The sequence below is a fragment of the Lampetra planeri genome, chromosome 17, assembly GCF_965212315.1.
Source record: "Lampetra planeri chromosome 17, kcLamPlan1.2.h2, whole genome shotgun sequence".
Classification (NCBI taxonomy): domain Eukaryota; kingdom Metazoa; phylum Chordata; class Hyperoartia; order Petromyzontiformes; family Petromyzontidae; genus Lampetra; species Lampetra planeri.
The window spans coordinates 9,560,544-9,632,632 of NC_136123.1; positions in this window are offsets into that span (position 1 = coordinate 9,560,544).

A 72,089-nucleotide genomic window follows, 5' to 3' on the forward strand; every position below is an offset into this window, starting at 1 on the left:
CCCTTGCGGGGACCTTTCCCAGCAGATTGAAGAGGAAGTCTGCCCTGCCAGTTTTGACAATCAGCATTGGCGCCGCCAGTGGCATCCTTCCAATCTCGTGGGACCTATCACAAGTGGTTGTGATAATGTCATGTAGGGCGGCCTGTACACGACCGCCACCCACCCTCAAAAGGTCGATTTTGGGGATGTCACCTCTTGCCTGACACGTTATCCATTATCCTTGGCAAGTGGGACATCCATACTCTTTGGTTCTTTCGGTAAAGTCACGTAGGTAGAACTAAAATAAAACAAATCACGACGTTTCGATCACAACACAAGCAATCCTCATCAGGTGGAACAACCACAGCAAGAAAACATGCGGAAGTAGGCGAGAGACCTGCCGTGGCAAGAGGTTATATAGGTAAGAAAGGGGGGAGGAGCAAGGGGGGGGAGACAGAGGGAGGGGGGGTGGAACAGGGGAGCTGCGTGAGCGCTAGGGGGAGAAGAGAATTGGAAGAAGTGACAGAAGCAGATGTGAGTGTAAATGTGGTCGGTATTACCTTGTTGTCGCGGCATCTCTTCAGAAAGGTGAGAGACTCGATGATGTGAGCCACCTTGTCTCGCAGTCTGTTAAAGGCTCTAATAGATGTGTGGAAACCCTCCCCGTAGACGTGGTACATCAGTCATCCACCCACAGGCACCACTTCCTCGAATGCAGTCACCGCCCCCCCCCCTTGTGCCTTGATGTTGTTTGGACCGAGGGGTTTTCCCTGCCTCGAAAGCTCACAACAAAGTTCAGTAAGTTTGCATATCTACCCCTGGGATTTCAGATTGGACCACCACTCTTTGCCTCGTGGATGGTAATGGGGATGGAGTTGCCAATTCCTTTATCGAAGAGCGATTTGCGGTCGCGCGCTGCTGAATATAATGATCAGGGGCATCATTCCCGTAACATTGTGCATACTGTACATTTAGTCAGCAGTACCGTTTAATTTCATCCAACAGTTTATTCCGCTCCTTTGATGTCCACAGTTCATTACATTTTATTTGGCTGCGCTCACCTTTTTTTTCAAATTGCAAGGATCAGCGATTATGTCTACATGTGACAAATCATAATGCTCATATGCAAAATCTCTTTTCTGCCGTGGTGGAGAATCTTCTTGCTAAAATCATTCAGCATGAAACTCCTCCACTACTTTTATAATTCCATCATTATCTTGCATTATGGTTCCACCTTGTTCTCTAAGGCTACCAATCCCACCAATGTGACTTTTTTGCTACTTTATTCCTACCATTTCTTTTTCATGACATCTTCAACCATTTCTCCGTTATACATTCCCTGAAAAGTTATAAGCCTCAACTTGAAGGTGTTCTTTAGCAGAGGCTCAAATTATGAAGATTTTTTCTCATAATCCCCTCGGGTGCCAACGAGCTCGTACCGGCAGCATCGCATTGCTTGGTTTCCACTTTGATAAAAGGAAGTTTCCTTTCTGTATTGCAGTGACAATCAATTCAGGTTGGGTGGAGCGGTGGCGCAGCAGTTAGCACGCTGCGCTCTGAACCTGGCAACCTGAGTTCAATTCCCAGCCAGTGGCGAGTCATATCCGAACCGACCCTGCATTGACCAGCGTGGTGAAGTATGGTCAAACAACCCCAATAACCAGAGGTGTGGACTCGAGTCATGTGACTTGGACTCGAGTCAGACTCGAGTCATGAATTTGATGACTTGCGACTCGACTTGGACTTGCATAACAATGACTTTGTCCCACCTATGAGATGTGGACTCGAGTCATGTGACTTGGACTCGAGTCAGACTCGAGTCATGAATTTGATGACTTGCGACTCGACTTGGACTTGCATAACAATGACTTTGTCCCACCTCTGCCAATAACCCACACAGTATTGCGGAGGCCTTCAGCCAGTCATGTATTGACACAATGCTATCAACTAAACAAATCATTATCGTGAACATAGTTCATTATTCCACGAGCATAACTACTTGTTTCCACGAATACATCATGTTTAAATTCTTTATTTGAGGTCAGAATCAGATCCTCTAAAATTGACAAAAGAGAATGGACCAATTGATATGAGATCGCTCTAAATTGGTATCCGAGAAAAGTTTATCATTTGTGATCACGACCACTTTGGTCCTGCTCGCCCGTGAGGCTATGGGGAGCGCTTGGGAGGTTCTCTGTTGAGTTTGGTGCTTCTGTGCAAGCGTGGTGGTGTTGTGTGTCCCAAGTTTCCCTCGGGCGCTCACGTGAACTATCTGTGGGCCCGGCATCGCGTTCTGTTTGTGTACCTTGGGCTTATGGCTGGCTCGGTTACATTCAATTGATCGGGAATTTATTTTCATTCATGGTATACATTCACTGCTGAACGTGTGTACTCTCGTTTGTTTTCTCGGGTGCTACTGTGCACTTTGGGCCCATGACTTGTTTTCGCCGATCTAAAATAGGGTTGCCGCCTCTGAGGTACAAATAAACCGAGACATGCCATGCGAAGACGAATGTCTCACAACACAGGAAGGCAAAATAAAAGAACCTCATGTAAATACATTGTATTGAGTGGTGTGTTATCGAACGTCAAGGAGCCATACCTTGGCTCGCCAGAAAAAGGCAGTACAGACAATAATGTGGACTCCACCTGCTCCGTCTGTATGGGACAGAGTCTAACCCCTCGTTCGCGTGGGTTTTCTCTGGGTGCTCCGTTTCCCTACCACATGTGAGCACTGATTAATTTGCTGAAAACATCTGAATATGTAGGGGACTGCAGAGCTTGGGCAGTTGTTGGCGTCAGCTCACTGCACGGCTGTCCTCCCGCTGGTGTGACGTTTCTCGTGTCTCCGAGTCGTATCTTGGAGACTGACCAAATACCGTGCAACGCGTTGCAAGCTGAATTATTAGGCAACTGACATACACTTGAGCTTTTAATGTTCGCAGGACAGATTGGCTCAAAAAGAAGATTGATCCTGGGTAAACTGGGATACGCCGCATTGGCGATGTGTTAACTACCTCGCCTAGTATACAGGAGGTCGTGGGTTCGATCTCGAGCCTGGCGCCTGCTGTATATTTGGCGTTTGCGTGTTCTCCCCGTGGTTGCGTAGAGTTTTCTCCGGGTCCTCCGGTTTCTCCCTCCACATTTAAAGATAATTTGGCTGCTATAAATTTCCACGTGAAATGCCACCTCGTTGAGCAATCATTTGTGGCCAGGTCGCTGCTGAAAAACAGCTATATAGCTCAGTGGGCCTTACTGACTAGTTTATAGTTCAAAACTAGGACAGGTGACAACCATAGTGTAAACAAATGGCATTGCTCGGCATATGTGGAAAACCTCAATGTGGTCTTGCTTCGTGTCTTTCTTAAACAGTAACACGTGAATCGCCTTTTCTGGCAAAAAAGAATGGGAACAATCAAGCGAAAAAGCTGCTTCGTCGCTTGATTTTGGAGCCAGCGAGGAATCACCCGCAGAGAGGAGCTCGTGTCTGTATCCAATTTAAAATGTCTCACATGGCGACGCCTAAACAGACTTAGAGTGGGTCTCGGCAGATGCAACTCTCTCGTGAAATCATCGCGGGGAGGGGGGGGAGGCTTCTACCCAACTAAGCAATCTCCTTGTCAGAAGAAACAAACCACATGGATAATCTCCTGAGATGCCGAGCAGCACCACAATGCTGCTACTCCTCAAGATTTGGCAATGCCAACACCAGAAGCGGTGGCCTTTACACAATATTGGAAAAAGGCTACATAGGTTGGACAGGAGACACGAAGAAGAAGAACTCGTTAAAGCGCTAGTGTCAAACGAGAGAATGCATCGGCACACACCATTTGACTTGTGGCTGACATGGCTTTTCTGCAGGAAACACATCCTGCCAGATCGGGGGCTGTGAAGTCGTGTAGATCACGGGGTCGGACAGGTGTTTCATTATTTAAGCTACACCAGCAGCCGAATGAGTTTGCTGCATAATTGGGTTGATTTTAAACTGTTTTGGTGAATGAAAGCCACACAAAGCCTTTTTTGTTTGCTGGGAAGTTCAAATAAGCAAGATTAAGTTTCATCATAACCAGCTATGCTGCCTACCATCCTGCACGCTCCCACAATACCAACAGATCCGTCGAACTCCTTTGCACGCAAGCTGATCATATCTCCCGAGTCTCTGTCGGGTCCTTGATATTTCGGCCGTGTTCGTTGAACAAAAGAGAGTAAGATAATTGTCAATTCGTGGGGTTTTTTGTTGGAGGGAGAAAATAAGCGACTTCCCACCGAGCAAAGGTGGATTTGCAGTTCATTTGTATCGTCTCTTTTGCACTGTATCGTTTTTTGCCTCGTTCATTAACTTTGCTCCACTAACCCAAATGCAACATTGGCATAACATCTGCATCTACTTTACGCGCATTTACAGGTACAAATGCTTACACATATTCGTACTAATCAATATTAAATTATGAATTAGTGCTCTGTTACATTTCTAATCTTTTTTGATGAAAAAATAATAATAGGTTTTGCCTTTTTTGTTTGCACGTTTTGCCACAAGTACGTGTGGTTAATGCAGACTTGATGCCTTGCAAAAAGTATCGATTCGGCGTATTAACATCCTAACAACTGTTTTATTGACAGAAAGGGCGAAATCTATGATTATTTTTGCATAATTCTGACACTGGCAAAAAGGTCCCATAGATGTCAAATATCAGTGTGGGGCCAACGAGATTGGCACCACGCTGGACTTCACTTTCAGCGGTGCAAAACGCATATCCACCCCTTGAACGGGGAGCTCAGAGATGGAGGTGTAACGGTGAATCAATACATCGATTAGTTATCATTTTTCAGGCTTATGATGCACACTCGGAATCACTCTCCACGCATGTGACTCGCGAAATGCTACATTCTGCCCAGTGGGGTGAACAAAAGTGCGCAAAAGGGACAGGACAAGATAGAAACAATATAAACAAGATGGGAGAAAAATAACCAAGACAACACGTATCGATTCTTGAATGGAGACGGCAGACCGAACCGTGACAGTGCGTTGCATTGCCGGGCGGGGAGTCTGAGACGAGAAGATTCACACCGACGCCGTTCCCCCTCCTTCGCGCGGCGCGACAGTGGAAAAACCCCGAGCAGCATGGAGGAGAAGCGAGGTTTTCTCTTGAATCAGCTCGGGATTTGCCATGCGCTCTTCACTGGCGAGGCGTCGTAAAAAAAAAACAGCCGATCTGTTTTCACACAAAATATTTTCATACGCAGAGGGTGGGCTCGCTCGGCCACTGGCTTTTGGACGTCGCAAAGTAGCACGTTGCAGTTCTGGTTCTTTCACGAGGCTCCTTTTCATTATTCCACGAACTAGCGAGGCACTAAGCACCCACCTGCCCCCTTTCTGTATGCTTCGAGCTCACCGCCCTTTCTTCTTCAAGTTGTCAAAGTGTGATGTTCTTCATCTGAGGACGGCTGCTTGCGTTGTGGCCGAAACGTCGTGAGAATTGTATTATTTTATTATGTTTTATTTTTATTATTTTATTATCTCCCTTCTACGTGACTTTACCGAAATAACCAAGAAGATGAATCCCTGCAGTCACGAAAGCTTTAAATCGAAATTTGTGCTATTTTTGTTATTGACGATCGTCCAATATCTCCCATACAAAGAAGGGATCTGTGGTTACAATAAGTGCATCCAAATCACAGTGAGGGGGTCGCAGGTTCTAATCGCAGTTGGGAATTAATTCAGCCCATCATAATCATCATCCCTCTGGGTCAATAATAACAGCACTCCTATTTTTATTTTACCAGGTACGGCCCACTGAGCTGTATATCTCTTTTTCAGAAGCGACCTGGCTACAAATAATAGCCCAATGAAGTGGCTAATCACGTGTAAATTTAAATCAGCCAAATACTCGAAACGCATGTTTCTACACGTGGAGAGAAAAACCAGAAGACCCGGAGAAAAATCCACACAACCACGGGGAAAACATGCAAACTCCAATTATACAGGCGTCAGGGTTGGGATCGAACCCACGAACTCCTGTATACGAGGCGAGGTAGTTAACGTCTCCCCACTACGGCGACCTTGTTGGGACATCAGCCGCGATGGCTGTGTGGACAGGCTGGTTCCTATCAGAGTAATTTGGAATTTCCACCACTGGTTCAGGACTGGCAAAAGAAGCAAGACTGCCCATCAACGTGTTTGAGTGAGGCAATACTCTGACCTATCATTAAACACTGCTACAAGCTCTGATGTTCCCTTCCAGCGAGGTGGTGGGGGAGCGGGTGGTGCCGTGGCATGAACTCGGCGACCTGAACTTCGTTCCTCGCCAAAGTGAGTGATGCCTCAACTGGTCCTAGGTGCTCCTTAAAACCGACACGGAGCAGTGTGGGGAACTATGGTCAAACTTTCAGCAGTGGATTCACAAAGATCCGTTTTTTTTAACACATTTTGGCGTCATCTGGTCGAACACCGTATGAGACTAGGCTCGAAGGAAAGCTGTCTCTGGTGTGGACCAATCAGTTTCAAGGACAATGCATAAATTATCAGTGTTGTGTTATTTTTTTGTTTGCATTCTGACTGCAAGTATTGTGGTTAATGTAAACATGATTCCTTGCAAAAGGTTTCAGTTTTGTCGCCTGAAAAAGAGGAAAAATCATATTATTACATTTCTCCATTCCCTGTTATTTCATTGAAGTACTTACTGGGCAGCAGTGAGATTTAACCAACAACTGCTGTGTATACTGGCTCAATGCAGGCGACGAGGCTGTTATTGTTGAGAAATAAATCGCCGATTATGTCCCCCCGTTGTGCTTATCGGAATCATGCCATGGACAAATAAACTACTACAATTTCCAGAATATTACGTCGCAGGAGAGAAACAGCTTGTTCGTTTGTGGCCGCTTGATATGTTGGGTGTTTGAGCCTGTGTTCAGCGTGTATGTTTTTATAATGAAAATATGAAACCCACAGAAGTGCAAGACTAATAGAGTCACTTCAATAGGCCTCTTTAACAACTAAACGATGCTTTGTCATGCATTCTCAAGGGAGGTTCGCTTTTCAGTCATTTGTTATGTTTACAATATTTGTCACCCGCTGAGCTTCGCGAAAACCCAAATGACCAAGTAATTGCATAACTAGGCTGAGATCATCAAATTTGCTACTGTAGAGAAACCAGGTTTCAAAAAGCGTGGCAAAAATCCACAACGGAGCTGGCTCAGCGCTCCGAATCTCTGGCACAGCCATTTCTACTGTCTTTGCCGGTAACTTCCCACTTGTGGGCAAAGGGCACTAATGGCATTCCACTCTTCCAGATATATTGCCACCTCCCATCCAGCGCGCTTCTTTATATCCTCCAAACTTGACCCGCCTTCTGCTTTTCCATCTCTCTCTTGCTTTCGCCTTCCCTCCATTAGTCTCCATGCCGTGGTATATTTAGCCCAACCTTTTCTCATCTGATACACTGGTTCAGATGTGCTGCCAGCTCCATTTAAGTTTTGTTTTCACATGTATTACATCTGTTATGAGCTCCCCGATCAATTTGGCCACGAAAACCCATCAATTTTTATAGCCGACCCATTAGAAAGTGAGCCAGCAATATAAGAAAATCGAGTGTGGCGTTTAAAGGATAAATAAAAAACGTCCACCATTACTGTAACGCATTAATTTAACGAACTGCCAAATCTGAGGGCAGCTGAGTGTGAATGGAAATTAAAGGGCGCTATGTCAGAGCGAGCGCTGTTGTTGGCCGCTGAAGTTGCGGCGTCGTCCGCTCGACGGTTTCGTCGCGATCGCTTTCAGGCAGGCACGGCCGCTGCGACAGAGACGTCTCTGTGGGTTATTTTTAGGGCGGTGGAGGGCACCGTCAGAAGACTTGCGCGGCCAATTTCGTACCAGTTCTACAAATTCTACTGGGATTTGCAATAACAATTTCTTAAAAGTGTTTCATTTCTGCGTTATTCAAAACTCAATCTCGAAGATATCCTGCACAATCCCGACATTAAATAGGCAATCTCCGAGTTCAACCAGTCTACACAACAAAGGCTCATTCCTAGCAGCGTGCTTCAACCGCAGCGAACATCACAATAATAATATTCAGGGCCTACCTTGGCTCCTCCCACCCTCAACCAGTATATATACAAGGACTGTTTCTTGGAATTTATCTCACTTGATACAGCAATCGTGCTGTGACGGTTCCACCTGAAGACAGAAGCTTGTGTTGCCTCCGAAACGTCGTGATTTTTATTTTATTTTTATTTTACTTTTATTTATTTTAATTTTAATTTTTTACCTACGTGACTTTACCGAAACAACCTAAGAATAGGCAATCTATGCAAATGATGTAATCTATCTAATTGCTGGCGAAAGTCGATGTGGTGTTATTCACCGAGAGAAGTGCATGGGCAGGGCCATAATGGCAGCATTCACTCGGTCAGCCCCTGGCCGCACATGAAGGCCTTAAGCTAATTCTGTATACTTCATTGAAACCCTTTCTCAATACTTTTTTAACCAAGGGGGTCCTACTTGGGAGGTTTGGCCATTTTTTTGTACATTATATGCAGTACCCATTATTGGTGTGCAGGCGAAAAAATGGATTGCTTAGTTAAAACACAAACATGAGCGGAGATAGATGTGATGACGTCACTTGTGAGCCCATCATGTGCGAGGGGGGGGGATTAATGAATGCACATGAGTTACAAATGATATGCATTAACGGTTGGGTTATTCACATCAACGTACATTATGCATGCACATTATGCATGCACTTTGTTCTTGTACCTCCTGTCGTTTGCGTGCAATAAAATACACGTAATCCCCATTTATGTATGGTGAACTGCATAGGCATGCATTTAAACAATGTATTAATTGATTATTCGCTTCCAAGCAGCACTAAGCCTGTAGCTATCGAATGGTTAAAATTATTTTTATTTCTCTCAATTTCGATAGATTCTCTAATTATTCTTGGCTAGTAGTAACTCGTTTTGCACAGAATTTCAACATTATCATAATCAATGGAGTGTCCTTGTTGGCACGCGTGCTCTGCCACTAACGACAGTTGTATTTGAGAGTATTTAATATTTCTTTGGTGTTCTTTTAATCTCGTGCTGATCATTCGTCCTGTCTGCCCAACATAACATTTGCTGCAAGTGCAATTAATCCGGTACACACCGTCTGTTGATAGCTTCGGCAATACAAGTGACGTAATCACATCTATCCCTCTATTTAAGGAACGAAACAGGAGTATTTCTACACAAATCTGTCTGTCGCCTGATGAAGCTAGTTGTAATTACTCGTGAAACGTCGTACTCTGATTGTAAATGTTGTGGATTTGCTCTCCAACATACTGGTGCGCTGGACTAGTAACGAATTGGAATGTTCTGTTGACGTGACAACCCTTACTAATTGGCTGTGTCAGGTGGTGGTGGATTTAACGACACACTTAAATTTACGCAATCTCACCAAAAAAAACGATATTATGGATGATATTGGTCGCGAAAGCCTACTACGTGTTAAACATATGAGTGGAGAGTATGCAACCCTCATGCAAATACTTTATGTAAACACTGCATATACCCCAACATTTAGTATAATTTTTTTTGCATAAAAGTTGCTAAATTATTCAATAATAGTCACAGGATTTGCAAACATCTCTCAACTAATACCGATTTATATATCTTTTGCTGTAAAAAAAAAACACTTAGATCCAATCCGGAACAGAACAGGCCTGAATCGAATGTATAACCCGAGTGAATAGGTCATCTAACTTTTTTTTACAACAGCTGGTCCCGCTTCTTTAATGACATTCAACGTTATACCATCTGGTTCAGGAACTTTGCCTTCAAGTGTGACATCTACGATTGGGTTCAATAACCGATTTGCTTGACTTGGCATATTTTGGCCACCACGTTGCAGCCCAGGTGTGCCTTTGACTGCAGTGCAACTTCAAAGATTCCGCTTAACTTAAATAGCGGTCTCCTTTACTCTTTGGTTCTTTTGGTAAAGTCACGTAGTTAAAAATAAGATAACAAAAAATCACGACGTTTCGATGGCAACACAAGCGGTCGTCATCAGGCGGTCTTCAATGTTAAAATTGGGAGGAGTCTTTACACTTTCTATTGCAATCAGGATGACATGCTCACAGAATTGTGTTAGTCTTGCCTGAAGTACTTTGGCCTCGTTGAAGCTGATGCCACGATCAGTCCCCCCCCCCCCGCCCCGCCCCCCGGTATCAACGCCTCCGGTGCTTGTGCACCACAGCAAGAGCTGCACGTCAACACAACCGCGGAAACCGATGCACTACTGCGGTGGCGAGGGTTGCCACCTGTCAGAAATCGGGCCTGGACAGTCGAGGAATTGGCATCTGTATTCGGGTGGCAGGCATTGGTTCGTACCGAGATCTGGTACCGCAGTGCTCAACTTTATTGCTGCATACTGCACAGTGGGTCGAGGAAAAAAACCCTTAATATTTCAAGAGCTGCAATGCACATGAATAGGAGACGGTTGTCCTTAATTAGTTTTTTTAAGTCACGTAACAGCCCTTAAAGAGCCGCATCGCGGCTCAAGAGTCGCAGGTTGCCGACATCTGCTCCAGCCACTCCAGGACCGAGACTGACTTGAGAAAAGGTGATACATTTAAGTCGAAGCACTCATCTGCTTTGGGTGACCCTGACCTATTCATCGAATTTCCACATTCCCATGGTGGGAGGCAGCAAGACAACCACCGTTAATTCCAAACGAAATTATAAGTTTTTTTATTTACTTACCCCGAAAGCTTCGGATTACTCGCTGAATTCTTTGAGCACAGTGCCACCTGGCTGAATCATACGCTCGGCAGTTATACGTGCCATGGAACTGTTGACATCACATGCCGATCCCATGACTTTCCTCATAAAAACAAGCAATAATCTTCGGGAACTTGATAAGAACGATGTGCATCACTCCGCTAGTTCACGGTGCCTCTGAGACAAGGCTTCGTGCTTGCGAGCTGTTTGAAGTTTCCTCTCCCAAAAGAGCAACCGCGATCCTCGCTAAAGCAACGAATGCCACACTCGAAAAGCCAGGGAAATATATAATGCCGCAAGGCCGGCGAGAGACAATGCTGTCCAAAGTTCAGTGTTTGTCTTTATTAATGGCGAGGTCATCTTGACTCGCAACATATGTTGCGACTCTTGGCATGTTTCGCCGTTGGAAGACACGTGTGTTTTTGTGTGTATACGATGGATGAATACAGTAGCAGGTGGACACTACGGTGTGCAAACGCGTCTGCGTGTGTCCGACAAGTCCCACGAGACAACATTCTGATTCTTCAGGATGTAGACCGTGAGGTTATTGTTATTTTGTGTGGTCTTAATGGACATGAGGCTTTTTAAATCCCGCGGTTCCGAAATGCGCTGTGTTCACATGAACATCGGTAGCCGTGCTGCTGTGTTCACATGAACATCGTTGGCCATGCTGCCATGTTCACATGAACATCAGTAGCCATGCTGCCATGTTCACATGAACATCGTTGGCCATGCTGCTGTGTTCGCATGAACATCAGTGGACGCGCTGCCGTGTTCACATGAACATCGGTGGCCATGCTGCCATGTTCACATGAACATCGGTAGCCATGCTGCCATGTTCACATGAACATCGTTGGCCATGCTGCTGTGTTCGCATGAACATCAGTGGACGCGCTGCCGTGTTCACATGAACATCGGTGGCCATGCTGCCATGTTCACATGAACATCGGTAGCCATGCTGCCATGTTCACATGAACATCGTTGGCCATGCTGCTGTGTTCGCATGAACATCAGTGGACGCGCTGCCGTGCTCACATGAACATCGGTGGCCATGCTGCCATGTTCACATGAACATCGGTAGCCATGCTGCCATGTTCACTTGAACATCGTTGGCCATGCTGCTGTGTTCGCATGAACATCGGTAGCCATGCTGCAATGTTCACATGAACATCAGTGGACGCGCTGCCGTGTTCCCATGAACATCGGTGACCATACTACCATGTTCACATTAACATTAGTGGACGTGATGCTGTGATCTGCAGCTGGCCTAGAACTGAATATTGTGGAGCTCCGAATAGACCACTCGCTGAGATGCTAACTGATCATCGACGTCCAAATAAATGTGAGTCGAGTAATCTAATAACCGCAATGTTTTTTTATATCACTTTCATAAAAACAAAAATATATATAGTTCGGAGATATTGAGCCCAATCCTCCCTTCAAATTAGATGAAAGTGTCGGTACAAAATCATCTCTCTCTCTCCAGGGTCTTGAAAAGTAAACGTCAAAGTGTGACATCGAGTCTGACCCCCCCCCCCCCATGCGAGTTTATTTTACACTTTTTCTCATGAAAAAAAACTCACATTTAAAATTCCCAAAGGCACGACGGCTACTTGCTAACATATTTCCCACAAGGAAAAGATAAACAAAAACAAATGTCGGGTCCTTTTTTTAACTTTATAACAACAACAAAAAAACACGCAAAGTCCACAAGTAGGCAATGATTTGCAGCTGGCTTAAAAGCGGCGCTTAAAAATATTCATGCTGAGATGAAAGATGTTAAGGCTGCAAAGCTTCTTGGGAAACACCCACAATGCCGTGCAAGAGGTCTGCCAGAGTGCAACACACACGCACATCAGCCTGCTGTGGCCATTTGAAACTCAACGTTGCAATCCGATAAGGTGTTGAGAATTTTTACACTATGCATGCTGTTACTTGCGTAAGTGTTTGTAGTTGTGCGGTACAGCCCTCCGATGTGTTACCGGGTCGTGTTTGGCATCATGTCCGACGTTTCGCTGCACGTGCTGAGAGTTTCTGAAGCTCCCCAACACGTGGAACGAAAGGTGGAACATCGAGGTGTACAATCCGAAAATACATTGCAGAGCTCTAATTTGTCCAGGACAGCCTCGCTAAGAGACTCTTGTATTGGTATGTTTGGCCAATTTCATTAATTATAATTGAGTTTTTCGGGACAAAACCAGATCACCCAGAGAAACCATACTTACATGAGGGGATAACCTCATAGAAATAATCAAGTGGTAGCGTATATCACTGCCATTATTAGACGCATAAAAAACAACGTTTCGGGCATTGACCCTGCTTAATAGCACAATTACAGTACTTGGGTGCGTGTACGTTCTTAGAGTGCAAGTGCATTAGCCCAGTTATTCCAGTAGGGGGCACTGATTCATAACAGATGGAGTTGTGTGCCACTTTTATCCACGTGTAGAGTCATGGACAGATGTCCATTTGTTATCTGTATTCTAACACAACCACTTCAACAACCTAGGCATGAGTGAACATTATTGTATCAAAATATTATGGTAGCCTCTCTGGCTGATGCCAAATACTGGGTTCCTGGAGTCTGACTTCGAGGAATTGTGCTGTATATAATTATTGCCGGTATGCGAGACATATCCATCCATAACCGGAAAAGCTCTCCCCCAATTAACCCGGATTTTCAGAGTTGATACTGTCGATAAGAATAGTCTAGACCAGTGGTTCCAAATTTGTATGGACCTGCAGATCAACCGTCAACCTCATTTTGCCCAGACCAACCATGAGGTAAAAATTACTGTGTTACTCATTTTTAGTTTTTCAGATTTCTCAGCCTCACGAATGCTGGGTAGTTAAATTCCTTTAATTGAAATGGTGATTGGGTCCAGGAATGCAATTCTAAGTAACTTGTGCTCACAAGAACAAACTTTCCCACAATGCAATGTGCCAGTAGCATTTTAGAATTTTATATTTAATATAAATTAGTTTTCGATTTAAAGCTTTCGTGACTGCAGGGATTCATCTTCTTGGTTCTTTCGGTAAAGTCACGTAGAAGGGAAGTAATAAAATAATAAAAATAAAACATAATAAAACAATTCTCACGACGTTTCGGCCACAACGCAAGCAGCCGTCCTCGCCTGAGGACGGCTGCTTGCGTTGTGGCCGAAACGTCGTGAGAATTGTTTTATTATGTTTTATTTTTATTATTTTATTACTTCCCTTCTACGTGACTTTACCGAAAGAACCAAGAAGATAAATTAGTTTATTTTTAGTTTTTCAAGGGGTTGTCAATTATTCGATAACTAATAATAAGTAACTGTGCAAATGTAAATAAATAAACAAACACTGGTTATCAAAACATGTTTTTAAATGTAATGCCCATCAGGCCCCATGGTGTAAAGAGCAGTCTCAAACTAGTATCATCGATGCTCTCCTTCTCTGGCCCCTTTATTTACGTGCTATGAAGAACATCCAATGTCAAAAAAGTCGCCCATTGTATATTTGCTCCTTTGTGGCTGCGTTATCGACACTTGTGCTTGTGCACCACTGCAAACTCAGCAGCAACATCACCAAATAATTAGTAAGTAAAAAAATTTGGCTTTTTGTGAAGAAAAAATGCTATCTGCAACAGTTCTGCAGCCCACTTCAGATGGCCTTGCGGGCACAGGCTGGGATCCACTGGTCTAGACATGACTCGTTGTCCTAGGTCAACGACCCTTAGCAATGAGTAACTAAACAATTAGCGGACAGAACAACTCCTTCCCACATCGTTCTCCCCACATATATATTAATTTATTTAATACTAGCGGGAAGTACCCGGCGTTGCCCGAGTGAAAAAGCCACACACACACATCGACTTACACACACACAGACATCGACCCACACACATAGAAACACATCGACTTACACACACACAAACACACATATGGACTCACACACATACATGGATCTACACACACACATATCGACTAAGACACACATACATGGACTTACACACACACATGACCCACGCACACACATCGATTTACACACACACGCATCGACTCACACACACACATGGACCTACACACACACAAAGAAATGGACTGACACTGACTCATATGGAGCCACGCACACACATTGACTAACATACACATCGACTGACACACACATATCGACTTATGCACACACACACACGGTTGTACACACACACTAACATCATCACAGACATGCACACGCACACAAGGACTTAGACACAATCATAATTATATTAATATTGACCAAGTACATTTTGAAGTATTATTTGTCAGCACGCAAACATTATTTTTTTAATATTTTCAAGTTGATGATTAAAATAATAGGTTTCTATGTACGTAAGTTTAGCGAAAGAAGCAAGAAATATAAATATTCGTTTTCTGCACACAAACATTATTATTTTAATATTTACAAGGTGATTATTTAAATAATAGATTTCTATCTACGTGAGTTAACCGAAAGAAGCAAGAAAATAACACAACATTGCCGTGGTGAGGCCTAGTCCCGTGCAGAGCCCCCGGCCTCGCCTAGATTGCCTAGCCGGCCGAGGTGGCACCTTGGCAGGCTGGGGCTGGGCCGCTACCCGCCCCCCCCAGCCACGATTCCCCTGCCCGCTCTGCAGTAATATCTACGGCCTATAGTGGTAGCATCTACCGACTGTATAGTTGTAACTGCACACATCGGGAGTGGGGGGGAAGAGATCATCACACAGTGAATAATTTACCTGAGCGTTGTGTATTTTTATTACATTTTTAACGTGAAAGAAAATGTCCTCCTCACCCCCACAAAACGCCTGTGACTTGGTAGGGGCCGTTTCCCCCACCCACCGAAGGTGTGTGAGTTGGTATGGTCGAGCGCGCGCTGTGTAATAAATAATTAAACGAAAACAGCGCTGCTTCAAATAGCTTTAAAGATTGTCATTGTAGTGCGTATTTAATGTGGCGCTGCACTCTGATGTTGTAGGAGAAAACAATTATTAAAAAGTCTATTTAATTAACTAGAACGTGTTGTCTATATTTATTTAAAGTTGCGCATTTTGATGTGACGTCATATTTCTCACCCCCCCCGTCACACATCGTCACAAATGTCCGCCCCCCCCCAGGTGCGTGACGTCATTTATGGACGGACCCTAAATCGCTCATTAAACTCCTTTAAAGTTGACGGACGGAAAATCAGAATAGCGCTGGCCGAGCACGGGGCTTGTGGCATGGTACCTGGCTACTTTTTTTTTAACATAAACCCCACGGTACGCGAGCCAAATCCTTCACAAGTTTCAAGTCGCACACACACAGACAGACAAACAATGCCATTTATAGGTTAGACACATCTCACCGGCCACAGAGTCTTCTGGAAATGTTTTCTTTCAGCATCATTGGTTCAATACAAGCAGGTGAATTGCTCCTTGTTATTTACACGAGAGGACCCATTGCTCCGCAACGTAAAATAAGAATCCTGTAATTGTCATGCTCTTCTCACAATCCTGTACTCTAAAAGTAATGATTTTTTCCAGTAATAATTAAATGGAAATATAATGTATTGTGATTTTTTTATACTCTCTTGGATTTAAAGAATATTCTGGTGAGAGAATTACATCAATAGGAGCACACATTGTAAGGGTCGATAATTTCGAAATTCACCGTGTTAGTCTTCTGTATTCCATACTCGCACCCCTTCGGTGTCGCTATTTATTGTCTTCCAGCACCCCCGTGTAGCCAGTTACCCAGCTAGTTTCGGTGGCAACATCCTGCAGCAATTAACGATATACAATATTTTAATTTACCAGCAAAGGCCCACGAACTATTGTTTACAAGCGACCTGGCCACAAATGGTAGCTCAACGAAGTGGCTTGGTAATCTAAATGCGTGTTTCTAAATGTGGAGGGAAAATCCGGTGGACCCCGAGAAAAATCCACGCGACCACGAAGAGAACATTCAAGCCCCAAATATACAGGCGTCAGAGACGGGGTCGAATCCACAACCTCCTGTACACCAGGCGAGGTAGTTAACATCTTGCCACCGTTGTGGGGGTGGCGAGGAGTCCAACCAGCAGCCATCCAGGAAGCTCGAGGCAGAGTATATACATTTTCTGTAAGCTTATTTTTGTTAAGAGGCAGAGATTACCTTTAACATGAGTATGAGATGCTTATTGTTTTGATAGCAATGAGTGGTGCGCCTCCCGCTGGGCTCATTGCGACATTGCACCGCGTCCCACTGAAACCAATCGACCAATATCATCCATAATACAGGTACATAGCACTCAGATTGTAAATGGCGTGGCTTTGCTCTCCAACACACCGGTGTGCTGTACTAGTAAGGAATTGGCACGTTCTGTTTACGTGACAAACCCTACTAATTGGTTGTGTCGGGTGGTGGCGGGTTCAACGACACATTTATATATTTACGCGATCTGACCCAAATAAACCTTATCGACGTTGCCGCCACACCGGCTCAGACAAAGATCGGTCAGCCTGGATGCGCGTTTACATCGCAGTCGAAACGGAGTCGGCAGCTCCATATCAACACGGAGCTTACTCTAACCACCCAACCACTCACCAAACTCACCTACTCACCCACCCACTCATCACCCACTCACCTACTCACCCACCCACTCACCTACTCACCCACCCACTTATCACCCACTCACCTACTCACTCATCCACTCATCACCCACTCACCTACTCACTCACCCACTCATCACCTACTCACCTACTCACCCACCCACTTATCACCCACTCACCTACTCACTCATCCACTCATCACCCACTCACCTACTCACTCACCCACTCATCACCTACTCACCTACTCACCCACCCACTCATCACCCACTCACCTACTCACCCACCCACTCATCACCCACTCACCTACTCACTCACCCACTCATCACCTACTCACCTATTCACCCACCCACTCATCACCCGCTCACCTACTCACCCACCCACTCATCTACTCACTCACCCACTCATCACCTACTCACTCACCCACTCACCTACTCACCCACCCACCCACTCATCAACCACTCACCCACTCATCACCCACTCACCTACTCACTCACCCACTCATCCCCCGTACAGCCTTAACAGACTGTTGGGGCAAGTGTCGTTAGCGAACACATGTGAAGGCCGGCACGGCACACGATGGGGGTGGGTGGCCAGCACCACGCCCGACCGCCTTTGTCTCCCCAGTGGCGATGGTCACACACCGCACCACGTATTCATTTGAGGCTGAGTCGACCTAGAGGAGGGCGAAGACCAGGTTGAGATGATCGTCTATGTTGGCCGTGACACTCGGAGCTCCGAGATCGTAGCGCACTGGGGCTAACCCAATGGGGCTACCGATCCCCGTCACCCACTCGACACGGGAGACGGCACGTCCACAGCCATCGTGCAGGAATTGGTCTCCCGCGCGACCCCGAGGCACGCGTGACTACGGGGAGGAGACACAGACCATGGCGGCTCCTCCAGGAGGCATCTGACGTGGGAAGGACCTTCACCAGGGCGACAGGCCGGGCCATATCACCATCCGTCATGTGCCCGATACTGGCTGCACGTGGCTGTGGTGCGTGAACGAGTCTGATGCCTGGCGTCATGTGAGTAGTGGATGTCTCATGTCTAATTCGTGCCTACTAAGCGATATGTCAGGCAAGTATCTTAGTGTGTGAGTGGCGTCTGGTTGGATGTGTCAAGAGAGTATCGAGTGTTGTCACAGGTGGGGTGGTGTAGCGGTTTGCGCGCTGCACTACGAACCCGACCACCCGAGTTCGATTCCCACTCACGGCCAACATCGGTGACGAATTATCTGACCCGGTCCTGTGCCTACCGGAGGTCGACTCAAATTGAGTATCTGACACGGTGTGTGGTAAACATCGCCACTGGGGAGACAAAGGCGGTCGAGCGTGGTGCTGGCCACCCACCTCCTCGTGTGCCGTTCCGGCCTTCACATGTTCTCGTTAACAGCACTTGCCCCAACAGTCTGTTAAGACTGTAAGGTGGATATTTGTCTTAGTCACAGGAGGGGTGAGTGGCGGGTGTCAGGTGAGTGGTGAGTGTTGAGTGAGTCCAACAGGGGAGAGCAAAGCCCACGAAGCAGGGAACAGACCTTTGCCAATCCACTGCTGGATGAAGGACCTCTCCAAACCGCATTAGTCATGGGGTTACTTGACCAGGGTTATTTGTTTTACTTCACCACACTGGTCAGTTGGCAAAGGTGGAAATGATGGGAGGTGGTGCCAGGACCAGTCCAGATATTACTCCCCACTGATGCGAGTCATGGCCTGAACTCAAACTCAGCTCGGTCGGGTTCCCATCTTATGTTATTTTAATGTATTTATACAGGGCCTCGATCAAAGCACTGAACAAATGATTAGCTATTTGTACAGCAGAATAGTGCGATGAGATGAGTTTACGAGGATGGTAGCGCATGAATGACGAAAATTAGTGGTTCATGATGAGCGAGTGTGATGGATGGATGGGTCGGGGAGTTGGGAATAGGGATGTAGTTAATGATTGGGAAGGGAGGGTTGAAGAGGAGTTTGGGTGAGCGAGAGAAAATAAGTGAGTGTTTTAAGGGAAGAACGATAAATGGGCAGTGAAGCGGATATTTTGACATGGGTTTAAAGCACAGTAAGCAAGCCACTTGCATTAATTCTCTCCTCTACCCTGCCTCCTTCGTAAGAGATGAGCAAACGCCACTTGGCAGATGTTAGGCCATTTACGCATGAGCAGATTACAGCCCAGTCCCACAAATGGAACTTCACAGCTCGCTGATAACACGGCTCGCTGAACTCTGCTCGTGCATAACACTCTCCTGTGACCCCACGGCTGGGCTAGGGGATAAGGGGAGGAAGAACGCCGGCTGAAGTCTCATCACGGGCACAACGACACCTCGCGGACTCCAGCTTTGTTGCTAAATCACCGTGGATGCCTGCAGTTCACCATCAACATGTGTGAGCCGGTCTGAGTAACTAGATAGAGTTGAAGGTTCCTTTTTAAGCAGGTGATACATCTTCTTGGTTCTTTCGGTAAAGTCACGTAGAAGGGAAAGAATACAATAATAAAAATAAAACATAATAAAATACAATTCTCACGACGTTTCGGCCACAACGCAAGCAGCCGTCCTCAGGTGAAGAACAGGTCTGTCGGAAAGACAGCGTCTAAATGAACACCACCAAGCTTGGCAGGGTATATTTAAGCTGGGTTAAGGGGGGAAGGGCGCCTTGACAAAGGAATTTGCATATCAACAGAGGAATTTTTCAGGTGATACATGTTCATTGGTGTGTGTGTGTGTGTGTTGACATGCCTCCAACTAAAGTGGCCCTGTGGTTTTTAATTAGGCCAGCTTGCGAGGTCAATCACAACCTGATAATTAGACAACACAAGTTGTATTACGAGAATAGGTTTTCCCCTTTTTTCTGGCAACAAAACAGGTGTTAAGATATTGAAACACCGAATTTAAACCTTTTACAAGGAATCATGTCTGCATTAGCCACAATACTTGTGGTCAGAATGCAAACAAAAAACGTACTCTGATAATATTTGGCATTGTCCTTGAAACTGATTGGTCCACACCAGAAACGGAAAGAGCAGCACGTGACTTAGATAACGCACGCATGTCTAAAACATCGATGGCACTGAGAAGAAACGTAAGTGGGCATGGCCGTGGACACGTCGCCAAGAGGGATGATGGACGATGGTCAAGGATAATGAAGGAGTGACAGCCAAGGGATGGAGCGCGTCCTCGAGGTCAACTAACCTTGAGATAGAGCGAAGCAATCAGCTCGTGTGCAGGCGCAGCATGGATTGTTACATCGAATTTCGGGCCCATTCGCTTATCACGCGTACATTATCCTAATTATTCACAAAGATCATTGGAAACACTTCCGATTGAAAAAGTCTGGTTTGGGAACGTTTTCATTACCATCAAGCACATTCGATCAATATAGATTCAAGAGATATGCATATGAACCTTATGGCGGGACCCTGGGGTCCCATAAGCCCCCGGCTCTCGCATAAACATTGTATTATAATGTAAACAAAAACTTTGTTATTGTTCACCAATGGGTTTAAAGGATGCTGGCAAGTGTTGCCTTGTTAAACTATGCCTTTAAAACTGAAAACTACTTACCTGCGGTACCTCTATTTAAATACACTACCGAAAAAAATAATTTACACCCCTTTGTCAATCATCGTGTTTCTCAGTGTGGATTTGCGAACACACTTTGTAAACAGGATATAAAATAGTACAGTACGCGTTTTCAATGTGCTGTTCATATTGGAACAAGCGTTTATACCAATGTTACTCTACAGAGTAGTGGGTCGCCGCTCCTCTTATCCGCATTGATACGAGCGGTATGCGGGGACTATGGCTTAACTGCAACAACAAAAAACTATCTGCATAGATGCATATGAACAAGAGAAGTATTATAATCAAACAGGAGGAATTAACGGTGCAACGCATCTCATCTGTTAAATATCTGCAGGTAATAGGATTGTCATCGATCGATCCTGGCTGCAGACATTGATAGGTCACAAATATTAATGAAGATAAGAGAGCAGTTTCACTGTATTATGCATCCCGTGATGACAAATAAAGGACTTAAGTCGTGTAGGCAGTTTGAGCAGCTTTGGATAAGACTTGTGATCTTGCCCATACCCGAGCATGGAGTGCATTCGCTTGTTCAGCTCTTGTGCGCATTGGTCCTCGCTGCTGCGCTTGGACGCCGACAACAACAGAATGATCCGCGCCAGGCGGGTCGTGGCGTTGATGTGCGCGGTGGGACGGAGTCGCCAAAAATAAATTCATTCATTAAGATTTTGACTTCCGTTTATTCGGGACCCCGGGGTCCCGCCATAAGGTTCATATGTCAGATACCGTTATGCTTGCATTTGTAGTCTGTTAAACAGGGCACTTGACACGGTGGACATTGATGCAGTGTAATCCACACTCTTACAAAACAATGACTAAGTAAAATATACGGTATATTAAGAATGGGAAGATTTGCAATTGACACGATATATTTAGATTTCAGGAATAACGTTTTAGAAAAATGTATAAGGGGAGTCTGACAAGGAACACACTTCATACAAAGGGGAGATTCGAAGATATTTTCCCAAAATGTAATTGAAAAAAATAAAGGTATGCTCATAAATGGAAATAGTCATATTAACCGTTTTACCTTGTCAAATGATAGGCATTATATCAATCAATTTACATCAACTACAGGAAAACGATATTCTTAATAAAGGTTGCAAAGTTGGGCTGAAGATAAAATGTAATTTATCATACATTTCTAAATAATTGATACATCTTTTGGGACTTCGCAACAAAGTATGACATACTGGGGACAGTTATTGAGGGTGAAAGATATAATCAAGTAGCGGATGGGAACGAGTGCTTTAGAAATACGAACACGTGCACACTCTATTCATGTACTGTATAGGTATATATATATACAACTGCAACATATGAATTGCAAGAAGCTGGATGGCTCTATATCCAAGTCATGTTTTGGAGAAACAGGAATAATTGTAAATGGAGAAAAAACACTAGCATTCTAAGTTTGCTCACAATATAGTCATTATAACCACCGATAGAAATTAACTATGATTGTTGAAGAACACAATGAAAGAAGATTGCAAAGCTGGGCTCAAGATAAATAAATATGTTTCTAAGTATTTTTTTCATTTTAAAAGAAACACCACTGAATGGGAGAATTGGAACAGCTGTGACATCAATGCGTGGAACCACTGAAAGCCATTAGACAGACGCATGAATTTCAGATAAGAGCCGCTTTATTATTCTCGAAACACCGAGGTTATGCGAAGAAAACGTCACGTTTTGCTCCAAGGGAAATGCACGCAAGAACAGCAAAGCATTTATCAGGCAACGCAGATTATATCATCACCCAAACATTTCCATAGCTACTTTGTGTTGTTTAAATTCCCCATTGCACCTCCGATTAGAACAGTTGGCTGCGTATGGCGTGAAAGACGTTAAACGTACATAAAGCACGCCTGCTGTTTTTGTAAAAAGAAATTGTGGAACGGTAACACAATTCACGGGGGGTAGATATCTGAATTTAAATAGGTTGCCCTTTAATTGAGTTACTTTGTGAAACTAGATTCCATTTATTGTACAACAACACGTTTTTTTCTCCTGTCCAACCACAATGTACTGCGTAAGTAACAGACACAACATGAAATCATATCAAATAGAAACTTGCCATCATTTTTCATGAGTCTTAAAGCCGAGTAACGAGTTGTCCTTAAACAAAATTCATGTTTTCTCTAAAATAAACTCGGTCACGTAAATAGTGTCCTGTTTAACATTGTTTAAATAAGTAATATTTAAAAATACTTTTTGTAAAACACGCTTTAATGAAATGTACCGTACGAGTAATGGCAGAACTCCACGATCTTCTTAGGTTTTTTCGGTAAAGTCACGTAGAAAGTAAAATAAAATAAAAAACAAAAATCACGACGTTTCGGAGGCAACACAAGTCTCCGTCATCAGGTGGGACCGTCACAGCCAGATTAGCTGTATCAAGTGAGGCAATGATTCAAGATGTAATCCCTTAAAAGCGAGTTGAGGGGGGAGGGAGAGGGAGGGGGGAGCTCATCAGACTATGGTAGCCAATGAAAGGAACGTATCGGGAGGGAGGGGGGGCGAGGCCAAAAGGGTGGGCGATGGACGTGGAAGCGCTTGTGCCCAAGCGGCCAATTACTGCACACGCCAACACAATGGAGCGATTGTGCGCAAGCGGCCAGCCACTGCACCCGCCAACACAATGGGCAGAGAGGAGGAGGGGGAGGTCTAATACACATGATAGACAAAAGAACGAAAATGATGATGGGTACAAACTTAGGGGGAGCTCATCAGACTATGGTAGCCAATGAATGGAACGTATCGGGAGGGGGGGGGGCGGGGGGGGGGGCGAGGCCAAAGGGTGGGCGACGGACGTGGAAGCGCTTGTGCGCAAGCGGCCAATTACTGCACACGCCAACACAATGGAGAGAGAGGGGGAGTGGGGGGTCTGATACACATGATAGACAAAAGAACGAAAATGCCCATGTTTATACCAATGCTGGCTGAACAATAAAGAGAGTACTGTTAAAATAACTGGGGATGTTAACACTCGGTAAAGTACAGTAAAATAGTGCCTGTCAGATAAGATGGTCCAAAAAATTTGTGATTAAGTCTTTTTTGCGTGGTTGATAACATCTTTCCAATGATTACTAAGTTTGTACCCATCATCACGGTTGAAATTATGTCTGTGTTTGTATATTTGTATGGCTTCGTGTACAAACCTTTGATGGTAGCCGGGAGGTTTGCAGAGAACCTTGGTCTCGGAAAAGACAATTTCATGAGAGCCCACCGAGTTGTAGCAATGATCGGCCACGGCAGAAGAATCAGTTCTGCCGTGTTTCAGATCTGACTTGTGCTCGCGGACACGATCAGAGACATGACGTTTCGTTTCTCCAATGTAGCAATCACCACAAATGCAACTCAATTTGTAGACTCCAGGATACTGTAAGTCAGGAACGACATCCTTCACAGATGGAATCAGATCACGGATTTTATGCACTGTACTGAATCGGACTTGGATCTTATGTTTGTTTAGAATTTTGGAGATCTTTTTGGTCACGCCAGCTATGTATGGTAACGTGATGGTTTTGGTCGGAGTTTCATGTGGCTGTTTCTGTGTGGTGGGAGAGACAGCTTGGCGGATAGTACGGTCAGAGTATCCGTTCATCCTGAGGGCCCGATGTACATGTCTTAATTCACTCCACGACTCCACGAAGTGGCCCCGAAGCTTGCCAGAACATAAGGGACTGGTGATTTACAGCCAACGTGAGTTGAGCGTGGACAATTTGACCCAAGCCGAAACATAAGATATAAAAAAGATTGCTTAAAATATATATATTATTTTCAATGATAGAAATATAGTATTGTCATCATTATGACATACGTATACCAAGTTTACAGTCGATACGACATTGGGAAGTGGGTTAAAATTGAGTTACAAGATTTGAGGATACGACAACAACAACAACAGAGTGAGTTAAATAAAAGCGTGTAAAAAGGAAACATTCCTTAAAAAATGCAAAAATAAGAAAGAACCTCGGGGACGCATTGTTGTATTCACATGTACGTGGCCATCTTGGCCCAGTCTCAACAAGACCCGGCACGTGCTCAGGTGGCCAGGCCCAACCCTTCGGCTCGGCCATGTGCTCGGCCGACGACATCTCATTCAGGCTCCTCCATACGCGAGATTAACTCGGCCCCAACAGCCATCCACACAATTATCATTCAACCGCAGGAATATATAAAATGAAAAGTTAATGAATATATACATATATCTGCCATAAGCCCATCGTAACCCAGTGCTCTACATGCCTCTATTATACGTTTGTGTCCTCATTTGTGTTTAGATGCACAAAATAATATTTTGCAATCCATGTGTTGGCTATCACTGGTAAAGAGGGCATTTGGTCTATTCTTCCACTCTGGCCAGATGTTTTGGAAGAGATGTTATCTGGCGAGATGTTGCCTGCCTCGCCTGGTATGCATGAGGTGGTGGGTTCGATCCCGACCCTGACGCCTCCTGTATATTTGGAGTTTGCATGTTCTTCCCGTGGTCGCATGAATTTTTCTCCAGATTCTTTGGTTTTTCTCTCCACATTTAGAAACATGCATTGAGAGTATTTGCCTGCTATACATTTCCACATGATAAGCCACTTCGCTGAGTTATCATTTGTGGCCAGGTTGCTTCTGAAAAAAGCTACATAGCTGAGTGGTCAAATAAAGAATTTAGTTTAGTGTTTTTTAGCCCACCACACGCAACCTGCCGATGAACTGGTGTAACCCATATTCTTAGGTTTTTTTCGGTAAATAAAAGTAAAATAAAAATAAAATAAAAATCACGACGTTTCGGAGGCAACACAAGCCTCCGTCTTCAGGTGGAACCGTCACAGCACGATAGCTGTATCAAGTGAGAGAAATTCCAATAACACAGTATTTGTATATATACTGGTTGAGGGTGGGAGGAGCCAAGGTAGGCCCTGAATATTATTTTTGTGAGGTTCGGTGCGGCTGAAGCACGCTGTTAGGAATGAGCCTTTGTTGTGTAAACTAGGTGCGGATGATGTGGTGTAACCCATTTTACTGCTGAGTCGACATAGGCGACGGGGAGGATTAGAAACACTTGCGCAACTGTTTAAACGACCACACTGGGAAATTGAATCGGTGATCTCTGTGTTGCGGGCACTCTCCTCATCAACACACCGAGAAAGGTAAGGGTACCAGTCCGTGTATTCCACCTCCGTCAGACGCAACTCCCTCCTTCATCCACAGCTCTCTCCCATCTCTCTTTCGACATGCCCAATCATACCCACAGTCCCCTCTCCCATTCCCACCACCCGCCCTCATCCCTGTCACCGCATTCCCAGCTGTCAATCACACATCGTCACATATCGGGCCATCATGTCTCCTCATCTACAGCCACCAAATCACATATCATATTCTTGGTTCTTTCAGTAAAGTCACGTAGAAGGGAAATAATAAAATAATATAGATGAAACATAATACAATTTTATTATGTTGTATTTTAACATAATAATACAAATAAAACATAATACTATTTTATAATGTTTTATTTTAACATAAAAATGTTTTATTATGTTTTATTTTTATTATTTTATTATTTCCCTTCTACGTGACTTTACCAAAGGAACCAAGAATATGAATCCCTGCAGTCACGAAAGCTTTAAATCGAAAAAAAATCACGTATCGTCATACTGTGGGGTTACTCGTGGTCAAGTAGGCGCAGGTATTGACTTTAGCACGTGGTGAGTAGGGAATGTTGATGCTGTGGGCACCATCATTGAGCACCATTAGACCTGGATTGCAATATCAGTGTGCTAACCACTACTGTAGACGGTACTACAGCAGCATCCCGAAAATAAGTGTCCTTTAAGCAGGCAAGAGTTTTATTCAGATTCATATTATCTTCACATGGATCCTGGAAATCCTTACATTCTAGAGGCATAGATATTTTATATTAAAATATGTAATTTACATTAGTGAGTTGGTTGGGAAGGAGTGATGATTTCGTGAATGCCGTAATATCGATTAAGATTGGGATAAAACCCTTCAAATCGTGCTCGGTAAGGATCAATGTCATTCATTAATCAACACCTTTAGATTCGTATATGTTGTAGATAATGTATCCAAGTCACCCCTGCTGCCATTCACCGCAATGGCCAAAACATAATCCATTCATAAATTGGATGGCGACTTACAATCACAATTCATTGAATGTTTTGGGGTAAGAGTGAATTGTTTCCCCCCTTCATAGCGACACCAGGAAACCGACCGGCTGCATTTTGCATGGATTGCTCTTTGCTGTAGTGGTAGGAACTGTTTATGCAACTTCAGTCACGTGTTCTGCATCTCGCGTAGTTTAATTCTATGCCACAGTTGCTAAGCAAACAGAAGACGCACTTCTCCAGGAGCTGTTGATGGGTGTTTTTACATAATGGACAAAGGGCTGTGTGCTTCACGCATTTTTGAGTGTCGTTTGAAAGTCATGCTTTTTCCAACCTACACTATTATTCTGTTTGTACTCTTTGGTTTTTTCGGTAAAGTCACGAAGGTAAAAAATAAAATAAATGCAAACAACTAAATGAAATCACGACGTTTTTTAGTTGTTTTCATTTATTAAATTTTTTCCCTACGTGACTTTACCGAAAAAAACAAAGAGTATAAATCCTTGCAGTCACGAAAGCTTCAAATCTAGAATATTCTGTTTGTGGAGTTTTATCATCATCTACAGAGTCGCTTATTGTTGGCATTAGCTGAGCTAATAGGTCCCTTAATGTGGCAGCGGGGACTCCACATACTATAATTGGTTTCCAGAGGCAGACTTTGCAGCAATGGGAATTGGCGAGGAGTCCTGAGATGAAATCATTGCACAGCTCTCTATCTCTGCTGCTCTCAGTCACATTTGCTCAAATGCATTTTGATGGCGACTCCAGACAAAATGAGCACAATGCACTCCTTCAGCAATTGCCGGTGGCGTTTTGAACAGTGCTCACAAGGCCGTGCGCTTATTACACGTGCTTTGTGTGTTGTTTGAAACGCTTCCATCTGCGATTGCAGCCGTTCGTTGTCTATATGTCCAGTATCTATTTCCAGGTCTGCTGCGTCCTCTCTCCGTGCTTCAAGTCCCCTCTTCGTTATTCGAGGGGCTGAGTGGAGACCTAACGACGTCTGACTCATGGAGCTTCGAGTGAGTGAGCGTGGCCGCCACTTCAATACGGGGCGCCGCAGTGGTGAGATGTTAACTCCCTCGTCTGGTATGCAGGAGGTCGTGGGTTCGATCACGACTCTGACGCCTGTACACTTGGAGTTTGCACGTTCTCGCGTTGATTTTTCTCTGGGTCCTCTGGCTTTTCCCTGCACATTTAGAAACATGCGATGAGAGTACAGGGTGTTTAACAAAAATTGACCCAATTTCAAAGCAGTATATTTCACGATGGCAACATGTTACACTTACACAAAAAGTTACAAACGGTTTAATGAGTTATCAACTTTTACTAACCATTTTAGAAATGCTCTATGTGCCCTCCACCTGCTGTACGGACAACATCGAGACGATAGTTGAATTCGTCCCAAACGTCTCTCAAAGTGTCTTCTTCCACTGAAGTCACTGCTGCCGTGATTCTGTTTTTGAGGTTATCCAGATTAGTCGCTAATGGTGGCACAATAACACGGTATTTTGTGCCACCATGCTCTTTGACATTGGCGGATCAATGCCAAAACGCTGTTGAAACGCACGCTGCAACGCAATTACGGATTCAGTCTTGCAGAACGCAAAACGCCTTGTGTGTTGCGGGGTCACCGTCTTGCGAACGACTGAGGCTAGGGGCTGTTTGTGCGCTGGGAGAGGCATCTAGCGGTCATCATTTGAAACTCTGTGCCCCGCCCTCTCTATGCCCCGCCCTCTCTATGCCCCTCCCTCTCTATGCCCCGCCCTCTCTATACCCCGCCCCCTCTATGCCCCTCCCTCTCTATGCCCCGCCCTCTCTATGCCCCTCCCTCTCTATGCCCCGCCCTCTCTATGCCCCGCCCTTTGAAGTGGTAATAGTTTCAATAATGGGCGGTTCGTGGTTGCATAGATATAGCGATTTCAAATCGGGTCCATCTTTTTAAACACCCTGTATTTGGCTGCTATAAATTTGCACCGATTAAGCCACTTCGTTGAGCTATTATTTGTGACCAGGTCGCTTCTGAAAAAGAGCTACATAGCTCCTTTTGTCAGTGGCCCTTACCTGGTAAAATAAAATAAAACAAATAGTTTTAATTTAACGCAATGCAATGCTAGGGTAGTGGCGATGCAGTTTCTACAATTGAGATTTTAAAGACGCACGTAATTAATGACTAGCTATTCATTTACAGACACATTTATGCTATGCCACTTGTGACTGGAAAACCAATATGAGTGCATTGGAGAGCAGTATAATACAAAAAAGAAATACATTTCAAACACCATTTCCAACATATTTGCTTTTTTTCAGAGGGCGTAACCTGAGCCGGAGAGTGGACACAAATATGTCATTGAGTGAGTGACTGGTTGGTTGTGATTGCTCGCTCAATACATCTATTGAGAGACAGCTGAATTAACCATTTTTCTTCTTCTCATCATCACACTGTACTGGATCGAACGATGTTTGCGCTTTTAAGCCGAAAAAGTTAAATAAGAACAAGGGTGAACCGCTGTACGCATGGTTGTTGTTCTGTGGTGGTGAATCAACACCAGATACTGCAGACGTCTGACAGACCAGGGACGAATCGTCGATTAAGTTAATTGTTCAACTAAACATGGTCATCAACTACTTTTTTGAGGTCGATTATTCGTGCCATAATTAAAGTGGCGCTCCTGCCTATGACATCCTGCCTTCTGAAGTAGGGAAACCCCCTACAAGACACACCCATAATCTCCCGCCCAGTGGCAACACTTGGGAACAGAGGTAAAACTTTATTTTTCCAAACTTTTTCGTGTTATGTGATTGGTCAAGTTAGCGCACGACCGGGAAGAGAAATCCCAGCTCTCCTCCATATAATTAAGGGTGTAAATATGCCTCAGAGCCCAAACGAACATTTGGCGGTACGTACTCATCTCCATTGGCGACCCCAATCCAGTGGAAGAAATTCCACATCGTTCTGGCAATGGTCAATTTATCAACGGGACATTTTACTATTCATTTTCCACAAAGTTGTACTTGTATTATATTATCAACCAGGGATGGATGATGATGGCCAAGTTGAGCCCTAACCGGGAAATGAACTCACAGCCCTCTGTAGAATTTTGTACCATCGAGACGAAGTAAAAAAAAACATGCGGAGCGCGTAGCCCATGGGACAATGACAACAAGGTCAATAACCATTGATGCTCACTGTCTACACAAATCGTTGCACAGCGCATTGAGGTGGATTGTCAGGGTGTTATAGATGTGTGTACACATTGGAAAGCGTGCAGTGTTTGCGGTGGTTAGCGCACAACGCTTGCACCCGATGACCTGGCTTCTCTCCCAAGCCATGGCTAATATCGGTGGCATGTGAAATCTGAACCGAATATGGGCCTCCCCTTGGTCGACTCCTGGTGTGTAAACATCAACACTGCGGAGACCAAAGCATCTGGGAGTGGCGGTGGCCACAACACCAACCCCCACATGCACTTGTGACATTGTTAATAGGTGCTCGCAAACAGCACTTGACCTAACAACAGTCTCTGTCGGCTCTATGGGGCAACTTTTGTCAAGCGGAGTGGTGGAGTGATTCGTGCACTGTTCTACAGTTCCAGTGATATGAGTTGCATTCCCAGCCATGGACAATATCAGTGTCACGTAGCATCTGGGCCTATCTCGTGCCTCTGTTTCGTCTGGCCACAACCACCCCGTCATGTGTTGTCCTTTTAACACGTAGGCTATCGCGACAAATATAACTCATATTAAACGTTTTTGGGTTAGATCGCGTTATTTATAAATGTGTCGTAACCCTCCACCACCCGACACGGCCAATCAGCAAAAAAGTGTCACGTTGACAAAAGACAAAATAGTTCACTACTTTAGCCCACCGGTGAGGTGTATACACACCTCACCGGGTAGTCGACCTAGGGGAGGCCCAGGACCCGTTAAGATGATCGTCACTGGTGTTGGCCGTGAGCAGGAATCGAACTCGCCAGCTTCGTGGCGCAGCGCGCTAACCACTACACTACCGCTCCCCACAACACACATACCACACACATTCGCATGCGCAAACACACGTAGCACTAAACACAACCACAACAACAACAACTGCCATTATCTACTTAGTGCCGGTGATGTCAGTATTCTGAATCGTGGAGATTCATCAACTGTGCGGGGAGGGGGGGGGTTAATCAACCCAGCCCGAACATGAAACCATAGCAATGTGGATACTCCACCGCTGAGCTCTGCTAATGCTCGGTTTACCTCCCAGGCGAACGTAGACTTGTCGTCTCAACGGGCTGTATTGCAACGCGAAATAAATGCTACTTAATACGTCCTGTATTTAACCAAGTGGGAACCCAGTGAGATTAATTTACCTCTGTTTCAGAGGGGCACTTGGATATCATTGCGGGCGACTAATTTGAGATGTGGGTTATGACAATCACTATCACGCAATGGCCCGCATTTAGAAATGATATCATAGCGTCTGTGTAAAAAAAAAAAACTATCTCTTTTTGGAGCTCTACAAAATGATGAATTGGAGATCCACATCTTAATGGTCATCGTCAGCCACGGCCAATCCACTGTTGGATGAAGGCCTCCCCAAGCCGCCACCGCCCTCTCGCGATCCTTGCGACGTGGATAATCCACCCGGCGCCCGGTTCTACTCGACCCAAGATCCACCGTGAATTCGGAGTGACACGTGCGTGGCGCGGGCGACGGCTGACGGTCCCTTTGCCCGACGTCTCCGCGTGGTCCAAGGGCAGCGATCAGGGGCGGCCCTCGACTCGCTGACAGAAACTGGCAGCGCGCCCTCGGCGAACCACGAAATCGGCGCCCCCATCCCCAAACCCCAAGGGCAAATCTCGGCAGAGGTATTTTGGTAAACTGCGAAACATTTTGCCCCTGTTTTCTGTTCAATGTGTGTCTTTTTTTAAGCGTACTTTTTAAACAGATAATATAATTGTTCGGTGTGTCCGTCCGTTTGTTCAACAAACACATTCTCAGAAATTGTTGAGAAATTAATTATAATGCCTATTCCCTCTGCACGCGCACGGGATTTGAAATCGTGACCTCTTCGTTATTTAATTTGTAATTCTTTCCCTCGAATTTGGCGCCCCACTTAACTTGGCGCCCGAGGCGACCGCCTTCGTTCTCCTACATGGACGGGCCACCAACTGGCAGCGATTCCCTTTTAAGTCCCCTCCCACGGCACGGCGGGCTCGATTTATTATCGCGCATTGCAGGGGATTCCGTGGATCATTCTTTTCGTTCTCGTCCGGTTGCTCCGCTTCCACAGAGCCAATACGGCACAAGCCGCTACTGCGGCTGTGGGCAGAGGGGTACATCTCGCCGGGTAAAGGAATGTTGTTGCTGTTGCTGCTGCTGGGGCAAGGGCACAATCTCGTGTCGTGAGTTTAGTATTCAAGGGCAAAGTGGCGGCTTGTTGTGGAAATTAATGCAGTGTTTGCAGAAGTATATGTGTGTGTATGTAAGTTGAATTCAGAGGTGCGGGGAAGGACAACAAACTAAACATAACAAATCAGTTCTAAAGAAATGCATTTTCAATCTCGATTAAAAGTGCATAGGCTCCCAGTGTTTTCCTAATATGTGAAGGAAGAGCGTTCCAGACGGCCGCAGAAGCTCATCTGAAAGCGCGCGATGCGGTAACCGTCTTTGTTCGATGGTTGGCCAAAAGCCGCTGCTAGGATGACCGGAGTACACGTGATGGTTCATGCTCCTTGACGAGATCAGCAAGGTATTGTGGTTCTTTCGTGGCAACTGCTTTGTATGTCATGAGCGCCACCTTAGAGCATATTCGTTCGGCAACCGGAATCGCCTTGTGCGCAGGAGAGAGGACAACCCGCAGCACTTCTCTGTGCGTTTTCCTCTATCAAAAGCGCCGTGTTCACCGTGAGTGCTGCCTTAAGCGGAACCATGTGTCATAAACTCACGTGTTGGGCAGTTGCCCTGACGATGAACGTGTGCCAAGTCCCTTAATTATTGCATGCGTGTTTTTCCATGGCCCCGTAACCAAAAGTATGTCCGCTCGTGTATCACTGCAGTGAAAGAAGTTGACTCACGATGACCAGGTTACAGATTAGAATCCCTTTTTGGTGGTCAACTCAGCCAATAAAAAAAATCAAGTTCTACTTCGTGCAACGTCCACAGTTGTTGTCCTCGACGGGGAGACAATCGACTGCCATAGGAATGTGGAATTCCAACCAGTGGATCAGAAAAGCACGACCCAGTGCTCGTCTGGCATTTAGAATCACGCGACGCTCCGAGCTGGTTGGCACCGTACTGGTCTCACGATGGTGACATTTGAATTTGTCGAAGCAGACCTCCTTGAGGGGTATGTTATGCAGGTTTCACACTTGCGATTATACAGCCACTTGTAAGAACTCAACATTTTCAGGGATAATTTTGTGTAAAGTAAATTCTGTATTGAGTAGACATTACTGCAACTCAGCAGTGACTGCTGCCATGGCTTGAATGTAATATAATCACCATCATCATTGGGACCTGACGACAGCCCACGTGACCAAATCACCTACTCGCTCTGCCCCACGCAATACACAGTGGGGACAACAGACAAAGCAAACACATTTTCAGGAGCTCAGCGGCGCTTAGAGGGGATCGAGGTGCGAAGCGGAGATGGGAACGCGCGCGCTGCGCAGTGGTGGCTCCCCCCCCCCCCCCGGGGGAACTCGCTGACGGATTCTGACAGGTCGAGGGCGGCCTTCGAGCGTCTGCCCCCCCCCACCCTCCTCCCTCCCCCCCACCACGTCCCGGCGCACGGCGCGTCTCGTCTCCCCAGGACTCGAACAGCCGCTCCGACGCCAGCTGTGTTCACGTTACCACACACACACACCCCACACACACACCCCACATACACCCACATACACCCCCACGCATACACCCCACACACACACCCCACACACACACCCCACACACACACCCCACACACACACCCCACACACACACCCCACACACACACCCCACACACACACCCCACACACACACCCCACACACACACCCCACACACACACCCCACACACACACCCCACACACACACCCCACACACACCCCACACACACACACCCACACACACCCACACACACCCACACACCTTCACCTTCACACCCCCACATCCCACACACACCCACATCTCCACACACACACACACACCACACACACACCACACACACACCACACACACACCCACACCCCTCACACACAAAGACAAAGTTCCCCCGTAGAGCCTTAACAGACCGTTAGACTCAGAATATTGAATTATGCTGCAGGAATCCGATGAGCTACAAAAGCGCTTTTTCGCAGATGTCCAATAGGGTCACGGGGTCAGATCGTTACTCCAAACAAACACATTACAAACAACGCGATAGGAGTGCAAAGTATAGGAAAGGTTAACGAGCACCTATGAAGGCCGACACGGCACACGAAGGGGTCGGTGGTCAGGACCACGCACCGGCCGCCTTTGTCTCCCCAGTGGCGATGTTTACACATCGCACCAGGTACTCGCTTCAGGCTGAGTCGATCTAGGGCAGGCTCAGGACCGGTTCGGCTAATCGTCACCAATGTATGTCGTGAGCGGGAATCGAACTCAAGTCGCCGGATTTGTAGTGCAGCTCGCTAACCGTTGCACCACCGCTCCCCCACCCCACCACACTCCCCCCATCCTCTGCTCAAACATACGGCAGCCGAACGAGATTGAGATCACGTGTTAATTAAAACTAATACAACATTTTAAAGTGTCAATGTGTGTGGGAATGTGCACGTGTATATGCGTGTGCACGCGATGATGGTGTTGGTGAACAACAAGATACTACTACAGGTCACGTGTTTCTCGTAGTGGGATCACCGAAGGTTGGTATGGGGCCGTCCATAAATGACGTCACGCGATTTTGGACGATTTTTTACCCCCCCTCGTCACACGGCGTCACAAAAAATCAGATCCCCCCTCAAATATCACGTCACAAAGCACTGCCCCCCCCCAAAAACATATTTCCATTTTTAAAATAAAACATACTTCAAATCGCAGTGCGTATTTAATGTGGCGCTGCACTATGATGTTGTTATAACAATTAGTGTTGTTATAACAATGCTATATTTATTTAAAGTTGCGCATTTTGATGTGACGTCACATTTATCAAACACCCCTCCCCCTCGTCACACATCGTCACAAATGTCTGACCCCCCCTCCCCCCTAGGTGCGTGACGTCATTTATGTACGGCTCCTATCAGCAATTGCGTGGTATCCCTCCGTTCTCGCATTGTTAGCTGGCGGGGAGTGGTGGCACAGTGGTTTGCACGCTGCGCTGTGACCCTGGCCACCTGAGTTCGATTCACAGCTAAGATCAGTGGTGAGCGACATCTCGCCACCATGTTAAAACTTAGATATAAAAAATAATCATTCCTACAAATATTGTTTGATTAATTAAAATTCACATATCTTCCAATGGCATTTGTCACCAATGTGTAAAAGAAAATATACATTTTAGTTTTCATTCAAATTTGGTGGGAAAGAAGGTGCTCTGCCAAAACATGAATCATGGCCCTTCTATTTTTAAATGAAGACTCTGTTTTTGTTCATATTTTCAAGAAAAATTATTGTAAATTGCGTTACAGGGAGTGGACTGTGTGACAATTTTAAAACAGGCCTACACTTTTTTTGAAAGTGGAAAGCACACAGGGCTATTACACAACATTTAAAAAGCACTTTATGTGCATCAATCACGCACATTCATCAGCACTGTGGGACCACACAGCGCGCTGAGAATTTGCCATATTGAAGGCTGTTACAAAAAAGGAGAATGTCTCACACGGTTGGAATAATTAATCCATTTATTTCCTTACTTTAGCGAGCTTTGCACAAACAGTGACAACCAATTACACGCTGCTTACAAATATATATAAAATCACCTTTTCATGTTATTCGTTGCCTTAGTGTCCCACTTTTTTCTTGCCCATTATGCAAACACTCACAGCACGTACTCTTTGGTTTTTTCGGTCAAGTCACGGAGGTGAAAACGAAATAAAATAAAACAACTAAATTAAATCACGACGTTTCGGAAGCAACACAAGCATCCGTCATCAGGTGTGACTTTACCGAAAAAAAAACAAAGAGTATGGATTCTTGCAGTCACGAAAACTTCAAATGTAGAACTCACAGCACGGTTGGAACGCATTGGAAGGTGCTAAACCCCCAAGAGCCGTTATCATTCTGCTGCAGTTGGTCCGAGTTGTATCAGCTGGACATCTGGTTATCTTGTCGTTGATGAGCACGGCACAACCACGACCAACGTCGCGTTTCAAAGGCACTTCACCTCCGTCAATAGCGTGGCCTTATAAAATAAATAACTTAATAATTGCATTTGGGTAATGTGAACGGGGATATCCCTGCATTTGCGCGAAGTAAAACCGCCGCCCAAAACATTCGCCTTTTGCGACATTGCCAGGGTAATTATGATGATGTGAGGTCCATATTGCCTTGCCCAAACTTGATAATTGATGTACTTATGCAATTTGAACTTATATAGCCATAATAAAGCTTTTTGGATTAAATCGCGTGAATATGAATGTGTCGTTAAACCCGCCACCACTCGACACAGTCAATTAGTAAGATTTGTGACGTAAATAAATCGTAGCAATTAGTGTATACTTTATTTATTAGCATTTTTATTGCTAATCAATTTCTGACCCACCCCGACTGGACATTTGTGAGAAAAAGTCTAATGGCTCATCGGATTTCTCCTGGATAAATACAGATTATGATTCCCACATCATGGCGCATTGGGAATCTACGGGTAAAATGCACCTTATAAATGTAAATCATCACTATTATTTGGCAGGCATATAACGATCCCACTCTGGTGAAGGTCCTGCTGCCAGAAGGGCTGTGAGAAAGAAACCTCAGCGCCGTGTCTTTACCATTTATAATGATGCTTCACTTCATCGATTAACTCTTTTCTTACACTCATAATACACGTGGCAAATCGTGCAGGTGAAAATCAGTGTCTTAATACTGCGCAAGTGATATGCTATTACACTTAGGATGATGGAGTGAAAATTGTACACGCAGGACAGTAAAAACGAGGGAAACTGTACAAGCAGGACAGTTAAAATACAAATATATTGTGTCCCTGAATTCGTGACAAATTCATTGAATTACTGCAGCGGAGATGGGGCAATTGTAGCATATTGCTTTTTAGTCTCTGCTTATAAATACACCACTGGCAATCTACTACCTCGCATTCAGCTTGACCGGTTTGTGTCTTCAGCAGAAACAAAGGTGACAAGAGAATTAAAGCATTTAACTTAACATATCAATAATTCACGTGTGACTTTTTGGAGATTAGTTTCTATTCATAGCTCGAGTGTGGTCATGTTCTCTGTGTTTCTAGAAATGTTCTTAGTTTGCTGCACAACAGGCGAAACACGCTTCTGGCTGCTATTACCACGACCACAAGCCTCCTCCTACTCTTCTCTGGCCTCGACAAAGGAGTACCATAGTGGCACACCGTTGCATGCTGCCATATCCAATTTCTGCCCGAGGGCTTCAAAGATCTCGCAACAATTCTAGCTCCACAGCAGGAGAGCATTAGGGCAGGACTGGCATGAGCTTGCGCACTGTGGCTATGACGTAGGTTTCGTGCTGGTGAGGTCCCGGTAATCAGAGCATTTCACGGCGCGTTCCGACAAAAGTGAACGATTACTGATACTCACGGCCTCCTACCATTAACGGCATTGGCCCGTGATCAACGCGCGCTCTCTAAATGAGAATATAGGTGCAGAGCAGGACGATTAAAAGGGCTCTGCTGAAAAAAAACTCCGCTCTTTAACAGCCGAGTGTTATCGTGGGTGCAGAACGCATTTGTGCTTGTGGCGCACAACAGTTGAAAAGTCACCGGTATAATCCCAGTTAGGGGGTAAACGCAGCAAATGATTGCTCGGTGGGAAGTCTTCAGTCGTCGTCGCCTTATAGAGAAATCGGCCCAGGGCAGACTAATGGGGCACAGTGGTGGGAAGATGTTAACTACCTCGAGTTGCATACAGGAGCTCGGGGGTTTGATCCCAACCCTGATGCCCGTATATTTGACGTTTGTATGTTCTCCCCGTGATCGCGTGGATTTTTCTCCAGGCCATCCGGTTTTTCCCTCAATATTTAGAAACTTGCGTCCCTGTACCTAGAATCCACAGTGAGTGGCGGCCGGGCAGGATCAGAGTGGGATTGGGGGGGCTAGGGCCGTGTCACAGCACTGCCGCACGTCACTGCTGAGGATCTGGGTCTTAAATCCGCGATTCAGACGCCTGTGGTTAAACCGGGTCTCTCAAGTGCAGGCAAGTCGACTGCCTTGAGCCATCATTTTGGAGTGTTTGGCTGCTGTAAAATTCCCGTTATGAGGATGACGAGAGAGAGGTAGGCAAATGTGTTGAACATATGAGCAAAAACAAGCAACATTGATGTACTTCATGTTATTGCCAAAGTCACTTCATTGCACAAATGGGGGCTTTCTGCCAACGTCACCCCTTTTCCAGCACCACTATTGACATGGGGCAGTGCTAATGTATTTATGTTGCTGCATTTCTTTCGCACCGTAAGTAGCCAAACATGCTTATCGGAGGTGTGGGGGAAGGACAACAACCTAAACACAAAAAGCACTTATAAAGAAATTCGTTTTCAATTTAGATGATTGCAAAGTGCTTTACTCAAGTAGCTTCCTCGTATCGGAAGGAAGAGCGTTCCAAATGACCTTAGAAGCGCATCTAAAAGCGCTTGATGCAGTGACCGTCTTTGTTTCAATGGTCAGCCAAAATCTGCGGCGAGGATGACCGCAGCTCGCGTAATGGTTTGTGCTCCTTGACGATATCAGTGAGGTGCTGTGGTTCATTTGTAGAGAGTGAATCTTGGTTCTCTGCCATGGAAATGAAGAATTTCCAAAACGTGACGAAGGCCACAAACCAGTTGGGGGGAAGGGGGAGTGAGCATCACTGCCATGGTCACGTGAGCAGGGCGGTCACACTTTGACGTCGTTTGACTTTGTGCATTAAATAAATGAATACTCTTCTGTCTCGGGCGCAGATGGGCCAGAGCGAGAGAGGGCGACCTTCGGCAGCCTCTAACAACGATCACGAGCAGCGCTGGCGAGGTGAGACGTGACCTTTGTTGCGCTGCCATCGGGCGCTGGCCAGGAATAGCGCCCCTCAACAGAAATTCCCGCTAAAAATAGCAACGGTTTCCATCGCAAATTCGCTCTCGGTCCTTGGCTGACGTAACCTGAAATGGGATCTGGCCACCTATCACAGGCACCGTACGTGGCTAAAGCAGCGCTCGACAATGTATCCCTCGTCTCCGCACTCCTCGCCCTGGATTGTTATAAATGCATCAAACATTACGGCTGACGGCAATGCCTTGGACTCTATTTATATATTCCATGAGAGTAAGAATCTGCGCCTGCGAGTCGTGTTCTTAATGTTCCTGGCTCAGAATAATGTGCTGTCTCGAAATTCACTCCCCCTGGTTATCAGAGACCTGCCAATAGGCCCTCACCGTTGGAGCCTGCGATTTCCAAACACTCAATCAGGGGCCACCAATGGAGATGACCACCACTACATTCGCGTGCGTGCAGGAACACGCGATGGGTTTGAACTATTTTTGAGTCAACGATTGTGCGACCGGCGTTCACTATTTTAGGATGTATTATCCCCCCCCCCCCCCCCAAGTTACATTAGAACTATACTCGTTGGTTCTTTCGGTAAAGCCACGTAGGTATAAAATAAAATAAATCACAGATTTATTTTTATTAAGCTTCACATCAAGATTACATTGGAACTCTCTTCATGGGTTTACAATTTTTCCAGCAACTTTATGGACGACTATAATGATCGAAAACGTCAGAATTCTCTTTTATATCCATTGCGTGAAAGACGGATGTGCTCTAGCAACTCCCTATAGAAGTAGCCATTGCCGGGCTGTGTCAAGAGTCGAACCGCTGACTCCGTGCCAGCTGGCTCGGTCGCGTAACCCTCTGACCATTAGGCCACGTGGCAACGTTGCACAACCCTAATGGGCCTGGAAAACGGCAAAAGTCCCATGACCGTACAGCCGCCGGTGCACGCGGTTAGTTCTAATATTATAGCTGTGGCATTGTGCTCAATCGCCTTGGCAGAGGACGTACGCCCTATAGGTGATGAAATCCGCTGGACGTTCGTAAAATTCTCACGCGCAGATGCAGTCACGTGACGCAGGTTTTTTTTAAACTCACTATTTAACTATTTTAATTTTGACAGGTAAGCTATATATAGCTCTTTTTCAGAAGCGACCGAGCCACAAATGATAGCTTAACGAAGCGGCTTATTACCTGACATTTTATAGCAGTGAGATACTCGAAACGCATTTTCGAAATGTGGAGGGGAAAAAACCGGCGGAACCGCAGAAAAATCAACACGACCACAGGGAGCGAGAGACATGCGAACTCCAAATATACAGCAGGCGTCAGAGTTGACATCGAACCCACGACCTCCTGCCCACCAGGCGAGGTAGTTCACATCTCGCCATCGCGTCACATCACACGACGCCGCGGCCCACGATACAATTCATGCAAATGATTTGTCCCAAGGCCAATGTCCAATCTTCCTTATCAGCCAAACGAACGGTTGAACAAATTGGACACGCGCACAAAAACAAGCCCCCCCACCCCCCACCCCCACCCCGTTATTTTATCAGTTCCACCCTGTGGCTCAACTTTGGAGTTCAGCCAAAGCGTGCGGAGAAATTGCGCCCTTGAGCCGTTGACGTTCCGCAGGGCGCGGGGCGCGAGGCGCGGGGCGCGTCACGCCGTTGCCTCGACGCAGAGGGCGCCAGCGAGCGTGGCCCGGAGCCACGGACGTGGGACGAGTCGCCCGCAATGCAGAGACGCTCCCGCGACAAAATGCATTTTAAAAAACCTTTATATTAAGTTCACTTGCTTGCTTGCTTGCGCGCTTACGACCGTGCAAATCTTTCGGTCGTTTTTTAACCCACTGCCCGTGATCCAATCGAGCTGACATTTTGCACACAGACTCGTTGTGCGTGACAATTTATTTTCGTGAAAAATTTTTTCCATAACTTTACACTTTTTAGGAATTTTTTTTATATTTAATTACCAATTGCTTAATGGTGGCAGGCAATCATCTGACCCATAGGTGGCAGCCATCTCAAGCCAGAGGACGAGAGGACTCTAGCCGCCACGCATATAAAGGATTTATAGTGAAAAACTTTGTTTTTACGGGTTAATTTTTTTGAGCGGCGCGGTTCTCGCTCGGACCCCCAATCCACCCGGACACCCGCGAGCTGCGAACGCAGAGCACGGCACTCATCCCCGCGGTCACGGCTCATTATTTCGACGAGAGCGCGGTAATTGCTTTCGTAGCTTTTGGGGGTCTGTTACCTGGATTGTGGTGGCTTTGAGGCATTCAACCCAGCTTGGGCATTCGCCGAATTGTAACCCCGATTCCGTGAATTGTCGCAAATCTGAGTTGTGATTTGATTCAATTGAAGATTTTGTGCAAGTGCAATGTTTACCATCTCGACTGTACCGTTTCCAATGTCGCGTGTGCAGTTTTGGCGCGCGCCACCAGCCTTAGTCTAACATGCACGTGAAGTAAGCGTGTTTATTTATTTACATTGTCAATAACCAAGCCCCGCTCGCACCCACTTTTGAGGGAATGCGTCTTTAAATAAAGAATTGAGTTAAACCGGTGAGTTTGACGCATCGAAACCTTTGCCTAAAGGGGCGCGTGCATTTTAGTGAGGGCATGAGGTTGCACACATCGCGGATGAGAGCTGATGTAGGACATGTGTCTGATATTGATCCTCACCAACACAAGTAGCAGAAAGAAATTTAGACATACTGTAGGTCCCTTCAATATCATGGGACCTCTTTGCCAGTATCAAAGTATGAGAAATAAGAATCAGTTTTACCCTTTCTGGCGATGAAACAGGTGTTAAGATATTCAAACACCAAATAGATACATTTTGCAATGAATCAAGCCTGGAGTAACCACACGTACTTGTGGTGAACATGCAAACAAATTCACCTAAGTGCGACTTTTCTTCTGTGCTTGGTGTTGTATTTTTTTCTCTTTCCAATTGCATTAGCAGTGTCTTGGCGCACGCAGAATAAACACTTGTGCACAGCAGATCTACCGATGCGAAGCAGAGACGCATCATAGGGAAGAACGAAGCAGGATGGATATCAGAGGCATGATATCCTTTTAGGGTCTCCCTTACATGACCACTAGACTTGCAACGTCTTTGCCTGTGCCCTGACATGTTACTTACTCACTCGGTCCTCTTCTGCATAAGATATACAAAGCATTCTTCCGAGATAAACCAGACCGAGGGAAATTCATCCATACTTTACATGATGTTTATTTTTCAGTCGTCATTGGTGACTGCCTACGACCCAATCACCTGGAATGCACCCAAATGTTGTCACCTCTCAGGAACTAAGCAGGTGTGAGGCCTGGGTAGCAGCGGGTCTACATGTCAATAGTGTCGGGGGGAGGGCAATGCAACAAAAGTCAATGTTGTACTGTACTATGCTGCGACACGTATCCTCCACGCCTTGAAACTCATCTGTACCGTGAGGTAAAGTATGGTCAAGTAACCCCCATCGACCCGGACGGCATGGGGATGCCCTCATCCAGCAGTGGATCATTGCGAGACCCAGCTCTTGCTACAGTTTAGCCTCAGGCAGCCAAATTCCAAATTCAAACTCAGGATCTCAGCAGTGCCGGCTCAATTAATTGACATGCGAGTCCCCTGCCTGATAAATCTCAACCCAGCCACGTTTACTGTGTCTGCATCAACGTCTAATTAAAGTGTGCTTTAAGTACAGTATTGCATTCTGTTACTGGTAGGAACCTCCTGGTTACACCAGCCCACAGGGGATTATTGTGTCCGTCGTGCAGGGAAGGGCTGAGTGGAGAGGGAGGGGCTGGGTGGGGAGGGGAGGGTGGGGAGGGGCTGGGTGGGGAGGGTGGGGAGGGGCTGGGTGGGGAGGGTGGGGAGGGGCTGGGTGGGGAGGGTGGGGCTGGGTGGGGGATGGGAGGGGTGGGGCTGGGTGGGGAGGGGCTGGTCACCCCGTGGTGCCCTTATAAACTCAACGTTTAACCTACTCACGCCGGCTTGTGCCCACCCTCACAGTCGGGCATATTTGCGGAATACACCACGCCGCCGTTGACCCTGGCCATTGACCGAGCAACCCAACGTTCCTACCAGCTCCCTCCGCAGGAATGTGTTCCGTTTCACCGAGGGACTATCCAATACTTTCCAGTTATTCAACTCGCCAAAGAAAATAGCAGTTTCCCCATGGTCAATCAAGGTTTAGTGGTGGCGAGAAGCTAACTCCCTCACCTGGTATGTAGCAGGTTGTGGGTTCGATTCCAATCGTGACGCCCTGCATATTTGGAGTTTGCATGTTCTCCCCGTGGTCGCATGGGTTTTTCTCCGGGTCCTCTAGTTATTTCCTCCACATTTAGAAACATGCATTAAAAGTATTTGGCTCCTATAAATTTCCACATAAGCCAGGTCGCTTCTGAAAAATAACTATACAGCTTCCATGGGTTTTACCTGGTAAACTAATAATAGTTTAATCGTTTGTAATATTCTTAGTAGTTTTCATTGTTTTTCTTGATCCAGAGATGGAAATTCCATATTCCTGTGCCAGGGGGCTAGTCTGTCTATTAGATGAGCACTATTAACAACCCCAAAGGGAAAATGGAGTGAGTCTACCGCCAACCGGAATTTCAACTCGCAACTTTCATATTGTTACCTAACTCCCCCCTAACCACAGAGACATTCAGCCGGGTACCACTCAGCAGTCGGATTTGCAACTGGTATCTGCGTGGTAATTCATTTAATTGCTTCATTGCAAACCTTCCTGAAGATTGGAACATCCGCTGGGACGCGTGAAGCTCCTTTACAGGGAAATCCATCGCCCACAGGGGCATCGCCGCCGTGTTTCGTGATCCAGCCCAGGCTTAGGGAATTACACCGAAGGCGGGTTCTTATTTAACCGCGCTGGGATTTCGTCCCGGATAGTGGGATTAACACCCCTGCTCTCTGTCATGGTGCGCTGGGATTTTTGGATGATGGAGGCGGAAGGCACAGAGAACATTGCAACTTAATTATACTTGGATGGCGACATTTTCACTAAGTGGTGCCCGTGACATTCTGTTGGAACGATGGGCCCTCTCCGGTACAGGGTCAGCTTTGCCACGTGGGGCACCCATAATCCACCATCCACACACTCGTTGTGGGGCGCTCCTTTTGTGTGAGGGCCCAGGGAAAATCGCCCCCCCCCCGCCCCCCGTTACCAATCCTCTCTGGGCTACCCTGAGTGTCCTTACAAGCGAATGGTTCCCAGTCAGTGGTTATTGGCTGCATTACAGAGGTGCAGTGACCCGGTATCGGCTAACGCCGTCGTTACTTAATGTTGCCACACTATATTTAGTACTGACAAACCCAATCTAATACAAGTTTAACTAAACTGAATTACAGCATTGAACTTGGCTGAAATTAACCCTGCTCGTGTGCTACTCAATAATACCGGGGAATGTGTCTATATTCTCAGGGGCATCCAGACACCCAGTGGCCGCGCCTCTGCCCAGGTGACGATGGCTTGCCGTGTATACGCAGCCTGTTATGTAGCGGCTAACGTCCACTTAAGCGGTCGCCACTCCGGACCACAATGTGCCATTTGTCAAAGACAAGTTGGCTTTGTAATTCCAGACCAAGACTCCATGAATCTTGACTTAAAGCTTTCGTGACTGCAGAAATTCATACTCTTTGGGTCTTTCGGTAAGACTCCAAACTTCCCTCTGCAGCAACTTGGGCTGCTATCCAAAGCACAAGTTCAGCTCCAACTATGACAAAATAACCCTAAAGGCGCCCCATTGCGTCAGATCGCATAAGATTACCAGCCTCGAGCCTGGTTAGCATTTAATAGAAAGAAAAAAAAACTAAATTTTAAGTAATAGGTGTGTAACGCGCACATATTTCCATATATTCGGGGGCGCTGGTAATCACTGACGAGCTTGGAAGGCAGCCAGACCCAGCGACAACAATTGCCCCAGCTCTGCTGTCCTACATTTGGATGTTTGGTCAACTCCATTGAGTGTGGAAACCGGATGGTCGACTGTCTGGGAGTACCAGGCGATGTAGGTGCTGCGCTGGGAGGCTACCACATCAAGGCAGTCCGGTCATAGATTATCAAATTCATCCGTGCGGAGAGTCTGGGTGTGGCGCCCTCGTGCACGATTTCTTCTGAGTTCGCCAGTCTCTTGCCACATTCCATTGGTCAAACACCCCAATCAAGGACGCTCCTTGACGATAGTCATGGAACTCAGTCAGGCTCTCCAACACACAACCGGTGTGCTGAAGTAGCAACCAATTGTCACGTTTTGTTTACGTGGCAACCCTTACAAATTGGCTGTGTCGGGTGGCGGAGGGTTTAACGACGGATTTATATTCATGCGATGTCACCCAAAAAAACTTTCTTTTGGATATTGGTCGCGAAAGCCTCCTTCTACTACGTGTTAAACTCTTAGCCACCTCCCCTCCTCCGTGCCACGTCCAATGCCCTCACTAAAAAAAAGGGGGAATTCCTCCTCCTCCGCTCCTCGGGCAACGCGGCTCTTAAACTGCCTTCCTTGCTCATCCGTCTCGCCAACCTCATGTAACTTGAGTGGACTCCGAGGAGCTTGCCAGCGCTCGTCTACTCTAGCTCTCCCTGTCGCTGTCCGCGTTGCGTGAAGGACTTAGGGACCGTGCTTAGCAACTGCGCCTTGAAGACAACAATCCGCAGCGCTAATCTCAGCCAAAGCCAATGCCGACAGTCTGCCGGGGCGGGGCAAGCGTCGCTGTCCTGCCCGATCCACTCGGAAGCTTTATAAGGGCCCTGAGGTCTTTCTCGAAAAAGTACAGGGTTGAGCTATTTATAGACACCCTACTATGGTGGTGATGATGATAATAATAATAGGGAGACGTTATGGAGAAAACAACATTTTATTTCAAAGCCTCTGGACGTCTCCCAGCAAATCCACTACAGCGATTATTCCATTGACTCTCTCTCTCCTCTGGAGAATACAGAGCCATTGCTTTTTGCAATGCTGAATTGCCTGTTTTGAGAAGTAAAGAGGGTAACTGGAAGTCAGCGGGGCATCTATAACAGAATCGCTCTGTATTTCTACGAGAGGTCAATTGATTCACACTAAACTCAAGCGACACCTGCAAGAGTCGCGTAGGGTAAGAATCAACGCTTTTATGTTGATTCGTGCAAAGGAAGTTTCACGTGACCATGACAGCAGCTACATTCACCAACCACCATTTGAAAATGTAATCGATTGTTGGATGGAATCACGACTCTCAAATACAACAATGCATTGCATTGTGGGCGAGGGGGAGTGGGTGAGTGGCTCGTTCCACGGTATAATTTCCACCGTCGTGGCCAAAAACTACCCCCGAGCTCTCCTCCCCCGAGGACAAAAAAAACATTCCCTTCTACATTTAGTGACACAATCTCGTAAACAAGCATGAGGCTATATGTGGCGTAATTGAGCCGACCACATGAATATCATCCAACGAACAGAATCGGCATGTCTTGGAAGGGGGGTTTATTTGACTTGATTTATTAAATCATATAAATATAAGATTTCATTCCGGTCGGTTCAAAACAAGCTCCACGTTAGAGCTTAATAAGGCTCGTGCTTTGGCGGAACATGTGCTTCTTTTTATTTACATAACAGTCGAAGAGGCAATTTTTGGCTGGCTCATGGGGCTCGCAATGAATGTGCCGGAGCAATGATCAGCCAGCACAGCTGACACCCTGGGTTGCTAACCACCTCGCTTGGTACACAGAAGGCTCGTGGGTTCGATCCCGACACGGACGCCTGTATATTTGGAATTTGCATGTCTCTGTCTACGCGGTCGCGTGGATTTTTCTTATTCCCTCCACATTTGTAAACATGCGTTTTATAATATTTGGCTGCCATCGATTTGCACGTGACGAGAAATCATTTGTGGCCAAGTCGCTTCTAAATAGAGATGTATAGCTCAGTAAGCCTTACTAGGTAAAATAAAAAAAAACATGTTGAAAATAGTTTAGTTTACCACGTAGGCTTTCTCGCGACCAATATCATCCATAATAGAGTATTTGTTTGGGGTTAGATCGTGTAAATATATAAATGTGTCGTTAAAACCCGCCACCACCCGACACAGCCAACTAGTAAGGGTTGTCACGTAAACAGAACGTGCCAATTCGTCACGAGTACAGCACACCGGTGTGTTGGAGAGCCAAGCCACAACATTTACAATCTGAGTACGACGTTTCGACAGTAATTACAACTAGCTTCATCAGGCGACAGCCAGCTTTGTGGAGAAGTCTGTTTCCTTCCTTATATAGAGGCGTAGATGTGGTGACCACGCTTCTGCTCTCTTGGGCCACGTGGGGGGGGGGGGGGTTACTGAGGCAACGTACATTATGCATGTGCATCATGCGAGCCCTTTGATCTTGTCCTTCCTGATTATTGTGTTTATTAAAATAGCCCTACCAACGGTAATCCGTATTGAAGTATGGTCTAGATTTGGCACGTACATGAAATGCAAGAAATTAATATCTGGTACAAAAGATGTATTACCGAAACTATCAACAGAAGGTGTGTACAGGATTAACTGCACGTGTGGAAAATGTTATGTTGGGCAAACAGGACGAATGATCAGCACGTGACTATAAGAACATCAGAGAAAAATTTAATTCTCCCAAATACAACTTTCAGCAGTAGTAGAACACGCGTGCCAACAAGGACACTCAATTGATTTTGATCATGTTGAAGTTCTGTGCAAAACTAGTTACTACTGGCCAATACTAATTAGAGAATCTATCGAAATTGAAAGAAATAAAAAATATGTTTTATCTTTCGAATAATTACCGCCTTAGAGCTGCGTGGAAGCCTATGAATGGCACCATAATTCAATTGGGATTACCGTTTGTACGGCAATATTAATTTACACAATAGTCAGAAAGGATAAGATCAAAGGGCTCGCATAATGCACATTCATCATCCCTCATTTCGATCGGATCATTGGGGTTTATTATTAATAAATCGGCATTTTGCGACCCCCACTGTCACTGTGTAGCATATTATTATTTGCCAGTGACTCTATGAGATGATAGGACAATAGTCTGAGTTCATAATTGGCCTGATGAAGCTAGTTGTATTTACTGGCGAAACGTCGTACTCAGATTGTAAATGTTGTGGCTTGGCTCTCCAACACACAAGCGGTGTGCTGTTCTGTTTACGTGACCACCCTTACTAGTTGGCTGGGTTGGGTGGTGGCGGTTTTAACGACACTTTTATATATTTATGCGATCTAACCCAAAACAAAAACTCTATTGTGAAAATAGTTGAGTTTGAAATAGTTTAAAAACAGTTGAAAATCGTTTAAATCCAGGCAAGCGCACTGTTATTACATCATGTTAACAAGTGGAATGAGTGTAAGTGTGGTAACCCAAAGGCTGCACAGAAAAAAAGCCCATCCCTCTAAAATCGGTTCTTCACTTAATCCAGGATGTTGCTTTGATTGTCACTACAGGGCGCTTGCCAAGTGCTGCATTGTCGGGGTGTTAATGATCAAACTCCCCGGTGATGCGATTCAATAATTGATTTTCTTTTTTTAAACATGGTGAATGCAGCAGCTATTGTTGGCTGCAGTGGGGTCACTGCCATGAACACAGCACGTGCACATGTACACACCTTTGCCATTCCACTATTGAATGAGGGTCCCTCCCTGCACCGTGGCAGTTCACGGGGGTTATTTGACCGTACTGCATGAAGCTGGTCAGTATTGGTTGGTAAAGGCTGGGAAGCATAGAAGTACGCTTACACATAGGCTTTGCTGCACTGCCTAATGTTGCCTCCCAATATAGCCTCGTAGTCTATAAGGCCTGTTTGTTATACACGGTGTTCTTCCATCCCAGCAGATCCAGGCTCAAGCCTGCTTGGCGTCTGTGATCTGCCAAGAAAGGGCACATGCCGGGTTATTCTGTCACGTGTGTACGTACAACAAACTCGAATAGAAAAAATATCGGGTTTTACTTAGGACACATGCGATTCTATAAACAGAGCATCGCGAAACCTGAGCGTCAATATACATGAATGCATACCCGTGCAGTTTGTGTACCCCGATTGTGTTGCGTTGCATTAGGGGCTTCTTGATACTCAGAAGTAGTTCTATGACATCATTTTTTTCCGAGAGCCGTTCCGTAACACAGGGCGCCGATGCAATTCAACTGACACAGCGGTCACGTGACGGTCTTGCGCGATATATCATTACATTTCACGATATGACCGATTATCGTGATACAAGTTTCCCTTAAATATATAACTTATATTTCATATTTTTATTGTAATGTTTTCATTTGCTTTGGTGAACTTAATGGGTAACGGCTGGGGTTTCTTTTAGATCTTAAATTACTGTATCGGCATTCGATCAAATATTATGTCAGGGAATAACCCGTATCAATACTCTATGGTTATTTCGGTAAAGTCACGTATTTTTTTCCTACCTACATGACTTTACCGAAAGAACCAAAGAGTATGGATTCCTGCAGTCACGAAAGCTTCAAATAAACCCGTATCAAGTAATACAATTAATAACGGCACTCAATATGGGGACAATTATTTTGCCACACGTACGGTACGATTATCGTGGAACCTGATATCGCACGATGTTTCGTTGGAGTGCCATACCGCTGGCAACCTTACCGTGCGTCACAGCACAGTTGCGTAACACCTCTCCTGTGCTCGCAAGACTCACAGTCCCCGGTGACATCCACTCAACCGTTCCGAACGCACGCTGCCTACAAGATCGATACTGACTCTCAAACCTGATATTTACGGTGTGATGACCTCACGCTCGGAATCAATAATTGGAAACACTAAAATAGCTCCGCTGACTCGGTGAAAAGCAGCTGGTGCTGAAGAGTGGGCGAACCTGCCGCTGCGTCTCCCCTGGGTGCCCAGCATGGGTTTGAGATCGTGGAACGGCCTGGCCACTGTATCACGGCCGTGCGGTTGTGGCTCAGGAATGATGGGGAGAGATGCCTCTTACTCAATTGCCCGCAGGCCGGCAGCTAGGCTCACGTGTTGCCAAAGGAATGGCCCTGGCAGGTGACAGGACTGATATATACAAGGCGATCTGTATATAGATATAGTGCTGATTTATAATCACTCTCTCTCTCACTGTTGACCATCTCAGTTTACGTGTTGTTAAATGTCAAAAAACAAACAGGACCGGTTATGTTGGACTATGAGAATCAAAATAATTATCAACGATTGAATTTGCGCATTGAAATTTGGTGCAAGACGTGAATGAATTTTTTCTGAATTTGTATCCCCGTTCTTTTATTACAGTGTCTATAAATGGATCACTTTGTACTTCCGTAGTCACTTTACGATGGGCAATGCTCCCAATATTAGATAGCGATCATTACACTATTCTTTGGGTCTTTCGGTGAAGTCACGTAGATAGGTTCAAAGAAAATAAGTAATATTTTAAGCAACTTTTTTTTAAACACGCTTTAATGAAATGTACCCTACTCGTAATGACAGAACTCCACGACTCCAGGAAGTGGCCTGGAGTCGTGGAGTTCTGTCATCGCAACACAAGCGGTCGTCATCAGGAAAAGGTGGGTTATCTTCTAAAGACAAACTGTTTATAAAGGTTTGAAATGGGCGTAGGTCAAATGTCAGCAGCCAATGATAATGTCAGTGGTGGCCAGCGACTGTGGCAGTGGTGGGTTTTCCACCAATCAAAGGGCTGCCAGGTAAACATTTGCATGTCAATGTAAGATCGCCAAGCATCCTCCATGGCGAGCGTGCCAAGGTGGTGACCGCTTGTGTTGCGATCGAAACGTCGTAGTTTTTTTTTACTTTGTTATTTTATTTTAACCTATCTACGTGACTTTACCGAAAGACCCAAAGAATATTAATTCCTGCAGTCACGAAAGCTTCAAGTCAAGATAATTCCACTGTTTACAGACTGATGGTAAAAAGTCTCCCTGCTCAAGCAAGCTTTTGGTTGGTGCTCATCTTCATTGGCAGACCAGAGCCATTGGTGGAAATTCGGCAGAGGTATGGTGGGAGCCAGTCTATGCAAAGGATGAGCATTATTAACATCCGATAAAGTGATAATCATTTTGTCCACTCTGGAGAGACGATAGGCTGAGTCAACCTCCAATCATGCTTTTATCTCGCAACCTTAACATTATGAGCCGAGCACTCTTCACCACTGCAGTGAACTTGTTCGGATTTAACAAAGAAATGTGGTCCATCGCATACACTCATCACTGGTATGAGCTGAATACCCACTATGATCACCCAGGAATGTCTGTCCTTAACACTCGTGACGTCACTTCACATCGACCAGCCCCCCTCATTAATATTCATGAGCAGGTGACGTCACTCAATATAGAATACTCCCCTCCTCACTAATAATCATGAGCAAGTGACGTCACTACACATCGACCAGCCCCCCTCTTTAATAATCATGAGCAGGTGACGTCCTCCACATGGACACCCCCCCCCCATTATTACTACTATAATGAGCCAAGAATATCTGTGTGCAACGCTCGTGACGTCAATCCACGTCGCCTCTTTAATAATCATGAGCAGGTGACGTCACTCCACATCGAACAGCCCACCCTCATTAATAATCATGAAAAGGTGACGTCATCCAAATGGACACCCCCCCCTCATTCATAATAATCATGAGCGGCTGACGTCACTCCACATGGGGGGGGGGGCCGAGGCGCCTCCTCCCCCCTCCTCGGCGTCAACTCACAACCCTCACTACAAGGGCAGAACCCTCACGTCACGAGATCTCCGTCACGCTGTTAAGACATCAACGTTAAAATTACGTCACGATGAACAAGGGATTATAACCTTCAAATTAAATAGGTCTGTGTCACCGCGCCCTTACAGATTGCACACGCATTAATGCACTGAATATGACGTCGCGGTCTGATTTTCGCTTGCAAGTTTCAGATTTACTGCATTACACCCATCCTTGGACGGGCAAAAGGTGAGTTAAAAATAATATCACAGAGGTTTTCTCTTTTGTGCAGACATTGTTTCTCAGGCTGAGACACACCAAATGCTCACTCTACTTGAGAACAACGTTTAACCGCAGTTGGCTTGAAACCTCATGTCGAAGTCAAGTTCTCAGCCGGCTCGGAGCCCGTCTCAGACTCCTGAGTCGTCGGGCCCACAAGGCCAAACCGGTCTGAGATGCCCTTTAGGGAACGATTCACATCTATGGGTGACACCGTGGCTCTGTGTTTTGTTGCCCACTGAAAAGGAATGCTGTTTCTGTTTCCATGCCCACAGTCGGTGTGTGGCTCTATGCTGCTGTGCAACGCCAGTGCGAGGCTGTAATGATTTTAAGTCGTGGATTACTGGAACGGCTTTTCCCGCGAGTGCTGCGAAGACTCGCAGATTTTGGCCCCAACGAAAGTACATCCTGACGTGCCGTCATTAACAACGGGTGCGTAATTCACCGACGGCACAAGCGTGTAAAGTGAGCTCATCGCGAGCAACGAAGACCGGTGCTTATGACTTGAGGCTTTAGAGAGATAAGTGACGGAAACTTGCTCCGTACTTCCCAGACGTGTGGCGCCATCGTTTTACAATTTAAACACTGCGAGTTCAAAATCACGTTGATGATCAACTCAGCCTATTAGGGAGAAGTTTTGTCGTGCAAGATTAGCATTTTTAAGGGCAATTTTTGTTTATCTTTTTCATATTTTCAGAAAATTAAGACTATGCGCTCATCGAAAACGTCTTTGTACCAATATTGTGATGTCACCCGATGCCATGTGACACCACCTTTAATTTTAGGATGATTCCAAACTAAAACATCATCTCGCTGGGATCATTAAATCAGATATTAGGCCGTGGAAAGTCAACAGTGATTGTCTTTTGGAGATATTGGCTCATTCCATAGGAATGTTGAGTTTCTACCACTGGAGATGAGTGAAGCATCACAATGTTTTTTAGTGGACAGGGACATGGTTTTGTGCTCTTTGACATCTCTGACCTCTGCTTTCTACTTCATCGCTATTTGGTACCGTTTCCAAAATCTCTCTTCCAAGAGGAGACAGCGACGCTCAATGAGCTCTCACCTGGCTACACCAGGTCATGGAACTTAACTTACGTGACCAAGGCCGGCAGAGTGCTATTATCCCACAATGATCCAGGATTCACTAAGCGTGACCGCATGTTCCTTGTCCTGTACTCTACAGGAAATCCACTTAACCGACCCTGACACAAGCACTCCATCACCCCACGCCCACACCTGGTGCTGTTAGCCGGGCAGGTGAGTCTCGCTGATAGTTCTGAGCTACAGTTGAGCCCCGTACTCTTCCCCAAGCCCTCTCCTCGTGGTCTGCGATGAAAATTGCCGAGTACTGTACCGTACCATTTTCAGCGTGAGAATTCCTATCATCTGCCGCTTTGATGCCTCATTTGCTGATTGCTCAGCCAACTCTTCTTGAGATAATCCTTTGGGCTTCCCCTCCTGCAGCACTGTCTTCGAGAGCGTTCGAAAGGCACGCACTTTCATCAGACTAAGCCTCTTAAGCGCCCTCTCGATCCCTTCCTCCCGGCACGGTTGACACCAGCATAACACCAACCCACTCCAACGAGCGCCGTGAAGTATGGTTAGACAACCCCACCATGGCTGATAAGGAATCGGAAGGCTTTCACCCTGCAGTGGATTGACGTGCGTAAGAAGTTCAACATACAGACGTACAAGGGCTGTGAGTTGTTGTTATTATTGCAATTATTATTGAAAAATTATACAACACATTGTCAATGTTAGCAGTCCCAGTCCCAGTTATTAAAGAGCGTACATCTTGCACGAGGTTAAGTTCACCGTTGTGTGGGTCTTAAATTTTTTCACGTGCATTTTCACAACCTACCTCGGCCCATCCCTCATAGGGACCACTCGTCTGTTGCATGCTTCAGTCCATGGCCCGACTTTCCATGGAATATTTTCTGAAGCTCCCCCCACCCCATCCTCTTGAGACCCCCCCCCCAGCCCGCCCCACCCCATCCCACACCTCTTCCCAATGTAGTAATGGTGGATCATGTGGAGATAAGTAAAAGCATGTGAAAAAAATAAGAATAGGTTTTACCCTTTACGCCAATAAAACATGTGTTGAGATGTTCAAACACCAATCCTTTTGCAAGGAATCAAGTCTGCATTAACCACACATACTTGTGGTGAGCATGCAGACATGCTCTGATAATACACGCATTGTCTTTGAAACGGATTGGCCTACACCAGAGACAGCCTTCTTTAGGGCCTAGTCTCACCAGTGTCAGACCAGAGAATGCCAAAAGGCGAACAGCACAAAGGCAATGCCACTATCAAGGAATTTGTAACTCGGGGTAAGCAGCGACAAAATGGGACCTTTTGTAGACTTGAAGGATGTGAAGTCGGCAGTAGATGACAGGACAGCAAGTAGGTTACTAGCCACACACAACAGCCTCTTCTTCTGGGTGACAATGTGACCCAGGGTATTTAATGTCCACTCTTGACCATATTTACTTCTAAGGAAAGTTCATGGGCTCGGGCAGGACACACCATCGCTAGAGGGCTTGGGCAGAACACACCATGGCCGATGGGCGAACCTGGTGACGAAACCGTAGCCGAAGGAGAGAAACGCAACTCGAGAGAGGACGACCGCCGTGGAGATGGAGCGACGAGATAAAGCTCGTGGTGCAGGAGCGAGATGGGGAATTATGGTGGCGTTCATCAAAGCGGTGGATAGTTCAGCAGCACGAGTTCTGCTCACTGCAATCCACTCGCGTTCACATACCTCTCAACCCCTTATCAGTGCCATACCTTATTATAGACTAATTCAGACCTTATTGGTCACCCCGTGCCCTTAGCAATCTCAACGTTCATCCTACAAAGTCCCATCACAAGGGAGAAACACAAATAGACAAAAACTAAGTGTCCCTGTACAAGAATACAGGTCAACCGTATGGGTTGGCAGGTGCCCGGTGCATGGTCGTGTGTGGCCCAATTCGTGAGCTGTGAAGCGGCAGGCATAGAACTAGCGGCTGCAGCTTTTCAAATGGTGTCCAGTGAAGCAGACGGCACGCATCTTTGGTTAAGACACCCTCAGTGTTAATCAAGGTGGCCGCTGGGCTTAATCCGTAAACCTTTGCAACAAAGCGGCAAATGTGTTGGCACTCGGCCACGTCTGTCTATGAAGGTAGATCAATCAGGGCGCTTTGGTTATTCTCAATATGAATTACCTTACAGTGGTGCGAATTGAACCATCGGCTCCATGTAAATTTGCCAATGTAGCTTTGCTCCTGCAAGGCTTCGCTCCAATAAAACCAAGGCCCTATTAGTTTTTTTTTACATTCGGCGGAAGACCTTTGCCGATGCAGATTCGTTTTTGTGCATGTTGCGTGCGTACACGAGCGGGCGAGCTTCGTAACTTGTGAGAGAGGCATGCTCGAGTGCCAACGTCGTCATCTCACCTTCGTGGTCGCTTTTATCCCAGCACCCGTTTGATGATTTAACCTATTTCCTTACGCAGGAGAAATATAGCAGCACGGCCACTTTGTTCTCCTACCCCCCCCCCCCCCCGTTACACAGAGCCACATGAAAGCAAAGTGGCAGCTTGTGTCACTTCCGGAGACTTTTAGAAAATTACAATAAAACAACGACGAAATTATTTTTTGGAACTGTTCAAACCCAACTTACGTAATTGGTCACGACTAAAAGTGTTTGAGCAAAACCAAACGTTTCGAAATGGGACATTTTTGCCAGTATCAAGGTATAACAAAATAAGAATAGGTTTTACCATTTCTGGCAATAAAACAGGTGTTCAGATGTTAAAACAGCAAATACCTTTTGCAAGGATTAAAGTCTGCATCAACCACGCGTACTTATGTTGAACATGCAAACAAACATGCTCTGATGATATATGCATTGTCTTTGAAACTTGCATCCCACTGGGATATTTGCACACAGCATTGGTGTACGGTGCTTTTTCTGCAATATTTTGCTGTCTTTTCTTGGATTTTCTGTTTGCACATAGTCACGTAGTCACTTTAGGATGTTTTCTTGTTCATGTTTTTGTTTGTTGCGGTTGCACCCGATTCAAGAGCCGAATGGCTCACAGGGCTATACCAAATAAATGAAACTGAAAACTGAAACGGATTGGCCTACACCAGAGACAACCTTCTGTAGGGCCTCGTCTCACCAGTGTCATGCCAGAGAACGCCAAAAGGCGAACAACACAAAGACAATGCACTATCAGAATGCATATTGCCAGAAAGGGTAAAACCTACTCTTATTTTTTTCCAATCGTTTCTATTGGAATATAAATGGGCAGCATGTGTATGTATGCAATGCATGTTGAACTTCTTTCGCAACGTATGTAGCCAACCATGCCAATCGAAGGTGCGGGGGAAGGACAACAAACTAAACACAAAGAGCAGTTCTAAAAAAGACAGGACTTGCTGGCATGGGAGTTCTCAGACTCTCCGATGCAACAGTACACAGTTATTGCAATGTTTGTACTATTGTGTGAGGTATGTAATAAAGATGCGTTCAAATCTGATTGGGCACAACCAACCTTGTTGTGTTTGATATACCCAGCGCAAAGCACTGCCCAATTCTCCACTCTTTGGGGAAAAATTTCCCTGCTTTATTGTTGCTAGGGAAGCTGTCAGGTGCAATAGCGCGTGCGTTTATATCTTCCGCAACCTTTGGCTTTGGAGAGCGTGGTTTGGGGAAAAAACGCACCGTGGCGAATGAGTTCTTTCACTGACCACGCCGACATGAGCCTGCTTTGGATTCCGAAAAAACTCCAGGAAGACGGAGCCTCAATTCCTTCAAATAGATTCCCCTCACACCTTCGCTTCCTATGTTGTGATGACGCGTGTGCTTCTCTCCAGTGATGTGCTCAGGATCATCCCTTGTTTTGAGGTAGCTGTCTTGGGAAATCTATGGTGTGAAAGAAGTTCAACATACATACATGCATATACGTCTTCCCAGAGACATTAAATATTTGACAATTGAATGTAGTTCTCGCCTCTTCCGATATTGTCAGATATTCTTGTTATCTTATCTTAAAGGAATTTATATAGTATCTTATCCAAGGCACTTTACACAGAATTAACAATGATACATGTGGATGTAATGCTGGAGATGAGGTCAATGAAAATAGATGAGAGGAAGCAATGGGGGCAAATCTGTGAGGCTTGAATTCGGTGTAAGGGGAATTGATGGCAGTAAATGATGATGGATTTAATGAATGGGGAATGAGTGAAAGCCAGATAATGAGAATATGAAGAGGGGTAAATAACGGTGGCGGTTATGAGGTGAAGATGAACGGGTCATGGGGTGACCATGATCAGTCCTGGCTATTTGTACATCAAAGGTGACAACACTATACACTGCCCCTCAGTATACAAAAATATTGTGAGATCAGAAAAAGCTGCTTCGGATTCAACATAACTCCCCTACTAAAGCACTGGTAACGACTGCATTTTGCTAATCGTGTAAATATAATACCAGTGATGATGATGATAATAATCATGAACGAATTCATCACCAGTACTTTTGTGATCCACAACTACTGCAGCCGTCTGAGGCTTTTAGCCAAAGGAACAAGTTTAATACAACTAAGTTGTGCAGCATAAACCTGATCAGCCGGGCAGATCGAGATCATGGTCCTTCCATGATAATGTTCTAATTTAAATTTAGTGTTTTTTAATCAGTTGTGACAACACAAAACAAGGCTCATGAATATTGGAATTAACTGGATAATGTCAAAAATTTAAGTGGCGCCTATAATCTACAACGCATTGAACTAAACTGTTAAACTATTTTTTATCTTGATTTGAAGCTTTTGTGACTGCAGGAATCCATACTCTTTGGTTCTTTCGGTGAAGTCACGTAGGTAGAAAATAAAATAAATCACGACGTTTCGGGCGCAACACAAGCGTCCGTCATCAGGTGATGGTGTATGTTGGTGCAGGTGATGATGGACGCGTGTGTTGCGCCCGAAACGTGATTTATTTTATTTTATACCTACGTGACTTCACCGAAAGAACCAAAGAGTATTTTTTTATTTTATCAGACAAGGCCCACTGAGCTATATAGCTCTTTTTCAGAAGCGATCTGGCCACAAATTCTATCCCAATGAAGTGGGTTATCACATGCAATTTTATAACAGCCAAATACTCTAAATGCACGTTCATTCTAAATGTCGAGGGGGAAAACCGGAGGACACGGAAAAGAAACCCACGCGACCACGGGGAGAGAGACATGCAAACTCCAAATATACAGCAGGCGTCAGGGTCGGGATCGAACCCCCAACCTCCTGTATACCAGGCAAGGTAGTTAACATCTCGCCATCGCGGCGCCCATTGAGGAGAGCATGGAGGACCTTCCAAACCCAAACAAAATGCAACGATGTGAGCACTGGAAGCACGGTAGGTGGCTAGGCAGAGAGGGAGGCCAGAGGAGAGAGATTCACTGTATGTTGGTGTGGTGTGTGTTGGTGTGTGTTGGTGTATGTTGGTGTGGTATGTTGATGTGTGTTGGTGTATGTTGATGTGTGTTGGTGTGTGTTGGTGTGTGTTGGTGCGTGTTGGTGGTGTGTGTTGGTGTATGTTGGTGGTGTATGTTGGTGCGTCTTTCATTATGTCCGGGCTAGAAATGTGCAAATTTGAAGTGCGGCCAAAATAATTTACGAGGATGAATTTAGATTCCTTTTTAAAGCGATTGTTCTGAACATCAGCAATGGGTGAGTCACGGCCTTTCTAATGCCCCTCTCCGAGAAATGCGCGAGCCTGAGCTACGAAGGGCATCGACTTGAGGATGTTGTGACATTGGCTTCTCAATTACAAGACGGTTTGTTGTTTTGTCTTCTCTGCCTCTTGTAAACGAGGCCCCAATTGAAGGGAGGTTGATTGCCTTGTCAGTTCGTCGGTGTGCGTCAATAACGGATGATTTTTCCTGGCCTTTGATTGCAGGCTGTGAAATTGTTGTTGTTAACGATTCCTCTTTGTTTGAGGCTGGTAGATTTTTAACCGTCTCAAGTTTTTTGGGCTTGATTGAATAAACACGCTGCAGGGGTCGTTATCTGCATTTTGCCCACGAGCTTGGCACTCCGCGCCACCGGCAAAACACAGGGGTAGAACCTAATTTAACACGGAGGCTTTCGCGAGCAATATTGCTGATGATAAAGGTGTTTTGGGTTGAATCGCGTAAATATAGATGTGTCGTTAGCCCACCACCACCACCGCTGACGCAGCCACCAAAAGTGTCAATTCGCTCTTCCTTCAGCACATCGGTGCGATGGCGAGTAAACCCACACAGCGTTGACAATCGAGTGCGACGTTTCGCTGGCGAGCACAACCAGCTTCATCAGGCGATTTGCCGGAATTTGCGAAGAAAGGGTAGAGCCCAGCCGGCGAGAGGGCGCCACTCACGCTCCCATCGGTGTGAGCTGTGCTTGCCACCTCTGAGGTACGAGAAAACCGGGGGGTCTTCTTTGCCTCTTGTAAACAAGGCCCCAATTGAAGGGAAGTTGATTGCCTTGTCAGTTCGTCGGAGTGCGTCAATAACGGATGATTTTTCCTGGGCTTTGATTGCAGGGGTGAATGGCATGCAAATTAATTGTCATGAGTTGTCTATTATTAAACACCCCGCCCCCAAAACAAATCCGCTCCAGTGCGGTGAATTAGGGTAAAAGAAAAGAAACGCTATGACTGACACAACATTGGGAAGCCTTAATGCATCAGTGGATTAACAAAGGTTATGTAAATTATCATTGTATATTTGTGATTATTACCCAGTGGTTCCAAACATCGCTTCAACCTACACCTCCCCTGCTGTCATCATGAATGATGAAATAAGAGTTACAACTTAAAGGACATGAACCGGGGAGATGGAGCTATGGAATTCGTTTGTGTGCACGTGCTAAGTGTATTTACATTGCAGGATTGGGGAGTCCAGCAATATACAAGGGCTGCTGATGATCATGGTGATAATTTGGTACTAGATGATTGATGATCGATTTCTTATTTATTTTGTATTATTATACGAGGTTAAACATACAGAGATGAAGGGAGATAGTTCCCAGTGAGGTTTTCTTGTGAAGAACAAAAATAAATAATCGGACAATACGTCTCCTTCATGTATCCGTCTCCCACGTAAAATAAGGATATTTTTCCACAATCCATCGGTCCCACGGCCTTCTGGGAGTGTATAATTTCAGCAACATTAATTAAAATACAAGAAAACTCTGGACCGAATTCAAAATACAGCATCTCGTCTGCAGCCAGGCTTGCTTGAATACTGGTGAACAGCAAGATGTTCTAGGCAAGCTAAACTCTTAGTTCTTTCGGTAAAGTCACGTAGGTAAAATTAATAAAAATAAAACAATAATTAATTTTACCTACGTGACTTTACCGAAAGAACTAAGAGTATGAATCATTGCAGTCACGAAAGCTTCAAATCTAGAACTAGGCAAGCTATGTCAAAATCAGACAAGAGTTTGCTTGTACAGTTTTTGAATCAATATTACTGCAAATTACTCACTCCCAGAAGGCCGTGGGGCCGATAGGTCGTGGAAACAATACTTTTATTTGTTTGTTATGTGGGGAGACGGATATGTGGAGACGGAATTGATGTGCCTATTAGGATACTTCAATTCTCCACAACGACAGCTCATGATTGTGCTGTTTAGTGCGGTGAGGGCTTCGAGTCCACGACACTGCATGGGTAAGTAATGTCCCATCATGGAAAGAGGAAGCAAAATCCGAGGCCTTCGCATGATGGCGGTGGCTCTGGCAAAGTAAACACGCGAGGCACCGTGCATCTGTCACTAATTGCTGCTTCAGCAAACAAAACAATCGCTCCGCGTGTACTTGGAGCAGGCCGCAGTTGAATCCAACCACAACCGCATCACGCAACAAACAGGAAACTGTAATTACAACGACGGAACCATTAAATCATCATTCCGTGCATCCTCAGAGCCAAAAAAAAGCCTTCCCGTAATGAGTCGCTTGGGAATTGCAACACGCACGGGGCTCGTCATCTGCTAATGAGCAGCAAACGTCGTGTTTCCTCGCCGGGCTGCTGGCTGCGTTAGCCGAAATCAAGAAGCGCCTGTGACTCATTGGTGGCAGGAGGAAGAAGAAGAGGAGGAGGAGGGGTGGGTGGATGGTGGTGGTGGTGATGGTTGGTGTGAAGAGGGAAAGAGGCAGCGGGCGGTCAGTTGCGTGCGACGTTGAGCGTCACGGGAGTCGTTTTAAGTTCACATCACACGGGGGGGACTGTGACATGGCCCAGCGAAAGGCGTAGTGTGGGCCGCTTCGTTGGTTCGTGCGTAACTCCGGATTTTATTTTGTGTTAACTTTGTAGCGGGCGGGGAGGGGGTGTGGCGTACGCCCTGTCGTTTAATTACCGGGGCGAGGTGATTGCACATCTGTCAAAGAAGAAGAAGGGGGAAAAAATCCAGAGCTTAGGGAAGGCGGCGGGGTGATTGAACCACGCGGTTGTTGGGCGCGTGAGCCACCCAACGTGCAGGGCTGAGAGGTTTCCCATCGTGCGCGTGTGCGTTGTCGTGCCTCTGTGAATAGCAAGTCAGAAGCACAATTAATAGACACTCAGCTGATTTTTTTTACTATAATTGTGCCACAATTCTGGCAAGATCGCCCGATGATTGCGTGATGTGATTACCAGCGACACGTCACGATCCTCGAATTGTAAATGGTGTCGATTTACTCTCCAACACACAGGGTGGGCTGAAGTAGTCACTAATTGGCACGTTTTGTGTCCGTGACGAACCTTACTGGTTGGCTGTGTCGGGTGGTGGCGGGTTTACTGACGCGATCTTTAACCCATAAAACCTTTATTATCACGAGGTGATTGACTATCGTGAAAGCGGTGGCGTCACGCTTTACCCAGCAACAGCAAAGGAACGTGGTAACGTAATGAGTGCAGTGAGATTGATGAGAGACGTGTCGAAGCTCGAAACTAAAGTGGGGTTCCTTATTTCTATAATTTGTTCCATGTATTCTAGTTCTGTATCTTTAAATAGATCACGTTGTACAATGCCACACGAGACAATGTGGCGTCAATTAGGCCGTTCGGCAGGACACTGACAGCCACGGACGGCCTGATTTTTCACATTAACATCAACACGAGCGCATTTGGTCGGGCATGGCTACTGGCCGTGCAACAAACAGATGCAGGATCGGGCATGAAGAAGGAAGGGATGGCCTGGATGTTACGCTGGCCGTGACGATGTCTGGACCTCCAACGTGGACTTCATCGTTGCGCGGGCGCGCTCAAACAATTTGCTCGTAATCGCTCGTAAAAAGTGTACAGCTCTCCTTAATTGGAGAAGCACCGAAGGTTCTGTACCAGTTGAGCACTTAACCAATTTTTAAACAGCCGAGTCACACAGCGCGCGTTGTAAACGTCAGAAATTAAACTCTCGTGAGCAACGCGTTCGTTACAAAAGGACATTTTATAGCTGGAAAATAAGAATGTCAATTCATGAAAATCGTTTTTTCTTTCCATCGACACTGCGGCAAGGTCACGCTGAAATCACGCCGTAAAAAAAACACACATACACACACTCCACCCAATTTCAATGCAATCCGCTTCATAAATAAATTCACACACGGTGCTGCTGCTGCTAAAACGCGGGCGTGCGAAAGACGTCACGAGGGACGTCAGCTGTTACGCAAAGCCCCGCCGAATGTGTGAGCGCGTGCGCTTTGTTGTGATTATTAATGCGACTAAGCCGGGGAGGAAGATGTGAGCTCGTTCCCACCGTGGCAATGTCAAAAGGTGGAGGGGGGTGGAGGGGGGGAGGAGGGGGGTGGAGGGGGGTGGAGGGGGGAGGAGGGGGGTGGAGGGGGGTGGAGGGGGGAGGAGGGGGACACTCGCTGGGCCCCCTTCGCCGCCCGCGTGCGGTTTTTTTGACGAGCGGGGGGGTGGTGATCGCGCGGCGTTTGAAGAAGGTTTCATTCAAATCAGGCGAATCGGCGGGTTAGGGAAGCGGTCTTGGAGGGAGATGCAATTAATCCCGCGAGGCAGGCAGGCAGGCGAGCAGCAGGGCTAACCAGGGGCTCGTGATGGCCGTGCCAGAGCACCGAGTCGGCGTTGCAGATATTCCTGGAGTTTAGTCCACGGGCCAGAGCAGAAATTGGTACCACCTAAAGTCGCACAACTTTAGTATGGCAATAATACGGGTGTTAAGATGCTCAAACACCAAACGGGCACCTATTACAAGGCATCAAGTTTACAGTAATCACACAACCCATAAAGGAGGCTGTCTCCGGCCAATCAGTTTCAAGGACAATGCATACGTCGTCAAAATATTTGTTTCCATTTTTTACCACAAGTATGTGTGGTTAACGCAGACCTGATGCCTTGTGCTCGTGCCTGTTTGGTATTTGGACATCTTAACACCCGCATTATTTTACTATTTTCATACTGGCAAAAAGGGTCCCATACATACAACTTTAGTCATTCCGCTGTATTTACGTGGTTAATCAAAGTCGATTGTTCAATAACCCCACTAAATTCAAATGGTTATCACGTAATTCACTGTTGTTGGCCACAATCACATTGGACCACGAGGGGGATTATTCCATCTCACGTGGCACCGATGATTGACACATCTGGTCTGGGCACATGTACCAGTTCGAATACTCGTCTCAATCACGGTGTAATGCACCGACGGTGGTATCAGCCTCATAACTAAGAGGCCGTCCATAAATGACGTCACGCACCTGGGGGGGGGGGGGGGGTCAGATATTTGTAGCGATGTGTGACGAGGGGGGAGGGTTGAGAAATGTGACGTCACATCAAAATGCGCAACTTTAAATAAATATAGACAACACGTTTTACTTAATTAAATATACTTTTTAATAACTGTTTTCTCCTACAACATCAGAGTGCAGCGCCAAATTAAATACGCACTACAATGACAATAGTTTAAAGCGATTTGAAGCATGTTTTATTTTCAAAATGGAAATATGGTTTTGGGGGGGGGGGGTAGAGCTTTGTGGCGTCATATTTGAAGGCTTTTTGTGACGCCGTGTGACGAGGGGGGGGGGGAGTCAAAAATCGTCCAAAATCGCGTGACGTCATTTATGGACGGCCCCTAATGACAGCACGCAAAAAAACACATACGTAGCCAAACCGTGCTAATCGGAGGTCGGAGGAAGGAAAACAAGCTAAACATAAAGGGCGTGTTGTTTTTTAATCATGCGTTAAAGGTAAACTATCAGAAACATGGAGAATGGCAAAACGTGTGCAAAGAAGCATGGAGAGACGCATGGCTTAGCATTGCACTGAGAGACAGCGTGATGAGCACATGGGTTAGAGAACACACACAGGTGATAAACATCGCACTGTTCAGAAGAGTAGCGGGCTTGGGCAGGCCTCGTCGCTAGAAGAGATCATGGCCAGTGACGGGCGAGGTTAAACACGTTCCGTCGGAGTGGGCAGGTAGGAACTTGGTTGGACAGCGCATTCGTGCACGACAAAAAGCTCGCGGTCACGTGACGCACTTCAACCAATCCGGGAGCGTACATCTTTGGGAGGGGCTATGCACGACAGACAAATAATCCCTGGTGGGCAGTGTGGAACTGTTGTTCCTACCTGTACGAGAGAATATCAGCCGAAGGAGGGAATGCACGCAAAAATGACGTCAGCCTCAGAGATGGAACAATCAAATTCAGCTCGTGTACAGGTGCTAGATGTGTAATATCTTCAATAATGGCGGGAGACGAGTTGACGGGGCAGCACTTGTTTATTCACAATGATTGCACAGTAACAGGCACAACCGAGATAACGCCTATGTTACGCGTGCCTGACTCGGCCACGCACTCCGTCTCTCCCGTAGGGTACACGTACCTAACTCTGCCTTGCACTCAGGCTCTCCGGTTACGCTCTCCCCACGGGGAGCTATCAGACCCGCCTTGCCAGGCCACGGGTCTCGACCACTGAGTTACACAGCCCGGCCCTTACAAGGGCGTCGGGCCGTGAATCCCAAGGCCTCGCCTCTGAGCCTCACAGAGCCCCGGCCCTTACAAGGGCAGCGGGGCTAGGAGTCCAGGGCCTATCTCTTGACTCCGTCTTCTGTCTTCGCCGGTTACCAACTCCCCGAGTGCCCCCGCGCATCGCCTTACATAGCCCTCCGCTCCAGGGGGCGGGGCCTATGCGGACCGCGATGTGGGCACCAGCCTGCGGACCGTGATGTAGCCACCCACCACGCGCTGTCTCACGATCCTCCCCGCCAGCACGTATCACCACTACAGATGGATTATAGCATCGTATGACTATGAAAGAGGGTGAAGACATGGCTATGCCTTCATCCAGCAGTGGATTGATCATGGCTGTTGATCAAAAGATGAGTTCTTAGACTGGGAACCTTTTGAGAGCGAGTCCGCAGGCCAGATTAACAGTCATCATCTATTTCTTTAGCAAGAAAAAATGTTTGCTGAGTCTCAAGGCACAATTTCAAGAGGGGTCTCGTGCTTGGGAATGTTTGACCAAATACTTTCGCAGTAGCTTTGCCTGCAGAACGGCAACTGAAGTGTTTCGTGAAAACTCACAAGTAGGAGAACTCGGCAAAGATGACAGAAACCTCCTGTGTGTACGATATCATACATACACTCCATTGCCCAGCAAACTAACTATTTAACGTTTTTTTTTATTTACCAGGTAAGGCCCACTGAGCTATATAGCTCTTTCTCAGAAGCGACCTGGCCACAAATGATAGCTCAACGTAGTAGCTTATCATGTGGAAATGTATAAAAGCCAAAAAATAGAAAAGCGCGTTTTTAAATGCGGAGGCAAAAACCAGAGGACCCGGAGAACAATCCACACGACCACCAGGAGAAAGAAACGCAAACTTCAAATATACAGCAGGCGTCAAAGTTGGGATCGAACCCACGACCTTCTGCATACCAGGCGAGGTCGTTAACATCTCGCCACCGTGCAGCAGATTAGGTGTTGGACTCAGCGTCTGTGATCGACAGACCCTGGCATGATGAGATCCCCCGGGCAAACTCCCCCCGAGCACTTTCAGGGAGGAATCTTCATTTAAAAGGATGCGGATGGCTACAAATTCCTTGCGGCGTTATTTAACGTGCTCCAGCGGGGATGAGTCAATGTAGTGAACTGCCGAATAATGTAGAGAGGTCTGTGATCAATATCCTATTACAAGGGGACAAAAATAGGGGTGCTAAGTGAGCTTTTAGGCAATCAGAGACGGATAATTTGTGCCTGCGGAGTGTTCATCACACACACACACACAGGCGCACACTCCCCTTGGCGCTTGCGTGTGCACCGTTTCCTGTGCCGCGTGTACGCCAACGTCACGGCAAGGGGGAGACGCAGTTTAATTTTAAAACAAAAGACGTCAAACGTGATGCGTTGGCTCTCCCAGTTGCCGGAGAGATATCCGGGCCGTAACCCAATGAAGTGGCGCTAAATTGAAACTCTCTCGCGAGATTACTACTTATAATAATAGCAGCGACACAATCAGCAACGCTTGCTGCTGCTTGCTGCTGCTTGAGCAGCCCGAGTGGCACTGACGACACACATCGATTCGTTCTGACCGGTCCCTACTGGACATCTATGAGAGAGAGAGAAAACATCTTCACCGCTCATCTGATTCCTCCGGTGTAAATAAATGTTCTGATTCTGATGAATACTAATCGATTCTCAAGTTCGAGATAAGAACAAAGGAGAGCATTGATTACGTCTTGCACATGCAATTAGATACGCGTGTCTTGATCATCGCACCGATCATCGGCCATGATCAACCCACCGCTGGAGGCCTTCAATCCAGCCGGGGGTTGATAATGACCGATAACGAACCTCAAGATACGTGCACCAAATCACGTGTTTATTGATCGATTTTTTTTTACGATTCTTTGACGTTTGTATTGAGAAAGAGTTAATGTAACCCACTGCAGCCACGAAGCGCAAATATTGGTGCTGCTGCTGCTGCGTTGGCAGTGGTGCACAAGCCCCAGACAAACAATACCAACTCTACGCATTCGTCAATATATATATGATAGGCGACGTTTCGGACAATACCCCGTTTTCATAATAGTGTAGGGGTGTTACGGAGGAGCTGTATGTGTAGGGGTGTTAGAGAGAGAGCCGTTATGCATGGCAGCTTATGGGAAACAAACACAGTGGGCGGGGCTACGTGAGTGCACGGGGGGGGGTGCTCTCAACGACGTCCGCACCAGGCAGCCCGGGGCCCCACCCCTCAGCGGGGGTGGAGTATAAAGGGGGATGTGTCAGAGGGCTCGGGGCAGAATGTTAAAGCTAAACCAGTGAAGACCGAAGATCGTCTAGCTAGAGCCCTGGACTCCCCTGGGACGCCGCCCTTGTCAGGGCCGTGCAGGACCGAGCCAGCGGCGTGGTCCCGTGAACCAGAGCCAGGACTCTGGGACTCCGGGTACCATAGCCCGACTGACCAGTGTCGGGCCAGACAGCCTCCCCTAGCCCAGTATTTGGAGGATTAGGAGGCAGGCTAGGGGTAGCTAGCCGTGTGTTTCCAGCTATCCGGGTGAGGGGGCCGATACCCCCTCCAGTACTGTATGTCCCCAGTGACTGTTGTGAAATAAATACGTGTGCCTCTACTCGGGTGTCCACGCGTCCTCAACGGTACTACATCTGGTGACAGAAGTGAACAACAACGAACATGGACACGCGCCGAACAGCTCGGGCCGGGGTGCAGGAGGCGGAGGACACCGCGGGAAGTGCGGTGCCAGAGACGGCTGATGGAGGCAACGAGCAGCCGGGGCCGAATGCATCCTTACCGGGGCATCGGGAGGAAGGGGAGTCGCCATCCGACGGACTTCGGCTGGCGCACGCGAGGCTGGCGGAGCTGCTGTATGCTGCTGCCGCCACACTCGAGAGCATCACTCGGCTGGGGGCTGCTGGACCGCCGCGGGGCGAGGACGGCCGACGACCGTTGCGCCTTCCCGCCATTTCTACTGACTACAACTTTGAATCTCCCGCCATCGCCGCAGCAGCTGCCGAGGGCGTGGCCAGCCTCAACCTGGGGTCCGACATCGGCCTCGCAGGGGCTGCTGCGTCACCACCAACGGACGGAGCGTCACCATCAGCGCGACAGGCGATTCCATCTGTCGTTTGTGCCGACGCTCAGCCGAGTTGCGGGGACAGCAAAGCGCGGGCCTCCACGGCGATCGCTGCGCTACACCAAAGGCTGCACCCGCTGAAAGAGTTTGTAGCTGAGGAGGGCGACTGGGGGGGGTTCCAGCGGCGCTTCCTCGCGCACCAAGAAATGGCGGGGTGGTCGGACGCCGAAGCCCTCTGCGCGCTGCCGGCGCTCCTCGACGGCGACGCCCTCGCCGCTCTTACGTCGGCACCGAGGGACAAGCGCTCCACTCTTCAGATGGTGCTGCAGTTGCTGGCTGGGGTCTACGGACCTTCGGCGGAATGCAGACAGCGATTTTACGATCGCCAGCGGGGTGCAAAGGAGTCGCCCCTCGCCTACCGTACGAGCCTTCTGGCGTTGGCAAAGACGGCCTTCCCTCGTATGGATGACCAAGGCGTGGACGCGATGGTCACTGAGAAAATTCTTCTGCTGGCGGACGACCTGGACATCGCCATCGTCGCACAGGAGGACACGGAGATGGGTTCCCTCCAGGCGGCGCGGTTCCTCCACGCTAACCTCCTGTCACAGCGACGGAAGGCCAGCAGGGCAGCGGCCGGGCGTACGGTGGCTGCCGTCACCCCCCCGACGGAGGAGGTCTACGCCGCCGACTTCCGACAGCAGCAGAGGGTGGGAGTACGGGCGGGCCGGGATGGGTCGGGCCGCTCCGACCGTCCGTCATCACCGCCTGCGCTCCCGCGCTGTTATAACTGCGGCATCCGGGGCCACGTCGCCTCGGGGTGCCGCTCTCCTCGACAGCGGGGGACGACGCCTCGCCGGGACGCCGGCCCTCCTCCTCCTTCCAAGCTCCATCAACATGACCCGGCGAGTCGCGGCACCCCACATGTTTGGCCAAAGCACACACCCGTTACACACAAGCACACCGCAACGAACGGGGGGCCAACATTGCGCACCATCGGGCCAACACGCACCACTATGGGGACCCAAATCGAACCCAGGCAGTGGTCCGTGTTGGCCCACCGCGTTGTGGCGGCGTCGTCGGGGTCGTCGGCCGTAGTAGGGCACATTGACGGGGTCGAAGTGCGTATCCTCGTCGATACAGGAGCGTCGGCGACTATCATTTCGGAACTCATATACAACATTCTCCCCGTCCAGAGTCGTCCTTTGCTACCGGTTAATGTCCCATTCTACGCTGCTAACGGGGGCTCATTGGGTATCATGGGTCAGATTCGCGCACAAATTTCGATCGGTGATATTAAATTGTCCGGCCCCATTTTTGTTTCCTCCTCGCTGGCGGTTCCGTGCCTGCTGGGGACGGACTTCTTGGGCAAAATGCCAATTCGGATTTTGATTGATCAAGGTTGCATTGAGCTCCCGTCGGGACGACGGATGGCGTTTTTGCCTTCTCCTACTGCGGCTCGGTCGGCGTTCGCGACGGTACCGGCGTTTGTCGTTCAAACGGTTCGCGTGCCGCCGGGGGCACAAATGTTGGTGCCCCTAAAACTTCGTAGGCCCTTCGCTAAGGGTGTTGGGGACCAGGGTGTCCTGCTGGGGCCATCTAGGGCCGGGGTTAGCGGGCCGCATTTAATTCCCGCCCAGACCATCGTAAGGGGGGACGGGGACCCTTTCATCGCGGTCCTCAATGTGGGGTCGCAGGCCGTGGTAATTCCTCAAGGGGCCGTGCTTGCTCACGCAGCGCCGGTGCCCTGCGAGGAACCTGTCGCCAATCACGTTGGCACTGCCACTCTGCCACTTCCACATTCGGACACCGATGAAGGGTGGCTTGAGGCGCTTTGTGCGGGATCGACGGACCTGTCGGATGTAGAGCGTCAAAAACTTAGGACACTCCTGCGCGAATTTGCCGACGTGTTCAGTCAGAACAAATTCGATTTAGGCTGTACCCATTTGCTGCGTCACCATATTGATACGGGTGACAGCGCGCCCATACGCCAAAATCCCTTCCGGCTGAGTCCCGCCGAGAAGGACCATGTCAAATCGGCTGTTGATGACATGTTAGCCGCCGACATCATTTCTCCCTCTACCAGCCCGTGGGGAGCGCCGATCGTTCTGGTTAAGAAACAGGATGGATCGTTGCGGTTTTGCGTCGATTTTCGCCGCCTCAACAAAATTTCCGTTGCTGACGCATACCCGCTTCCCCGTATTGACGAATCGCTGGACGCCTTGGCGGGGGTGCGATTCTTCTCCACATTGGATTTGCTTTCGGGATTCTGGCAGCTTCCTCTGGACGATGAATCTAAGCCTAAAACTGCATTCCGTACACCACATGGTCTCTTCCAATTTAACCGGTTGCCGATGGGATTACACTCGGCGCCGGCGACTTTCCAGCGATTGATGGAATTGGTTTTGGCTGGATTGCAGTGGGATTCGTGTTTAATCTATTTGGATGACGTTATCATCTTTAGCAGAACATTTGACGAGCATCTCCAGAGGTTGCGGGCCGTTTTCCTCAAAATGCGGGCTGCTAATTTGAAATTTAGACCCCAAAAGTGTCATTTATTGCGCGAATCGGTACGTTATTTGGGGCACATCGTTGGACGCTCGGGTATTGCTACCGATCCCGCCAAAACGCAGTGCGTCAGCTCCTGGCCGACTCCCACCTCGGTGGGAGAGGTCAGGAGCTTCGTTGGTTTCGCATCATATTACCGACGCTTTGTCGCGGACTTTGCCACCATTGCTAAGCCCCTGCACGCTTTGACGTCAAAGGGGGTCCACTTCCATTGGGGACAGGAGGAGGAGGCTGCGTTCCGCTCCCTTCGGGACGCTCTGGTTAATGCCCCTCCCCTGGTTTATCCCGATTTTTCAAAACCCTTTGTGCTCGATACCGACGCGAGCAACACAGGTATTGGGGGCGTGCTTTCCCAGGTGGTTGAGGGCGTGGAACGGGTGGTCGCGTACGGTAGTCGAGTGTTGTCTCCAGCGGAGCAACGATATTGTGTCACCCGTCGGGAACTGCTGGCAATTGTCTATTTCATCCAGCAGTACCGGCCATATCTGTACGAGCAGCGTTTCACCATCCGTACAGACCATGCGGCGCTACAGTACGCCCTGCGAGTCCAACAACCATCGGGACAATTGTCTCGATGGCTGGAGGTTCTCCAGGATTTTGATTTTGAGACCACGTACCGTAAGGGCGTTCGCCACACCAACGCAGACGCTCTGTCGCGCATGCCAACCACCCCCGAATGTGCATGCCTCCTGGGGTCGGGTCGGTGCAGGCATCCTGGTGAAATGCCTGTTCCGGTCTTGGCGGCTGCTGACGATGCAGCGTCAATGACGAATTCCATCGCACAACAGGGATCTGATTCCCTGTTGGGGTTGCCTGCCACGGAATGGGGGCGTTTGCAGATGGAAGATACCTCCCTCCTTGCGTTGCGCCGCCGCGTCGGGGACCGGGGGCGGGGGAGGGGTGATGCCGACGCATGGGAAATGCTCGGTGGGTTGTTAATGCATTGGGACGGGAAATCCCATCGACACCGGCTGGTGGTCCCTTCGGGGTTATGGGGTAGGGTGGTGTGGGCCGCTCACGAGCGCCTCCTCCACCTGGGAACCCAAAAGACCCTGGCCTTGCTCCAACTTGATTTTTTTTGGTGGGGCATGCCAAGGGATGTCGGGGATCTGTTAGGGTCGTGCCCTAGGTGTGCGCAGTGGAAACCACCAGCGAGGGAGTCGAACCCGCCCCTGCAGTCTATCAGGGTCTCCCGGGTGAACTAACTTGTCGCGCTGGATATTTTGGGACCGTTCCCCGCCACCCCCAGGGGAAATAGATATTTGTTAACCGGGGTGGAGTA